We start from the raw sequence: 72,089 nt of genomic DNA, 5'->3' as shown, positions 1-72,089 counted from the left end.
CAACACACAAAAATCACTAAATGATATCAAGTTTACAATGTGGTTGTTGAAAATATACTTTTTATTTTATTACCAGCCAGAAGAAGAATATCCCCCCCAAACTCCTTTAGTTTTTCCAGTGATATTTAGACCAACTTCATTGTTCCACGTAGCTTTTTTTTTATTTTATGTTTTTTTAATGTTTTTTTTTTGTCAAAGTTTGAGAGTGCATATTTGCTGCTAGTTAGCTTAGCACGCTAACACCAGTGTCCATATGGAATCTGAGCTGATGCCAATGTCTAGCAACCACAATGGCATTTCTATTATAATACATTGTTCAAGAGTGATATGGTCACTATACACGTTGGAATGGAGTTTCTGCATGGTGGTGAAGTGTGTTTTTTTTTTTTTACGTTAACTTTTGTTCAATTGATTCCTGTGGACTCTTGGATTAGCATGCTAAACTAACAAGTGGCTGCTCAAAATAACTAAATAAATCAAATATTTTTGTTTGGGTTGATTTAAGAATCACTCAAGTACTGGGAGAAACCAAAGAAAATTAGTTTTTGGAGAAAATTGTCCTAAGGGCTGTAGAATCATCGACATTGCAATATGGCTGTCTCCCAATTTCTGTGTATTTGTCACCATGAAGATGAAACTAGCCCAGATATTGAAGATACAAATCTCTCACCCTTAATCCTACACATGTAACTCTGACCTATGCCATATTTGTTTTGTTTTCATGTACATTTCGTCTTTTATATATGCATGATAGTTTGTGCTTAATAAAGATCCATCCGTGTTGAATATAATTAACTCTAGCTATACATTTGTTCCCAAATTGAGGCATCAGTTTCTTCTACCAAATTCAAGGTACGGTTACCAAACTATGTAAACGACCATATTAAATACTGGTAGCTAGTGGAAATGCATAATAAACCCATTTATACCTGCAGTGTACAGTGGGAGAGTGACATTTAAAACACATGTAGCCTCATCATTTGACTCAAGGCTCAGTACACCATCCGTGTAGGGAAGGCCCATTTGATTTGCCCAATGGTTTGATTGACATATTGAAAAGGCTCCGGTGAATTGCCCGAAATAAACAATTTATTGTTAAATGTGCCATCTTTAACATTTCAGTAATATTTTTGACTCCCTCTCTGATTTTGAAGAATATTATTAAGTCCAAAATATTATTTTGTAGAGACAATATTTCAACTTCAGAAAACGACATCCAATATTGAATCAAGAAGACGCTGCATTTTGTATACACTGGGGGTGGCCAGGATGTGCCACTCTGACAGTTGTTTTTGTCTCAATTAATAGTATTCATTTATTACCACCGATACATATCAAGATCTATGTCCATGTGGAATTGTTACGGAATGTACTTTCAATTGTTGAATAATGACTTTTTTCCCCCATGGCTGAAGCTGTTTCTAATGCAGCGTTCACATGCTGTCGGAGTTATCAGAAGCTTTTCGTTTCACTTGAAGGACTGTCAATGTCGGAATTACAAGAGGGAAACTCAGAGACATTTTTGTTACCCAAGTTGTGACGTTTCACCACTGACCTTTTACCTTTGACAGCAAATCTGTTTTTGACAATTACAATCTTATCAGTATGTATAATGTAGCTAGTCTGACCATATTGTTGATGTTAAGCAAGCTAGCTTACTTCATTAAGAATTGTTCCAACTTCAAAAGCACTTGAACACAACCATGTCGAGCTTATGACTTCCCAGTTTCCCCATTTCCCACGAGCATGTGAAGCCAGCATTAATGTGTATACAAATGAAATATCAGAATTATGGCATGACACAATTCCTACATTTTACATTTTCAGGTCATCCACCAATTGGCGCAGGGAGACCACCCAAGTCGCATGTCTGCGACCAGTGCGGCCGTGGTTACCGCCATGCCGGATCCCTCCAGAACCACAAGAACATCCACAAGACAGGCGCCTATTTCTGCAGCTCTTGTCAGAAGGAGTTCTCCAACCTGATGGCTCTCAAGACCCATCGGCGCATCCACACTGAGGTCAAACGCCACCGGTGCTCAGATTGTGGAAAGGCCTTCCGTGCGCCTAGCCAACTCATCGTCCACCGGCGCATTCACACCCAGGAGAAGCCCTTCTCCTGCCAGCAATGCACCAAACGCTTCTCTAGCAAGTCCAACCTACGCCACCACATGAAGTTGCATTGGAGCGGCTCAGCGCCTTCCAGTTTCCTGGGTATGCGCTCAGGCCCATTTCTATAGGCGGGGGAAGGGAAAGTGCTGCTGTGATTTACATTGAAAAGCCAAGGTTTCTGGAGGTCTGCTTTAATACAAGTTCAACGTTTACATTTTCAGGTAAATCGGTAATTGGTGGGGGGGCCAAATCGCACGTCTGTGACCAGTGTGGCCGTGCCTACCGCCACGCCAGCTCCCTCCTCAACCACAAGACCATCCACAAGACTGGCGCTTATTTCTGCACCTCCTGTCAAAAGGAGTTTCACAATCTGAACGCCCTCAAGAACCACCGGCGCATCCATACGGAGACCAAGCGCTACGAGTGCCCGGAGTGCGGAAAGTCCTTCCGTGTGTCCACCCAGCTCATAATCCACCGGCGCATCCACACCAAGGAGAAACCTTTCTCCTGCCAGCAGTGCGACAAGCGCTTCTCCAGCAAGTCCAACCTGCGCCACCACATGAAGTTGCATTGGGGCAGCTCAGCGCGCCCTGTGCGCACCAATGTGTCGGTGGCTGCTACCAGTGCCACCCTCTTGGCTCTGCCTCAGACCCATATCTGTACAAAGTATGGGTGGGGAAAGGGGAAGCATTGAAATGCCGAGGTGCCAAAACTTTTCTTCACCCTCCTTCACCATCATCTCCCTGTTGTTATAGACTGTGTTTTTCATAGAGCAGGTTATGTGGTCTAGACACTCAAGGCCCTGCATGCAACCCCAGACAAGGGGAAAAAGTGGACTTGACATGGACGATATCTACACTGGTTAGGACACGGGTTGCAAAATCTTCACCCATCTGCCTTCATCCCACCCAATCAGTTAGCTGTGCTTGCTGCATTCACTCGATGGCCTTTGCTAGGGGACAACAACCCTTCCACCTGCAACGGTACACCAGGATTACTGGTAAAAAACCTTCAATATAAAGGTTTTGGGATTGTTCCTTTTTGACTGCTACACATCATAACATCCCATCTGTTAATATTCAATGAAGCCTTTGCTTGCAAATTTGAATTTGTGCTTAACTGACTTGCCTAGATAAAGAAAAAAAAAAAGCATTTTTTTTTTTTAAATGTGCGGCTTTTGTTGTCATACAGTATTGAAGAGTAAATAATGGATTTTAAACGTATGCGCAATATGTTGGATTAAAGAGTAGATGTACTTTGACATTTGACATTGTAAAGATTGAGTTTTACCGGTGAATTGTAGTGGTTGGAGATGTCACATTTCTGTGATATAGAACTGACCTGAGGTTGTATTGCTCTCTTGTGAGGTTCTAATCGTTTTCTAACTTGTGTGTTTCTTGCAGCACGAAGATGAGCTTCAAACCTTATTTTTCTGCAGATGACGACAATGCTCTTAATAATGGGTTGCTACTTTCTGGCATTTCTGTATTCCTCCCATTATTTCAAAATGGCTCTTGGCACCAATATTTTCAACACTACGCCTAACCAGCAAGTACGTATAGATGATTTAAAAAAAATAAAAAAATAAATAAAAATAAAAACATGGATAAACGTAAAGAAATGTATATTGTTAGGCCGGTGCCGACATTGTTTTTTTATCATGTATCGTAATTATACTTCTGACTGTATTATTAATAGTGCAGCTTTTATAAATCATTATAGTATGCTTATTTGTAGCAGCACTTGTAACAGAAATGCTAGTTTTAGGATCTCTCCGTTTAGGAGAAGTGTTGTAACCACCCCTTATCCTTACACATACCCCTGACTCTTCATCATGTATGTATAATTGACATGGAGTCAAGGATGAAGGACTCTGACACTTTTTAAATTGACTGTACTTCCTTAAGTTTCCTTTGTACAACAAACAGGGAGCTGCTATGCGTGTTTTGATTGCAGTATGAAGTTTAAGGAAGATTAAGGATTATTGCTGACATGTTTGCCTTTTGAGTGATGTGTCTGTCTTCCCTCAACTCAGACGGGACACTTCTGTTTCACACACACACAAAAAGAAAAGAAACCACACTTACAAACATAACTTTGTGAAAGTTTAGCGCAATTATTATGTTTAGTTTGTTACTCTTGTATTGTAACCTTTGTATTCATTCATTAGTGAGTATTTCCTTATACAATTGTGTTATATTCAACTATTCAAAGCTCTGTGTACATATTTTACTGGGAGAACTGCTAGTAAGTGAAATAAAGTCACAGTGAATTGATTTAGTAGTGATGTGATAAAACTAGACCACATTTATATTTGAGTTAAACCTAAAAAATATATATATATACAAAATGGACACTTTTGAACCTAGTTTAGAAAGAATTGCTTTGAACAAGTATTCATTTCAAGTTCTTACTTTTTGTTTCAAGTATATATGTAATGCTTACTATACACTTTTATAAACTATGTTTTGATAATTCATTTCTTAACAAAACTTGTCCATATTATTATCCCTAATGCTGAGTACTGAAAATAAATAGCTGGAAAAATGTGTTGTGAATCACAATTGTCCTTCAGCTCCTCACACTTTTTATGTATTTAAGTTTTTAATAACAGTCACAATTTCTTTGAAAGGTTGCTTCAATATTTCCAAAAGTCCTATAGTATTTAATTTCTATAATCATGAACTGTTAAAAGCAGGTTTAAAGTAAGCCTGTTTTGGGGGCTTTTTTCTATGATAGTGCTTCAGTCAGGAAGGCCTGTCATAGAAAAAAGAACACATACAGTATATTCACCATCATGATCACTAAGGCTTTGTTCGTTTGTGCTCTATCAGTCAGTTTACCTGAGCGGTCTGCAGTGAATCTCACATCCGTTTCCCAATGTACATGCCCTTTCGGAATGATGGATGTGACCCAAGCCCCATGTACCATGGGAGAGCAGAGGAGTCTAGCATCAAGGCAAATCCCCCTGGGGAACAAGGACTGTGACTGTCCTGAGAGTCCAGTCAGAGGAAGCCATTCATCACTGTCTAGGGCCTTGTGTCCCTGGTGTTTTGTTGATGCCATGAGGGGGCAGTGAGGGGAGCACTACAGATTACCAAATGGCACCCTATTCCCTACAGTGCACTACTTTCGATGAGGGTCCATCCCACTGGGCACAGACATCAGTTCAACATCCAGTTTTAATTTACATTTGGTTGAGTTGTCAACTAACGTGAATTCAATGATGTGGAAACAACATTGATTCAACCAGATTTTGCCCAGTGTGTAGGGAATAGGGTGCCATTTGGGATATAGACAGTCTGGGTGTACAGCCATGAGGGGGTAGTGGGGGAGTACAGCATGTGGATGTGGAGGTAACAGACTATTGAATCCCTGCACAAAATGGAGTACTGTGTTTATTTAGGTGTTTTTTCAGTAATGTTCAAATTGGTTGTTGCCCTTTTCCTTTGTTGATTGGTGGAGCTAGATTAGTGTGGCTGACACAGATGGGAATGGTTTAGTTAATCAAAAACAGGCCTTTTTATTTGCATTTCCTTTTATCGCCATCTTGAATTTCCTACTTCTACAGATTCCCCATTCAGCTCATTTCATTGTGGTTTTGTGTCAGTCTTTCACCAAAACCTTGTGTAAAGGATTGTACATTCAAATGTTAAAGTATGTGCTGTGTCATTTAACAGATGCCCATACTAACTAATTAGAATCAGCACATAGCAGAGGACAGATGAGCAGCAGCGTACTGTACATAACATTCATCCCACCTCAATGGTAAGTAGCCATAATGAGGTGATGGGGATAGAATTTGCACCAGGGTGAGTGATCAAAGTGGGGATGTCTTGCATGCCTTAATGATAAGGTCATAATGTGTAGACTGGACCGTGAGTCATGGATTCCTAATGGTCCTTTTGGGAGGCTGGGAACCAGATGGGCAGAGTGCTGGAGGAGCTAACCCACACAACATGGCTGAGCAGCTGTTCAAAGTCCTTTGTTCAGCAGGAGTGCTGATATAGGATCAGTTTTGTCTATTGGATATTAATGAATAATATATGGACAGGGCCGGATCATAGATCTGCACTGCTGCTCTGAGATGCTTCTTCAATATGGCCTAGTCCACCTTTAAAAACACACTGCATGGCAGTGGGCATTTCAAGGAAAAACACTGACATAATACAATAATGATGGATGACATTTATATTGTGCATTTCACTAGGTGTCAAAATATGTTAAATTGTAAGGAGTGAACTCAGTCACCTCACCCACTACCAATTTGTAACACTTGACTTACCGGAGTGACGCACAGCAGCCATTTTTGTGTCCGAATGCTTGCCAAGTCTCGCACATCACAGTGAAGAGTTGTCTGAGATGTTGCTAACTCAGTGGAGGGCGATCAGGGTCTACAGAGATACTCACTGTGACTTCTTCCAAAACCCAGTGAATAGGCCCCAGGGGCTTCAGACCCAATTAATGCTTTATGACAAGGTGTTGATAGGATAACATGAGGATGCTTAACACAAACTAATATCCCATATTCCTAAATCAAAATAACATGAAATAACATTACATTGCCATATGTTTGGTAGATTATGATCTAAGAACATAATTGGCAAATAATACAATTGAATTTGAGCCATTGTGTACTATAGCGATGGAGACTGACAACAGTAATGAAGACCAACCACTGCGAGGGTACACTGAACAATCCTCTTCTTTATTCATTTTTTATTATCATTTCAATATGTCTGTCGGGTTAGTTTTTTTTTAAAATCGTTTTTATTTTAAATTAAAATTTGACACACTTATAAAAGACAGCATCTGCATAGAGTTGTCATCTTAAAGATCCATGGAGAAAAGGGAGCGAGAGGAGGGGAGATAGCGAAGGGTGGGGAGGGGAAATACTGGCACATCACACTAACTAAACAGAACAGCAAACAGCAGTACAAGAGAGGGAGAGAGAGGGACAGATAGTTTTTTACATTACGGTACGCACACATACACACACACACACAAAAAAAACGGGACACAAGTTGCATTTCCAGTCAAAGTTGCAGCAAACGATCCAACTGTCCTCTTTTTTTCAGTCTCTCTCAGTATCATTTTCTTGTTTCACTCCGATCTCTCCCACCCTGACAACCCCCTCTAACTGACTTTCACTGAACAAGATGGAGTTGTTCTCTTCTGCCTGTGTTGTTACACATTTCAAATCACTTCCACCAACTGTGGCTTTCGATCTGCAACCAAAACTGTGTTGTGCTCGACCGAGGTCTGGAATAATTTTGTCTCACTTCTGCATGTTAGAGAAAGCCCTTTTTCTTTTGTATTGCACATAAAAGTGGATTTCTATATTGTCACAGGCCAATCTTTCAGTATGATCCACAGCTTTCCCTTTGAGGATCAGACCTCCTTGGGTTGCCTCACAATTAGGACAAAATCCTCTCATACTCCTAAGAAGGTGATTCAGGTGTTCGCATCTGACGCGCTAAGATATCAATACAAAAGAGGACAAAACTCAACGCAGAGCCTAACTCATTTCAAAAATTGAAATTCTTCTTACAATTTTGACAATGGAAATCATTTCCTCTCCTATGCACATGAACATAGGAGAGTTGCAACACTTGCCAGACATTAAAGATCACACAAATTAGTACTTAATGACTCTAAATGTCATGACCACTACGTAATGGCGGGTTCAATTAAGAGAAGGACTTATTTTTTTCACCACAGTATACTTTCCACAGCGATGAGAGACCCTGGGCCCATGAGAAGAAGCCCAAAGCCAAGTGACAAGGTTGACATTGTCATTATACAAGACAATACCAATTATAATGACAGGGCTGTTTTTGGCTGACTACCGGCTAATAATTGGAGACAAAGAGAGTGTTTGAGTTCATATTTGGCCTGGAAGCAGGAAACCGAGACAACATGGCAATATGTACATTGCCATTCCCTTCTTACTACGGATGGAGGGAAGCACTATTCATCAGAGAAGGATGCCTCTGAACGAAATCAAACTGGTTGGTTTTTGACTGATATGGTTGGTCACACAAATTATTCTTTCTTTTGTCCAAACACTCTCCAAACACGCATTAAAACTGAAAGAACATATATGTACAGACAGTCAGTCCAAAGAGGGGGGACAGTGGGGATAGGGCAGAGATCGAACCACTTCACAACTTTGACAGGAACAAGTTTCTCAGTAGTTTTATACATGGACATGCAAGTCATTTTTTCTCTCTTTGAAGTATTTACAATAATTACAAGACACAAAGATCCAGTTCAGTTTGACAAAATTGCGAGCATTCAATATTACTATTATTATTTTTGTTAACATAACTCCTTTATTTCTTTAAATCATTGCTATAACATAATCACTCACTTTTTTTAGTTTAGCATTTGATCATTTTGCCATTCTATCTCCCTCAGTTTGCAAATGTTACTGCATTTTCTTTTCATTATAATAATATATTTAATATCTATTCCGTTTTCTGTTAACCTACTGTTATGACCATTCAGATAATAATCAACTTTCTGAAGTCACAATTTCGGGGAACCATATTCCTACACCACCAACCTCCCTCCCAATTAGAACACTGATACAAAGGAATACTGTTGTGAGATATGGTGAGTATGTTCCAGAATAGGACCATAAAGCAAAGAAAACAACAACCGGTTTCATTGTGGCAAATAACAGTAGCACATTAGTAAGCCACAATAGAAAGTAGCATCTCCGAAGAGAGTTTAGTTGGTTGAACAACCTCTTCTGTGAAAGCAGTTTCGAATATTGACATAACGGTGAGGATAAAGCCAGTGGCCATTGCATAGGGCCTTGAATTTCTTGTGGCTATAACAAGCAAATATGTAAGGGTGCCCATATATAGCCAGGGAAACCCCAAATATGAACCATGATAATATAAAACAGATATTTAGTTTTGAAAGATCTAACTGGTTAATATTTGCAGTTCAAGACCATATTCAAACCCTTTCCAGAAGAGGTTTTCCTTTCCATTGGCTGCACTGATAAGGCTTTGCACGGACAGAAGCTAGATGGCGAGGTCATTACCGTCATTCATTCTCCACTCATTTACAGAATGCTTTCTCTATGCTCACTATGTTTGGAGGTCATTCCGATGTTCCGCACACCCGATACATCTTTTAATTCCAAAACAATACAGGAATAAAAACAGAATACTTTGGTTCATCCAGGTCAGTGCCCTTATGTTCACCAAAGTTGATCTGGGTACGCTCCGTTCGGGTGTGTTGCCAGCACAGAGAAAGCGAAGCAAGTGAGCGTTGAATTGGGTGTTAAAGAGGCCATAACAAAAAACATGTAGATATTGTGTGCATAAAGACAGGTGTATAGACTACACAGGAATTTGGATAGGGATATGTATCTCACCAAATAATAATCGCCCCTGTTGTCTCCTTTGGACTCACGTGTAAGAGGACTCTGTGTACATCGCATGACTATGCATCTCTTCTCACTATTACAACCACAAAGACTACAAACTACAAATGATTAAAGGACAATTTGTAAAGTCTTTTCAACAAGTCAACTCAGAAGTTTGAATCAATTAGCTGACAGAACAACATACAATGATTTGAAGGGGGGGTGGGGGAATAATCTGGACGATAACTCTAGATTACTATTATTATATTATAAGCATTTTTTTTGTAAACTTGACTTTCTTTGTGCTCTTTGATCAGGTGACTGAGAACACGTGGGGCAAAATGCTTTGGTTTGAATTTGGTAACATATATAAATAGTGTATTTTTTGTTGTTGTTCTGTTTTCAACATAAAACTGGAACTCAACAGCTACAACCCATGGACCTGCTAAACCCGAACAGCCCTTACGCCTAGTCGCGTGCTCAGAGTGTGATGCAACTGGTCTGCGTCGATCGCAGACGTGCACACACATACTGTACACAAACAAACGTTCATGCTCACACACAAACACACACACACGCACCATCTTTTTTTGTTGTTGCCAGGGACGAGGGGCATGCACACAAGGCCTAGGAGCTCACAAGTTGCAGTCGCAGCTTAAAGACTCACGATTAACGTTTCCTCACAAAGGACGCATACGCCACCATAGAAGCACACGAAGCAAAGTGGGATAGATGCCATGGGAGAGAAATGGGGGTACAGGATGGAATGTATCAGAATTACTACTAGGGGTTCTGCCATGGTGGGGGAAAACCGCACACTGCAGTACTCTGGAGGAAGGGAGGGACGACATTTTGCACCAAACAGTACCCAGAGGTTTACACACACTCGTACATACGTAGATCACCCCTCTGGACGTACCACTGTAAATATGGTCTCTGTAGACTTGCGATAAAACAGACACCAGCAGCGATATAACTACAACCCCTCACCCCGTCCCCAGTGAGTAAATATAAATAATCGATCGATAAATAAACCGTGAACGTGATAGACAGTGTTTTCTTAGAGTGTAAAGTGCGCACATGATTGAGAGCAGAAATCACCATGCAAACTCACAAAGCCGAAAGTTGCATGCCTTAACAAGAATAAGGGCTCCCTAGCCATATTCCTTTTAAAAAACAACAACGACATCAATATAACCCCATTTTAACTGTACATGTAAGTGGTTGGACACAATTAAATACACAGAAGCTTTAAAAATAACATGCTGGCCAGTGCTGGAATGACTTGAGGACTACAGTCAGATTCACTCCTGGATCTGTGGGTGGAGATGTTGGTCGAACGAACCTACATTTCCCGTTTGCCATTCCTATGCCCTCAATATCTCTTGCTGCAGCGAGACATTCTTGCCATGGAAAGATACAAATTGGACTTCAGAGGCTCACCAAAGTAATATAAGAGCCTTTAAGTCATGGTGCGACTGAAATATCACGTCTCGTGGTGATCGAGATTGTACAGAACTCAAAAGTGGTTACCGGTATGCACGTAGAAAACAGTGACATGGGTTAGTCCTGAAGTTAAATCATGTTTAAATAGAGGCCATTTTTTGTTGTTTCTTGCTCACTGTGTTCCAAGGTGTGAGTGCCAATCTCCCAAAGTTATGTGGTTGTTCATGAAAAAAGTCAGCAACGCAAACTCCCATTCTGTAAGGACAGCCCACTATCAAAGGCCACTGTTTCACACTCAGAACCAAAGAACCAAAGCCTTTTGCATGGATATGTGAAACGACTGAACATTTCATTTAAGGTTTCAGCTTCCTATTTATTGCAAGTATTGTCCTTATGATGATATGGCAGACTTTAGCACAAAGCATCAGCTAACTACTACTTAGCACTTGAAAGGGCCATGATTTGGTTGGCCACCGAGCTGAAAGTGGACCATAACTTTAATGTAGTTACTATAGTTTAAAGTTTGGACAACAACAGAGACAGTTCAATGACAGTCAGTCAGGGATGACCGTCATAGGGCCACTTGACTTAGAAATTCACCAAGAAACCGGTGACTTAGAAAATAATGTTCCTTGCTGATGACAATGACAGGGGAATGACCATGTAACTGTGAAGGGTGGGTGGGTGTGTATTGATTTTGCAGCAGTCAATAGGTAAGATGAATTAGGTATGCTAACTCTGAAATATCCTATCCAATGTCCTGTGAGATTTGCATTAATAGACAATTCTGTGTCAGAAGGTTAACCTAACGTGATTCTCTGTGTTGGGGCACTCATGGAGTAAAATCATGCGCCTTTGGTTTTACACTGAACAGAGTCACTTTTGGCATTTGGAAATGGTGAATTTAGCTACATTTCCATCTTAAAATCCAAGTTCAGAAAACTGAGAGCTGGCTCCTCCCTTTGAATATACAATATTAAGGACATTTTCAACACAAAATTTGTATTTTCCCGAAAACATTTGACAACATCGTTTTTTCCTTACAACTATTACATATACAGTCAAAGTACCAATTACAAGAAAAAACGGTTTAATCTTGCGGTAACTAGCATAGTCTGTTTGGGCACTTGAAATTAAGAAAGGTACAACTTCTGACTTACATTTAACAGACACTCTTATCCAGAGCGTAGTACAGGCGCATTAGGGTTAAGTGCCATGCTCAAGAGCACATAAACAGATTGTTCACCTAGTCAGCTCAGGTATTCGAACCAGCAACCTTTCAGTTACTGGCCCAACGCTCTTAACCCCTAGGCTACAACTTATATCCTATGAAGTTCCTACATATAGGAAGCTAACGTCAAAGGATAATTGGGTTCATCTTTAAATTGACTATATTCAAATCAAATCAATACACCAGCAATAAAGTTATTGCTTTTTCAACATCTATTGATCGTAGAGTATATTCTACATTCTGATTATGTCCATGTCCAATCTAGATCACAGGGGGTAAGGCCTTGTCATATGAACTACACCGGGACACTATTCCATGAAGGTGACCCCAAACAGTCAGAACGCTTTAGTTCATCTAGTCGGGGCCAACACCGTCAACGCAAACCAGGGAATTGGGACTTTGAGGGCAAGGCTCATGAGTCATGATTTTGATTCAGTTACTCCCGCGATTCGATCTTAATCTGCGACATTACAGTGCTGGCTTCAACAGAGTCACTATGACATGGGTATCATGTTGCCATGCATATTTCCTTGGCAAGGTAGAGCTGTCTCTTTCAGATAAATGTAGCAGAATTCATATCTGTTCTTAGCCTGAATTCAATCATAGAGCACAGTATTCTCTCCTAACCTTGCCATTCTGAACTGGTAATAGTTCAGCACCATCAGTGGAATATCAAGAGGAAAATGCCCATCTTCATGAAATAGCACCCAAACAACTCAAGCGAAGGGTTGAATAGGTTCACTAAAAACTCAACATGACCTACCGATTGCTAAATTATTAATACCTAACATGTTTTATGAATAGATTTTATAGTTGTGTGTTTTTTAAGATTATATCTTTGCTTAGTAAAAAATACAATTTCACAAGAGGGGCACACAAACGTGTTCCATTCACAGTACCCATTTGCTTATATGTTTTGTATCTTTGAAAATAAAATAAAGCAAACGGCAAAATGCAAAATATAGCTAAAGGTCCATAAAGGAAATATGAGGCCAGACTATTTGTCACAGGACACGTCACACACTACACGACCACAGTAGAACTAACAGCTTCCAAAGCAAGACATGAGACTCTACACCAGGGCTTGCCAGCATTTCAAGTTTTGAGATTCCGTTGTTCAATTTTCATCTTTACTTCTTAATATGTTCCTAATCTGTAGAACATGATTGACGGCTATATGTCTCTCTCTCTCTCTTTCACCTCCCTCTCTTCCTTCCCTCTCTGGTGTATCGTGCAACCTTTCATAATATCATTTTTTTTCTCTGTCTGTTCTCTCTTAACATCCTTGGGAAAACTCGAGCTGGTCGGCTTTCTTTGTCAAAACTGCATAGTTCGACTGTCGGTTTACCCCACCCCCTCCCGTCTTACCTCTCTAATCTCTCTCTGAATTTGGTTTCTGCCGCAGGCATATGGAATTAGCTGAAGACCCGGGGGCGTTCCTCTCTCCAAGCTCCTACTGTATGGATAAGAGCAGAGAAGGGCCTTGATGGAGCACCTGCAAACTGTCAGTTGTTTTTCAAACCTGCTACTGCAGTGCCACGCCCTAAAGTACACGCCTCCATCTGTCTGTCAGCCAGGGCCTTTCATCTGCCGTTGTAACAGCTCCATGGGTGTAAGCTCTTGTCCCTATTGGTCGAAGTAAAGACATTGTTGCCTATCTAGGAGATTTGATTAGCCTATTGCCGGGTTACTCAAGTTGACTACACTAATTTGTCCGGCTGATTAACGTGATTGACAGGAACAATCAACCCATGAGAAGTCTCTAAAAGACACGGTTCAAGCAAAACCAAAGTCAGTCTCTCCCAACAAAACGTGATTATTGTATCTATGAAATAAGCTACACCGATCATCCTAATCCTTCTCCAGTTTTGTGCATTATGTTCTAAAATCGCATCCAAGTGAACTACCTTTGCTGGAACAACACACAATTTAGCAGTCATTGGCACTGTCCTGGAGACCCCCCCCCCCCCCCCCCGCCAAAAAAGAAAGAAACGTAAAAATAAAATGTTTTACGTCATATTTCTTTCCAGGTAGCTAACCCATGTGCTGTTTCTTATGTTCAATACATTTACATGTACATTGCAAATTGTTTGTTTATTTGTACCCTCTTTTTTTTGTATATGTTATGTATTTAGTCAGCTATAATGTCGGTTTTGTTTTTTTGTCTTTGTTTTTTCCACCCCACCCCTTTTAGAACATTTTCCTTATCTGATATTGTATATGATATTTTTCTCTCTGTGTGTTTTTTTTCTTCTCTTGTGGCCGCCTTTCGTCGTTGTCGTCATTAAAAGCCCAGGTATCCGCCGATAGTGGATGCCAAGACGACTCCCAAAATAGTACAGCAGACGATGATCATGAGCTTCTTCTGCATGGGGGGGGGGGACAAGGCGGTGATGGTGTTAGCAAGACACAGGGGCAGTTTTACGGTAAAGGACAATATCATTTATCTATACAACACATTAGTGTGTACATTGTGCCCAAAGCTGCCATGTGTCTGTGGAGGTTGGTCGCTTGGTAATCACTGAGGTACTGTGTGAGTGAGGGTGGAATGCGCTGTACATGAAGAGGTGTTGGATATTATTATTATTCGAGTGTGTGTGTGAGTGTGTGTGTGTGTGTGTGTGTACTCTTTAATAATATAGTATGAGGGGGTGGTGGACATGAATCTTTCGTGATATGATTGACTGTAGGAGGATGCTGTGTCTATTTTAGTATGTGTGTCTGTGTGTTTATATTATGGCATACGTATAGTATGTATATTAGAATGTACAGTATGTATACATCCTCATGTAGGTGGGGGATGTGGGTTACAGCAACGTAACAGTGATAAAACATGTGGAAGAATTTATGCGTATAGACAATATATGCGTTAGGCCTGTTATATGGAGAGCCTGTGACTTACCTTGCGAGCCTGGCTCTGGTATTTGACAGCCTTCTTGGTGTCAGACACCGCCCGCTCCACAAAGTCCACGGAGTGTTCCACGTTGTACTCAATTCTGTCAATCATCTCTCCCTGTAAACAGCAAAAAGCACCGTCATCAAAATGCAAGCGGACTGAGGAGTATACCTTGTCTATTACCACTTTAAGTCAGCCTCAACCACATTGTATGCATTTCTGCATCATATTTTTTTAAGGCCCATGTGTGGTATCGTATTTCTGTTCTTTCGAATCCAAACAAAGCTTCTAGCACAAATATCAGCTGTTTTCTATTCCTTTTTATTCCAGTTACAAAGTACTGTAAGTGATATTGATGAAGCCACTTATCATCTACATGTTGTCTTCCATCTAAAGGATGGATTTTTAACATTGTGTGCTGCATAATGTTGCCAAAGGAAACAACAGTATTGATACATAAATGAGATGAGCGTAGCTAAGTACCTATGTTTATTCATCACACACAATTGCATATTGTCCACGAGGAAAAGCCCCCAGAGAAAGAGAAGAATTGTCACTCAAAAGCGTTTTTCCTCCCTATTGTAGTTTGGATGAAATAATCCAACTCACAAACGGTTTACAGTGCATGAGCTAAACTTAGAAACCATATTTCCCTGTTACCCAGAAGCAATTTTCTAATTTAGGTCGTCCTGATGAGATTCATAGGCTCTTAGTGGAAGTCAACGGTCATTTCTTCACAGTGAGAATCAAAATTGGCAACGTAATATTCTCATATTGTATCTCACATATAGAGATTCTATGTCATATTGACAAATGTTCTGTAAATATGAAAATATTTGAAAATAGAACTTAATTATGTTGTCATAATTTTGGGGATAAACTGTAGTATGTTACCAACACATTTAAGACAAAAAATCTAGAATATCATCCAGTATTCATGTGAGGTATTTTGTAATGCATTTTTAAAGTGCAAGTCTTTGCTATACCATTTCAACTTAAGTGCAACCACTGCGTACAGCCACAACCCTGAACATACGGTAAGAACCCATTAATTAAGATAACTGAACACCAGCAGCAGAGAGCTGCCTACACTGATGAAACCAGGATGTAAAAAGACTACAGTTGTAGCCTGAGTTTATCTGAATGGCTACACAGCATGGCTCATTGGTGTGGAACTAGTTCAGGCAACAGTGTGTTTACTCACAGTCTCAATCTAAACATGTACTGCATGCAACACTTCTCTAGTCTCAAAGCACAATTACTCAAATACGCCCGTGAACCCACACGCCTGAGGCTAAATGTCATATGTTCAACTCTCAGCTCCAAATATCTGCCCCGTTCTCAGTCAATCGTGGCAAAAACCAAATCGCAGTTGGACGGATTTCATTATGAAAGATGTAAGGCTCAGTTTGAAGATACATAGATGCTCCAATGTTTTCATTTTAACATCACAAAACGACTCTGATACCATTGGTGCAGAATTCAACCACACCCTTGACATTGGTGTGAGTTAGGCCAATTCAAATCTATTATGTGCTCAACATAAGGCCAATGGCATAAAGCTGGGCTTTTATTAATTCATTCGTCTTTTAAAAACATTTCAAATAAAAACAAAACTTTACCTGGCTCTCGACCAGCATGGCCATGTCCACAAACATGTCGTGCAGCTCACGGATGCTGTTCTCCAGCTTGATGATCTCGGTGTGTCGGGTCTCAATCTCATTCAGGGCCTGCTTGTCTATCTGAGAGTCCATCTTGATCTAAGGACCCAAAACAGAGCGTTGAGAAGGAGACCGAGGATGAGGAGAGAAGAGGATTTGAATGTGTTCTTTTGCCACCTGTAATAATCAACATTCGTCTTCTTTAAAATCCATATCAGGACTACTAATAGTCAACATAGCAGTAGTTTATTGAATGCAAACGTGACAGATGTAGCGAGTTAGCTAGGACCAGCAACACAGGTTATTAGTGTCTGTGGTCCCCGTGCCTTCACTGTGGATATATGTCTGCTATGGGGAATGGCCAGGCTCAGGTGTTGTACTCACATCATCAGTGAAAATGGCAAGCTTGCCACTCTCCAGCATATCCTCCAGCTCCTCGTTGGTGGTTGTTCTCCCAGCTGCCGAGCACACACACACACACACACACACACACACACACACACACACACACACACACACACACACACACACACACACACACACACACACACACACACACACACACACACACACACACACACACACACACACACACACACACAATGAAATATATTGCCAACAAATTATCATAATACTTTGCCTGATGCACTTACAGTTTAGTTATTTAAATCAACACATTTCCACCGTTTTAGTGCCAATTTGAGGCACAGCACATATTCTGGGCAGTAATTAAAAAAGAGCATGTATCTCTAACCAGATGTCTAGAATAATCTAGATCAATTTAAAGCTCTAAGGTATCCTAAAAATATTATTCAAAATGAAATAATATGAAAGAATATACAGCTTTTAAATGAAATGTGCGAGCTGAATTACAATGAAGTTCTCCCTGTACTATAAGGAAAGTCTTCTGTTTTGGAAACTACATGACTATACAACTTATTATTGGCTAATATGTGGTCATATGTGGCCATTCAAATCCCCTGTCTACTTAGTATCGTCTCAATAAACTTAAAATGCATCTATTCTGTTTAGTCTGCCCCAGTCTTTGAAAAATACTGTGTCTGTGCATAATATTAGTTGATGTCTGGATCTCAGATGTCACTGTGGCTGTGAGTTGTGTATGAAACACTTGCCAGTGTCTGTATCTGTGTACTTCAGTATTATCTAATACTTCAGTATTAAAAGGATACTCACTGTCTGTGAATTCCAGTCTGTCTCATATGAAGGTCAGTGGGGCTGCCTTGAAAATATCCTTACGTCTGCAAAGCCCATTTTTGTGTCTGCGCTGTTGGGTACCAGTGTATATTTAGTAAGAACTCTGGCTATTTCTTGTGTAAGATACTAACGTACTTCCTTGTCAGTCAGTGTTACCCTGTCTGCTGTCAGCATGTGTGTGTATGGCATTAGTCTTGTTGATTTATTACCAATCACTAAATCAATCAACCAATCAATTGTATTGTATTTGTGCAGCCATTTTAACAAAGTAATTGACAAAGAACGCTGATAATGGTTGATAATGGCAATATACTGTAATGTCTGTCTATGGTTCTATTCACTATGAACTGTACTTGTATAGTGTCTCCATACATAGATACTATATAGAGCAGGGTTCCCCAACTGGCGGCCCACGGACCGAATTTGGCCCGCGGTTGGAAACATTTGTCCCCCAAAGTTTTCTGCCCCCTCCCCGCCCCCCAAAAAGTTTGCATAAAAAATAAATAATAATAATTGTTGGATATAAAAGACTGTAAAAACACCAGGAAATCAGCTCCAATTGATTTTAATTGAAGAAATGTATTCCCAAATATTCCCACGCATAATAGAGAGACACGTGATTGTATACAAGTGTAAGCAAGGCTTGAAATTATAATGTTGTAGTCAAACATTATATATGTTTGGGCTTCATGAGATCAATCTGCAGTCCACAAATGATTTGTAATTATGTTCCGGCCCCCCGACCATCCACTCAACAGAAAATCGGCCCGTGGCTGAATCTCGTTGATGATCCCTGATATAGAGTATAGTATCTAATGTCAGTGGTGTATTAACTGTGCCCTATGATGGTGGTGGGCTACAGATACTCACTGATCTCCAGCTGTCTCTGGATACGGTCCTTGCAGCGGTCCCTGTATTTGGACTGCGTGGTGTTGTACTCGGTCATCACCTCTACAAACTTGCGTGACAGCGTCGAGTGCTAAAAGGACAGACACAGGGAGATCAGATGGGAGGGGGGTTAGGGAGTGGCCATTGGAGCAAAGAAAATCACAAATAAGGTCGATCAACACCATCTGATACTGTGATGATGCCTAATTGGCCATTTGCAGTGCACATCAATCATAGCCTTGATGAAAATGGCAGAAACGCCTTCATATGTATGCACACATGCACCTCCATTCAAATAATGGCTGCTGCGTTAGAGATTTTGCTGATGCTGCAAAGTCAATGACAGTGGCAGTTGAATGTTCCGACCACCAGAGGGGATCATTGAGTATCACTGAGCCTTGTGCATTGAATTACTGCTGAAAATAATACAGGCTGGGGTCAAAGCAAGGATGGCTAAATTCTGTGTGCTGGAGGGAAGGCCTGAGATTCAGCCCAGCAGTGTCTCCTTCTCCGCTTGCCTGAACAACCCACTAACAATGCAAGGCAGAGAATAAGGGCGAGGTACCCTCTTAGAAAAAAGGTGCTATCTAGAACCTAAAAGGGTTATTTCGGCTGTCCCCATAGTAGAACTCTCTGAAGAACCCTTTTTGGTTCCAGGTAGAACCCTTTTGGTTCCAGGAAGAACCCTTTACAGAGATGGTTCTACAAGGAACCCAAAATAGTTCTACCTGGAACAAAGAAGGGTTCTACCTCAAACCAAAAAGGGCTATCCTAATGGGACGGCCGACGAACCCTTTTGGAACCCGTTTTTTCTAAGTGTAGCTATGGTGAGGATGGAAGAGAGGCTGGATTAGTGGCAGTGAGTCAGAGGATCAGGTGGTTGAGAGAGTCAAGAGCCTACAATGACAGATGTCCTTTCTGGCCACCTCTGAAGAACATTGGTTCAGAGTGAGATGATCTGAATTTCAAATGAATAAACATTTGGGTGGTTTAAAGGAAAGTGGTGTTGTTTTGAAAAAGGCACAATTCAGTGCACAGCTTGATTGAATGTTTAGGTGGGCTATACTGAGTATCTAGAGTTGTTCATGTGATTTGATATGGGAAATGTCACCTTTGCCATTGTACTTGTATTGGTACACTGTGGGTTCTGAAATGATTGACACCCCTTGATAATAATTCAAATACTGAACTATATTATATGGTCAAAACTAGGGGGATTATATTATTTTATACTAATACAATTGCTCAGAGAAAGAGATGACTTTGTTTAACAAGTAACATCATTTTTACTCAAAAAGGTAGTGACACCCCTAAAGATTCTTATAAATATAGCAGTCAAACGTGTAGTATATGGTCCCATATTCCTAGCATGCAACGACTACATTATGGATAATCTCGAACGAATCGTGAATAAGGATGTCACAGAGGGTCAAAAATCATACTCCTCTGTTATTGGTAACGGTGAGAGATGTCTTAGGGGTATGATTTTTGACCCTCTGTGACTTTCTCACTCATCGTTATTCTCAATTAATTCAGGATTATCCATAATCATGGTAGCATCCACATTAATGAAGAAGTGTTTAGAAACATACTCTATTCTTATTTATTTTTTAAAAAGTGAGTCTAAAATGACACAATACATTATTTACCATTCATTTCTATTGGGCACAAAATTATCTGAAACACAACCAAAAGGAACTGCAAATGCATCCAACAAGTTTGTGGAGTCACAAGTTTGATGTAGTTATTGCGTGCTAGGAATATTGGACCAAATACTAAACTTTTGACTACTTTATTTATAAGAATCTTTAGGGGTGTCAATCATTTTAACCCTTACCTTTTAGCAATTGTATTAGTATAAAATAACATATTTTCCAAATGTTTTGAACACACAGTATAGCTTAGTATTTGAATGATTTATTTTATACAGTCATTATTGCTCATCTTTATCAAGGGTGTCAATCATTTCAGACCCCACTGTATGTGAATAATGTTGGTACTGTTTCTGTGTCGCTCCTCTTCATACTGCAGGGCAGTGGTGCGGCTTATTCAAAGGTCCCATAGCCCTTTCCTGCAGTCAAATGACTAGTGGCCTCGTGGGTGAAATGTTAATACTATTTTTCATTAATTCATCATTCCTAAAAAAAAAAAAAATTCTTTACCTGCTGAAAATCTGGTGTTTCTATGTCAAACGGTTTTGTTATAGTTCTGTCTTCTGTGATGTATACTGAACAAAAATATAAACGCAACATGCAAAGTGTTGGTCCCATGTTCCGTGAGCTGAAATAAAAGATCCTAGAAATGTTCGATTCGCACAAAAAGTTTATTTCTCTAAAATGTTTGTTTCCACCCCTGTTAGTGAGCATTGTAGCATTTGTCAAGATAATCCATCCACCTGACAGGTATGACATATCAAGAAGCTGATTAAACAGCATGATCATTACACAGGTGCAGATTGTGCTGGAGACAATAAAAGGCCACTCTAAAATGTGCAGTTTTGTCACACAACACAATGCCACAGATATCTCAAGTTTTGAGGGAGTGTGCAATTGTCACGATGACTGCAGGAATGTCCACCAGAGCTGTTGCTAGAGAAGTCAATGTTCATTGCTCTACCACGTCGTTTTAGAGAATTGGGCAGTATGTCTAACAGGCCTCAACTGCAGACAATGTGTAATCACGCCAGCCCAGGACCTCCACATTTGTGTCCTACACAAGCGGGATCGCCTGAGGGGAGGGGCACGGGTACTGAGGAGTATTTCTGTCTGTGATAAAGCCCTTTTGTGGGGAAAAACTCCTTCTGATTGGCTGGGCCTGGCTCCCCATTGGGTGGGCCTGGCTCCCAAGCGGGTGGCCCCTGCCCAGTCATGTGAAATCGATAGATTAGGGCCTAATGAATTTATTTCAATTGACCGATTTCCTTATATGAACTGTAACTCAGTAAAATCTTTGAAATTGTTGCATGTTGCGTTTATATTTTTGTTCAGTATATAAAATGTGTAATATTGGGGTGCAAACTCAAAATTGAATACATTTCAACTCTATATCTGACATGGTACAGGTGTCTTCTCTTTTAAGCCCATAACATGTGTGTGTGAGGTGTATAATTTGGTTTCAAAGTAGATTTGTTTAAACTACCAAGAAACACTCTGTGTGACCCTAATTTAGCCCACCGCAGTAAAAGGTAAAAAGGACTCTCCCTCCTGCCACAATTGATAACTGTTTGTCATTGAGCAGTCTGACAATCTTTCACAATTCCATTCAGAGAAGGCGGTGCCATCATAATTTCACTTCATATTCAAAGAACATACCTTTGGTTTTTGTGTTACTTTTTTTTTTTTTGTAAACATCATGTAAACATTTCTAAAAACATTATTCCACTTTGACATTACGGGTATTGTGTGTAGATCAGTGACACAAAATCTGAATGTAGTCCATTTCAAATTCAGACTGTAACACAACAAAATGTGGAACAATTCAAGGAGTGTGAATACTTTCTGAAGGCACTCTAAACAAAGGCTTTTAAATGTGTTTCTATGTAAAAGATAATTAGTCCTCATACAGACGTCATAACCTAATGAATCTTTATATGAGAATGAAGCTTCATTCACCATCACCGGTTAATTCGAGAACAGGTTTGAACCTAAGGGGGAGGACCTACCCCAAGCCAGCAGAACATTTATCCTAATCTTTAATCCTTTGTTTTTTAGCACATTTCGACTCTAAAACACTTGATATATGCCAAGTTGTTTAATCTTAAAAGTACATTTGAATATATCTTTCATAGGGCCTTTCTTATGTGCTACATAATCACTTAGTTCATCAGTCATTGAAATGACATGATCAATTTAACACCTTTTCTATCATGTCAAAAGATAAATGGATGTCAATGAGCGTTTACATTCAGTGGTGCATGACAGTCCATGGTCATGAAGGCCTTAGGAATTCCCGCTTCATAGAGGTATCCCTTAAGTCTCCTACTATATGAAGATTTATACTCTAGGCCTAAGTAGTGGTGTTATGGGTAGGCATCAGGCCACATGGTACAATAGCAATATGGCTTTAAATCCAGACCTGAATTCAAATAATATTTGTTTTCGTTTCTTTTTCAAAGCCAGGTCTGCAAAAGTGTGGTTGGCAGTAGGCTAAAGTTGTGGTGAAGCCGTGTATTCTCTGTCTTTATGATACACCAGCAGCTTTATGTTTGATCAACACATTTTTGGTACTTGGCATCTCCTCAGTGGATGTGCAGCAGATAGAGTGAGTGACTCACCTGTGTCTTACGAATTCGCAGGTCTGCAGATGATCTGTTCAGCCCCTCCTCCTGCTCAATGCTCTGCTCGATTGCTGCGAAAGAGGCAAGAAATTGTGAGAAATTAACAATGGAACCGCCAAAACGAAAAGGAGATTGCCCATCTTCCACTGAACTTCAGTCAATTACCTCCCCATCACAGTCAGGTAATATAGCTAGCATGCTAATATGCTAACATTTCGCCATCTTGGGTGGAGCAATTAGTATGTCATGGGCAATGTGCTAATGCTACAATTACAAATAGACCCAGGCCTAATGATAAAAGTATGCTGTTTTACAACAGATAGAGGTAATTTTATTGAATGGGTCATTATACAGTACCAAAACTGATAGAGGGAATTCAGACCCGAGTTATGGCGTAAATGGAACTTTATTCCCTTTTTATGCACTTTTCTCTCTAAGCGTATATTCGGACCTTGAACTTAAACCACCTGTTCGTTTGGGGGGGGGGGGGGGGGGGGACGACTGGAGGTGTGGCAGAATGTGTTTCCCGATACGCTGTATTCTGACCTTGACTTAATTCCCTTCTAATTCCACCACCTTTACGCCACCTTTATAGAAATAACACCAATCTCCATGCACTGTAATTCAGAAACTGATAAGGGCTATTGATAAGACCTAGGTAAATGAATAATCAGTTTGGATAAGGGATTATAAATATACAGTACCTTCAGAAAGTATTCACACCCCTTGAATTATTCCACATTTTGTTGTGTTACAGCCTGAATTCACATTGGATTGTGGATTTATTTTACACCCAATACCCATAATGACAAAGTGAAAACATGTTTTTAGACATTTTTGCTAATTTATTGAAAATTAAATAATGAAATATCTCATTTACATAAGTATTCCCACTGCTGAGTCAATACTTTGTAGAACCACCTTTGGCAGCGATTACAGCTGTGAGTCTTTCTGGGTAAGTCTCTAAGAGCTTTCCACAGCTGGATTGTGCAACATTTGCACATTATTATTTTCAAAATTCTTCTAGCTCTGTCAAATTGGTTGTTGATCATTGCTAGACAACCATTTTCAAGTCTATCCATAGATATTCAAGCCGATTTAAGGCAAAACTGTAACTGTGCAACTGAGGAACATTCAATGCCACCTTTACAGAAAAAAACACATGATTTCACATGTGGAAAATCACATGATTTCATATAAAATGTAATATGTGAAAACCTGTGTTCATGGAACACTTCGCCTGTGATCACATTTTGACGTGTAGTTTCATGTTATCACAGGTTGCTTTACATGTTGTCACGTTATCACATTAACTTCACATATGATCACATGAAAACCTTTTTTGTAGCACTTCACTTTATGTGGGTCACTTTATCTTGGTAAGCAACTCCAGTGTGTATTTGGCCTTATGTTTTAGGTTATTATCCTGCTGAAAGGTGCATTTATCTCCAAGTGTCTGTTGGAAAGCAGACTGAACTAGGTTTCCTCAATGATTTTGCATGTGCTTAGCTCTATTCGGTTTCTTTTTATCCTAAAAAAATCCCTAGTCCTTGCAGATGACAAGCATACCCATAACGTGAAGCAGCCACCACCATTCTTGAAAATAAGAAGAGTGGTACTCAGATTTGCCCTAAACATAACACTTTGTATTGAGGACAAAAATGTCATTTCTTTGCCACATTTTTACAGTATTACTTTAGTGCCTTTTTGCAAACAAGATACATGTTTTGGAATATTTCTGTCCTGCACAGGCTTCCATCTCTTCACTGAGCGCTTTCCTCCCTCTCCGGTAACGGATTTAGGAAGGGCGCCTGTATCTTTGTAGTGAGTGGGTATATTGAAATCCCATCCAAAGTGTAATTAATAACGGCACCATGCTCAAAGGAATATTCAATGTCTGCTTTTTTTTACCCATCTACCAATATGTGCCCTTCTTTGCGAACCATAGGAAAACCTCCCTGGTCTTTGTGGTTGAATGTGTGCCTGGAATTCACTACTCGACTTAGGGCCCTTACAGATAATTGTATATATGGGGTACAGAGATGGGGTAGTCATTTACAAATCATGTTATATGACTTGTTAAGCACATTTTTAGTCCTGAACTTATTTAGGCTTGCCATAACAAAAGGATTGAATGCTTATTGACTCAAGACATTTCAACTTAAAATGTTATTAATTTGTAAACATTTCTAAAACATTATTCCACTTTGACATGATGGGTATTGTGTGTAGATCAGTGACACAAAATCTGAATGTAGTCCATTTCAAATTCAGACTGTAACACAACAAAATGTGGAACAATTGTGAATACTTTCTGAAGGCACTGTAGATCATTTTCAAAACGAGAAGTTGCTTTTTGGGGGCAGTTGCTCTTTAAATCAAAATGCGTCAAAAAGGAATAGATTTCCTAAGTGTGAATCGAGCCCATAGTGTTGCTGACCACAAACCAAACATTATTTTCTAGTTGTGTTCTAAATGTGATGTAACTGTGTAAAATGCCCTTGATGCATTTCATTTGGATCAGCAAAACAGAGAAATAGCAGTATTTTGGGATGTCAAACTGTCAGTTTATGACATACCATCTCCTTTTGAACAAATACAATGTTCCCAAAACTATAAAATATTGATCCCAAATAACACATTCGGGGGATTCTGACAAGACCCTTTTAAATAGAGGCAGTGTCCTTAAAAAGCTTTTGGAAAAAAAAGGTAATTCCTGATACCTATTTATGGACAAATGTTGGGTTTCTCACAACTACGAGATAATGTGATTACCAATATTGTGTATTGTATGTGATTATTCAAACATCTTTTGTGCACCATCGTTTAACATTGGTTTTCTCTCTCTCTCTGTGTGACCTTCCCCAAGAGCATTTCCAAAAACAATAAAGAGAAAATTGAGAAATAAAAGAATGTCAAACGAAAGCACCAGATGTAAGGACCTATTATATCACCCATAGTATAACATTTGCATTTGTGAATCATCTATGTAGGATTCATAAAGGCTTCATTAAGCTTCGTAAGATTGTCAATATAACTGCACAACCCACCTCACAATATCTCCACCTCTTAACCTCTTAACCTCTTTTAGGCTCCCGAGTGGCGCAGCGGTCTAAGGCAAAGCATCTCAGTGCTAGAGGCGTCACTACAGACCCTGGTTCGATCCCGGCTGTATCACAACCGGCCGTGATCAGGAGTCCCATAGGGCGGCACACAATTGGCCCAGCGTCATCCGGGTTAGGGGAGGGTTAGAGGTAGGCCATCATGGTAAAATAAGAATTTGTTCTTAACTGACTTGCCTAGTTAAATAAAGGTTCAATAAATAAAATTAAAATAAATAACAAAGAGTTCCCCTGTTATATTCCAGATGAATTGTCTCACCGTATGGCGCATACTCTTCCTATAAGCTAGGCCGACTTTGAACCCACCTTAGATCAATAACAAAGGAGATTTCCATATTGCTGATTGGATGCTTTGCTGCTGCTGCATGGTGCCCAGATGCCAATGTCCCATCACCGTTCATTTACTTTGATAGAGGAAGCTCTCTCTCAGCATCAAAGTATTTTGTGATGCAATTTAGAAGAAACAACCAGATGAGTGGGAGTCTTCTAGATTATTGGACTAAAATAAAGAACGAAGCTAGAGGAATGCGACTCAGCACCTTTGAGTGAGCGGTTTCCTATCTGTCTTCAGAGGGAGCTTATACATCAAAGGAGATTAGTCTGAAACTCCTACCGGTATTTGAACTCACGTCCCAAACTCAGACCTCTTGTGCACGTTTGTATAATATCTTAGTAGTGGTCTATCAGCAGCGAGTGGGTTGTACACTGAGATGTTTGAGATGTTTGAGATGTTTAACTCGTGGTGCTTCAGGTATATTGGTATCAACTACATATAATAAGTATGATTTGTTTTAGTTTGTGTCTCTGAAATGATCGATTTTATGTGACGTATTCTTGACCCCTCTTTGGTCTTGTATCTTGTGTAGTGCACCTGTGGTAATGTGGATAACGCAGGGAATCTATAGAGTACTTACCCACAGCATCTATGAGGTCATACCATCATACTCTCTATGATGGCTTCCCTATCGTCGCATAACATCCTGACCAATCCAGAGAAGCTACAGTATAGTTGAGCATCTATCTTTAGTGGTGGATCTACGGTTGGTCAGCTACCTAGCTACAGTACAACAGCGCTCCCCGGTGAGGCACTTCCTCTGGCTTGCTGCCTTTTCATTTTTCACTGTGTCATGACTCAGCTGATTTGCAAAATAATGCCAAGGGGGGGTCTCCTTAATGTGGTCTTAAACAAGGGGTTTACTTGCCTTTCAGTAAATATCAACACTCTACTTGGCTGGTTGAAAGGTCATTGATCATTGTTGTTCTGTTGGTTAAACACTTTGTCTGACTGGATGAGACAGGAGCTGCTTCTCTCTCCTGGACTGCAAAGCTACCGCATGACATACTCTACAAGGAAGCAGAGTAGTAGCATAGCGTAGTGTAGCGGTCGCCTGTCAACCTAAGTTGATCTTTCACACGAGGTCTGATGGAAAACGGTGCATTTTTGGAGCGCAGTGTATGATGCAGCTTGGTATTCAATTCATCTGAATGTTATTACTTTTGCTGTACTGATGGTGGTTGAATGCACTATTCAGTGTATTGGGAGTCTAAAGAGGTTGCTTCTTAATTTACAAACTAGACTGGTGAGCAACTGTAAATGGTAGTTCTTACATCTGTAAAAAAAAGCATTTTCAATAAAACGTTATGAGGCACAAGACAGTATTCCTAAGAAGAAGAAAATATCAATTGCTACACCATCAAGTCCTAGTACAGTTTTTAAAGGACATTTGTCAATTCTCACTTTAGTAGTTATTAGGAAATGTTGAGCAAAGCAACATATTGCTCCTAGATCCCGGCGTCAACTGATATGCGACCTGACATGCTGGCAGTCTGAGGGCAGAGGCTGGAGGCAGAAGGCGTTTGGATGACAAAAGTGATGTCTACTCCATTGCGGCTTTGCTTTTTATAATATGCCCCTTGGGGGGGATCACCAGAGACAACCTATTTTCTACAGCAAAACCCCTGAAGTATTTTCTCTGCTCTCTACTGTATGTTTAACTAGGCGGCTGACGAGCTGATTTAATTGCCAAATGATTTGCATGTATTCACGTGTTCACAGTGGGTAGGGTTGAAATGTACAGCAATGATACTGTAAAAAAATATATAATTTGACAAATTCTGCATTTCTTTCAGTGTCGCGTCAAATCAAAGAGTATCCAAGATTTTTGTATGCTCTCTGTTTTGATCTTTACTACTCACTTATATTATACATCTACCACATGAGAGAGACTATTGTGTTTACAAACGATATCACGGATAAGGTTCAAACAAACACACACTTGCGAGACTGCAGAATGTTCCGTATACTCAACGTATGCAAATATTTTTCTGTACGTTCGAGATACATATGGAAAATTAAAACATGAAAAGCTGATCGATGTTCGTTAAAGGACAAAAACAGAAAGACATTGTGGGGATTGCAATTATAGACCGATATGCACCATCAAAGCAGTTTTCAGTGTGCATGTGCGAGTGTGAATGGGATGTGTGTTGGGGCGAATGGTTGGTTGGAACTCCCAGATAGATAAATTCACTGCTCGACCGCCACACATTAATGCAGGAATGTCCTTGAACTGTTAACTCTCGATGCAGTTAACATTTAGCCGCCTCAGCTTTGCTAAAAATACAATTGTTGGAAATGATCCTCTGACCTCAGTTGACTCTTGTCCTTAACTAAAGTCCCTGAGACGCTCATTTGACGTTATTGCAGGGGGCCACTAGATGTAACAAATATCTTTATTTTTGTCCATCGTAACCATTTTGTTTTAGTATGTTGGGCCTGAAATCATGGGGACTCCCTTGAGGCCAAACGCTCTCTGATTTAAGGGGCCGATAAAGACTAAACATTGTCTTGTGTTTTTATTTGCGCTATAGAAATCTGCTGTGTTGCCGTTACATAAATGGCTTTATCTGACCATCAGTGTTCTAGTCAGGTAATCTAATGAAGCAAGTGTTCTGGCTCTGAGCAAGTGTTTTAGGAGTTCAGATTGAAAATGGAAAAAATATATAGGGTCGGGTTGACATCATTTCCTTCCTAGCCAAGAGGTTCTAATCTTGTGTTCAACATCTAGCTGAGGCGTGGACAACTTAACACCGTGCGGTATTGGTTGACATGGTGTTTTTCAGACGCAATGTTTTCTAGTGTTTCACACAACATTTTCCATTTTCATTTTATACTTACCTTTTAATTTTGAGCGGACTTTATTGGCTGTCTTCTTGATGTCAGCTGTGAGGTCCTCCAACTCCTGCTTGGTCTCTGAGATACAGAAAGAGAGACAGAATTATGCCACGCTCAACATTGTGTGCCATGTTATAACATTATGGCAACAATATTCAGTTATCGCAATTCACAACCTGTGTCAATTACAGTACCACTTATAAAACAACTTAGGTTGTCAGTAAATGAGTGTACCATATGTGAGTGATATTGCAAATGCTCTCATGTATGTAACAGTATGCAAACATACAAGTGGGCGAATTGAGAAGAGATATTGTATGTGTAAATCGGTTTATTCATCAGTTGTATTATCTTGACTAAGAATATGGGATTGTGTAGGTTGGAGTGGATGAGTGTGTGTGACAGTGTTTTAAAGTCAGTGTGTTAATAAGCCTGTGTGTGTGTGTGTGTGTGTGTGTGTTTGCGTCTATATGAGAATGCACTCATGCATGCAACAGTGCACACTGTGTGCGTGCATGCGTGTGTGTGTGTGTGTGTGTGGGGGGGGGGGGGGGGGACTCAGCTGCAGTGTTTGGGCTGATTTATTACCGCTGCAGTGCCATTCATTCAGTCACTGGAAACCAGCTCAACCCTTTCTGTCTCTCCTCTCTTCCTCGCCTCTCTTCCTCCCTCCCTCCCTTCCACCCACACACTTCACTTCCTACAGTACCTCATCCTCTCCTTCCTTTCGCACCCGTAATTCCCTCAATCACTCCCTTCTCTATCGCCCACCTCCGCAAACACCCCAACACTCTCATCTAGTCTAGTGCAAAAGTCTGTTTTCCAGAGCACTCCACTTAACAAGAAGACTATCTCCTAACACATCATTAACTGGTAATAGAAACTCATATGCATAATTTGTTTATCTACAACACATTTATAACGTCTACCCATGATTATACATAACTAATGAGTTAATTGCCGGCATGTTTCTCTCGTGTTGTAATTTGGCGGTCGGCTCAATAAGATAGTTTGCGCTTTACCTAAGATAAGAGTTTTCACAAGAGTGCAGCACCTAAATCCTCTGGTTAATCTTAAAACATGGGCCTTGTAGCCTCGTACCTCATGAACCATAAAGCAACAACATATCTAATTCTGTGAAGCCAGGGAGTACACTCTTAGAAAAAAAGGTGCCATCTAGAACCTAAAGGGGTTCTTCGGCTGTCCCCATAGGAGAACCCTTTTTGGTTGCAGGTAGAACCTTTTTGGTTCCATGTAGAGGGTTCTACATGGAACCCAAAAGTGTTCTACCTGTAACCAAAAAGTCGGGAATGAGTCGGAAATTGGAAATGTTTACAATGAATCATTCAACACGCTAAAATAATATCATTTAAAATCACAGTTTTGTGGTAGAAAAGGATATTCATCATATAGACAACAGTAGGCGGCTACAGTCATACAGTATTCTACCACTACTCTACAGCGTTATTATATGCATTGAAATGTAGGGACTGTTCTGTCCATCACAAGTAAGTCAATGATATATTTACAGGAACATTAGGATAACCAGTCATTTGCATACAGACAACACAGAAAGGTCAATTACCTTTCAAAGTACTGTATCAGCAAGGAAACCCATTGTAGTTTTGTGATATTTGATTGGGGTATATTTAGAGTTAGTTAGTGCCAATTAGCCTGTAATTACTGGGCAATGTTTAGGTGCTATCAACAAACCAATCAGATGCTAACAAGTGCCTGTCTGGTACTTCATACAGTAGGTAAACACTGTAAGCCTTGCTTGCTGGGTTGTGTTTTGTTGTGAATCCTGTGCTGTTTTTGAACTAAATGTTTGTGTATTACATGTGTCCTGTAGCTACTCTATGCCTCTGCACTTTACCTGTCTATCGATTGTCCAAAAGCAAAAAGTGTCCTATGTTACTGAACTGGCAACTCATATTTGCACACAACGACACCTCCTTGTGGGTCAATACTGTTGTCTGGGACTAGCATCCGTGATTTATATTTCAAAACACATGAGCTGGCTACAACACAAAGCCATTTCAGTTGAAAGATTTAGCTTTTGCCCTCTAAGAAAAAAGCCTGAACCCTTACCTATAAGGCATTTTATGTGTGTAAGTGTAACTGGATATAGACTACAACTAAATAGCTTAGTAAATATTCTGCTGTGTATTGCCTTCTGTTGACGGGTCCTCCCTGTCCTTGTGTACACCCTGTGTGTGACGTGATAAGTGAATTCTGTGCTCAACTCAAATGGAGTGATTCCTCGGGATTTCACCATACATTATGGAGATGGCCTTCGGCCATGATTGGAGAGGCATGAGATTTAAACATGTCCCGTTGCCAAATCCAAGAATGATTCTTCACTGTACGATTCACAATTCATTTGAAAATAGCAACGTGTGACAGTGCAATCTGAATAACTACAGGCTACAGCGTTGGGGTTCCAACTGATGATAAATGAAGATGATTTCTCTCCACGGATTTCTTCAGTAAGCAACTACACTTCCCAGCATGCATTATTCAAGGGAGTACACTGGAATGCATTTTGTATCGTCCACTGACTGCAAAACATGATTTGGAATGGCTTGACATAGGGAGAGGCCCAAATTTAAGCTTTTGGTTCAATTTGAGGACATATATGTAATATTGAGCTAGAACATATGAATATAATAAAACACATAACAGAAATAGAAATATGCCAGCAATTCTGTAGGGACAACATACTTACTGTCTGAGTTGGAATATGTAATATAATCAAAAATTACAGCGAATCTAAAGATATTATGTTTATGTGAATACACTATAGTTTTGGCAAGTCGGTTAGGGCAACTACTTTGTGCATGACACAAGTAATTTTTCCAACAATTGTTTACAGACAGATTATTTCACTTATAATTCACTGTATCACAATTCCAGTGGGTCAGATGTTTACATACACTAAGTTGACTGTGCAGCTTGGGAAACAGCCTGGGAAACTCCACAAAATCAAGCTTCTGATAGGCTAATTGACATCATTTGAGTCAATTGGAGGTGTACCTGTGGATGTATTTCAAGGCCTACCTTCAAACTCAGTGCCTCTTTGCTTGACATCATGGGAAAATCAAAAGAAATCAGCCAAGAACTCAGAAAAACAATTGTAGACCTCCAGAAGTCAGGGTCATCCTTGGGAGAAATTTCCAAACACCTGAAGGTACCACGTTCATCTTTACAAACAATAGTACGTAAGTATAAACACCATGGGACCACGCAGCCGTCATACCGCTCAGGAAGGAGACGCGTTCTGTCTCCTAGAGATGAACGTACTTTGGTGCGAAAAGTGCAAATCGATTCCAGAACAACAGCAAAGGACCTTGTGAAGATGTTGGAGGAAACAGGTACAAAAGTATCTATATCCACAGTAAAATGAGTCCTATATAGACAAAACCTGAAAGGCCGCTCAGCAAGGAAGAAGCCACTGCTTTAAAACCGCCATAAAAAAGCCAGACTACGGTTTGCAACTGCACATGGGGACAAAGATCGCACTTTTTTGGAGAAATGTCCTCTGGTCTGATGAAACAAAAATAGAACTGTTTGGCCATAATGAGCATCGTTAGGTTTGGAGGAAAAAGGGGGATGCTTGCAAGCCGAAGAACACCATCCCAACCATGAAGCATGGGGGTGGCAGCATCATGTTGTGGGGGTGCTTTGCTGCAGGAGGGACTGGTGCACTTCACAAAATAGATGGCATCATGAGGCAGGAAAATTATGTGGCTATATTGAACATCTCAAGACATCAGTCAGGAAGTTAAAGCTTGGTTGCAAATGGGTCTTCCAAATGGACAATGACCCCAAGCATACTTTCAAAGTTGTTGCAAATTGGCTTAAGGACAACAAAGTCAAGGTATTGGAGTGGCCATCACAAAGCCCTGACCTCAAACCTATAGAAAATTTGTGGGCAGAACTGAAAAAGCGTGTGCGAGCTAGGAGGCCTACAAACCTGACTCAGTTACACCAGCTCTGTCAGGAGGACTGGGCCAAAATTCACCCAACTTATTGTGGGACGCTTGTGGAAGTCTATCTGAAACGTTTGATCCAAGTTAAAAAATGTAAAGGCAATGCTACCAAATACTAATTGAGTGTATGTAAACTTCTGACCCACTGGGAATATGATGAAAGAAATAAAAGCTGAAATAAAATCATTCTCTCTAAAATTATTCTGACATTTCACATTCATAAAATAAAGTGGCGATCCTAACTGACCTAAGACAGGGAATTTTTACTAGGATTAAATGTCAGGAATTGTGAAAAACTGAGTTTAAATGTATTTGGCTAAGGTGTATGTAAACTTCTGACTTCAACTGTATATGTAAGCAATGATCTTCCTACTCAGACACTTTAGTTACAAAGAAATGTTCCAAATGGCCAGATTCCCCACATTTATCAAATAAAGAAATCAGACAACACACACACACATAGCATAGCAACCACATACTTACTAGTTAAACCACCTGGGTAGATAACTAGTAACCAGCTAGCTCACTCACAAAAACTGAACTCCGAAAACTAGTCCCCGGGAGCAAGTCCTTCATGAAGCATGCATGACAAGAAAAAAAAGGAAGGGAAAGGGGGGAAAAAAGGAACAAAAGACAGACAGAAAAAGACAGAAACAGTCCAACAACATTACATAAGATAAAACATGCATGTGTAGAAATTCAAATCAAATATTGAAATCATAAGGCCAAAAAAAATGATGTGCAAAAACACATTGAGGAGCTACAATAAAAGTGATGTGAACGTGTGAGAAAAGGAAGTGAAATCTGAAGGATTCCGTGATGAGGGTACAGTAGGTATTGTGCCACTGCCTGCCCTGAGACTCTGGGTTAACACAGACTAGAGGTTGTCTGACAAGGCCTAATATTTGCAATGAAACATTCATTCACTCCAGTTGAGTCACTAGCAGCCTGGGTCACTGTGAACTCTAAAGAACATACTACACTCATCTCCTAACAACCGCACGGCCCTACAGCAGCACGGCAACAATGAAGGAGCCATTTTCTGAAACATCTTCCACTGTATGTTTTTGACTGATTGATTGTGGCATATTTTGGGCCCTATTGAGGTTTTGACAAAATGCCAGACAGTCATCAGGGCCTAAAAGCAGTGGTTGAAGGTTAACAAGATTGGATATCAATCAAATTATTGGAGAAAATACAATATTATTTAAATATTTATACACATCTTCATGTCTGTTTTATTGCACACTTATAAGTGCTATGCAAGGTAATACCTTAGTGCTCTTCTTTTTTTGAAAGCCTGCCTCAAACCAACTTCATTTCATATTAGGGCAAATGTAAGTGCTGTCTTCATTGACCGTAAGATTAAAATATGTTATAACAGTGATAATATTGTCACAATAAACACAAAAAAAACTTTTCATTGAGTATTCAATGAGTGTGGTGGTGAACCCTCGTCAACCAGTGGGTGGAGTCCCACCCTTGCAAATGAATTTGTTGAGTCGTGTGTGTTGGCCGGGTGTGTGTGCGTGGGCCGGGTGTGACTCAGTAAGAGATGCGTGGGTGGGGTCACATTCACTGGGTGCGTGGGTGGAGTGCCTCCCACAGGTATATAGCCAGGGTCACACACACACTTAAACCAATCTGTCTCCGCTATCCTCAGGCCCTTACTGACTCCCCCTCACAGAGACCTGAAAGGATTTGATACAGATAGTAAACCGGAAAGCAATATTGAATTTTCTGGCATATCACTTCTACCTATCCAGTCCTGTCAGTGCTGCAAGGTGGAGTCCATAAGGACTGAGGGAAAGCAGTATGGAACTGGTATGGAATTGGGCCCCATCTTAAAAGTATCCATTCGGGCTCATGGATGTGGCTCGTGGGCACCGAGACTTACTTTCGTCAGGGTTGGGCGCTGCCAGGATGGCGCTATGCTGCTTCTTGACCTGCTCCACATCTTCTGACAGCTTATCTATACAGACTCGGATCTCTTCCACCTGCACAGGGAGTGAGAAGGAGGGGGCAGAGGCAACATACATGAGGGCTTAATTCCTGTACTCTTTAAATGAGTGTACTGTCAAATGGCCGTGGTCTAAGGAGCTTCTCCGTTCTAGTAATTATATTTCTATGGAATCGACCAACCGCAGCCACCCATGGAGAGCATGTGTGTACATCATGGGAGAGCTGAGGCCTCTGAACCTCATCATGGACAGGATTACCTCACATACTCAATCATCGACTGACATGACGACCCAATAGAAGCACTTTCTGATGGGTGGGAGAGCAGGGGAATCAGCATAAGACCACATAAGTCAATTACTGACTGATAATTATCATCTTTGCTGCCTTAGGGTTTGGAGGCTTGATTCTTAGCCATCGTTGGGGGAATTGTATGTTATAAATGGTTTTCACACTGAGACATCACAGCGAGACCTGTTTACATACATCCACCCACAATAACATCTGCTAAACACGTGTATGTGACAAGTAACATTTGATTTGATTTGATTGTTAATACCTTATTACAGTATTAGCTATATATCGTCACTCGTTGTGGATCAATATCTCTATCTAACATTTGTATGATACAAGATGGCCACTGTTTTAATGGTGGGTGTTCAAACTCCTCCAACCCCACAGAATGTGCAGAGGCGCCTGCAGATAATACATTTCCAAGAACTTCTGACTATCCCCTGAAAGCCTGTGCAAAGTCAGACTCAGCAGCCTAACCACACATTCTGCATTCATTCCACTTCTCCATCTGAATGTGTTATGTAATCCAATTCCCAATACAGACGTGTCTTGGCACTGTTTGTGGATATGCGGATCCTTTTGCATTGACTGTATGGATATGAGCATATATGCATTCCTATTCATTCTCTACTCAATTATTAAAAGCTCTTCCTATTTTTCTTTCTAGGGGAAAGAGAGTTCAATGACAATGGCTTGTGAGCTACTTCCTCAACGAAGCTAAGGCATACCGAATCAACTCATTCTTTATAGTGAATCATTGTTTAGCCCAGATTGAGCCAATTCCCCTTCCCCTGTAGTGTTCACTTAATAGTTTTAGAGGAGAGCTTTGTGAAGCAGACAGATTCGTCTCCGTTAGGACGGAGGAGCTGAGCCACGGCCCATAGGATAGTGAGGAGCACAGCTAAGCCAGGCTCAATAACTGCACCCTGCCTGCAGCAGCAGCAGAGCTCTTCAAAGGCAGGTGTCCTCAATCCCAGCTAGCCCCTCAGGGCCCCACTAACAGTGTCTACTGCTTCTAGATGGGCCAGAGAGTCTGCTTACCTGGTCTTCCAGGCTTGATAAGATGCTGATCAAAAGACAAGGAACAGAGTTGTGGATTTTGTTTGCGATTCCTGGCGCTGTACTGCAGATAACTGTGTATCTGTTCAAGGTTTTTGCTTTAACTACCTTTTCAAAGAGAGAAAACAATTCCTCTGTGTAAAAAAAATGGAGGCCGCGTTCTGAGCGTCTTGCACAAAAAATCAACTACTGGACATTTTAAGCCACAGATTGACTGTACTCCCATAAATGCTGGGACATTCTGTAGCCGTATTGTCAGACATCCAGGGTGTTAATGTCTTCGTTAAGACTTAACACTAAGCGATAAAGAGTTCTGGCAGCATCTCCAACGTATAAAAGATACCACTGATAGAGTTGATTGATTCACTGCAGTCTTGTTATGGTAGGAAGAAGAGTAAGGTCACTCAATTTTGGCATATTAGTCCAAATAAATCACATGAAACCCAGGGGAGGGACATAAAAGCTGTTACATCCTCCACACCTTGGTCTCTTATTAGCTTTCCCCCGTCATTGGATCATCAATTAGTATGCAAATCATTCCAATTTCTTGTGTTTGAACACACCAAACATAATGTCGCTCTATTTGCATATCATGCCCCTCCTCCTTTTTCTCTCATAGCATGTTCCTGATTGCATAGGATGACTGTTGAAAGAAATGATTCTCAATCACTTTCAATTTTGAAAGAGAAAGCTGAAGGGAACATGACCTGGAGATAATGTAGCCAGTAGGCCTATTTTATTTTCTTGTTTTTACATTATGTGGCCTATTTTATTTTCTTGTTTTTACATTATGTGGCCTGATTTCACCCTTAATGATATGGCATTAATATGTACTGCACTTGGAAACACTATTAAATGGGGAACACATAAAACAGTAACACCTTAGCTTTAGAGATATGGCACTTATAAGGCATTTACTACCAGTTAATCGCCAATTATGACACTATGCATAGACCTTAATTAGCCCTTTGCCCCCTTTTATTAAACATGACCCGTAGATGTGTGGATACAGGAACTACCAGGTTAAGTTTGTAATAACGGTAATTAAGATATTTCTTATGCCATTCAATGGCGTGTATTACAGTTGTTTTGTTGCACTGACCTGTTCGAAGAACTCATCCATGAAGTGATCCCGGTCAACCTGGACAACTTCTTCATCATCATCGCTGTCCTTAGCCTGAAACAGAAGAGGTGAAACACAAAATCAGTCCCCCATGCACTGCACGGGCATATTGCTATTTATTGCTGATTGCGTATTTGTGACCTGTGCAAACCGCAGATAACACAGTACCACACTTGGCTATAGATCTCTCCTAACTGTTGGAAGGGTAATGAGCAAGGATGGAAGGGTAAGGAGTAAGAATGGAAGGGTAAGGAGTAAGGATGGAAGGGGGTAAGGGGTAGAGAATAAAAAGGAAAACCCGTGTATCCATACTGCTTGGTGACATGCATGGCAACCATTTTAGATAAAGCCACAAAAAAGGCTTTGAAATATGTATTATATTTGCGCTGTCACTTCAAACAGTTCATGATATGAAGGGAGTGACCCTTGAAGGGAGTGACCCTCAGTGGCTCCCGAGTGGCGCTGCGGTCTAAGTACCTGGTTCGAATCCAGGCTGTATCACATCCGGCTGTGATTGGGAGTCCCATAGGGCGGCGCACAATTGGCCCAGCGTCGTCGGGGTTTGGCCTGGGTAGGCCATCATTGTAAATAAGAATTTGTTCTTAACTGACTTGCTTAAATAAAGGTTAAATTCTAAATTATATATATATATTTTTTAAATAATACAAACCCTTACATAAACCCTCTTCGACTTAGTGATGCGAGCTGTGTGAACCGACCTCAAAGGGGTCAAGGACTAAGAGACAGTGAGAAAGAGTAGCTGTATACGAAGCTGTTGAAAATGGCAGGAGAATCGACGGAACACCTTACATTTGCGCTAAAATAATAAAGATGTGCCCTCGGCTTCTTGTCGCGCTTAGCGTTGATGAATTGCCAGAGGCCCATGGAGAGGGGCTGAGGTGTGCAGTGTTGGCAAGGTGGAGCGTGGGCCGTCTGCCATAGGGCAGCACACAGCTCATTCTGTTGCTGATACAGTATTATGGGCACTACAAATTATGCACCCAACGAAAAAGGTGACACCAGGCAATAGATACGGCAGAGATAGATCACTGCATGTGTATGCTGTATGGTCAAATTGATGAACTGTTTAGGCAATAGCTTGATGGGTATTTTGCCTATTTGCGTCAGAGAAGGGCATTGTATTTATGTTCAATTAACTGGCAGGAGAATCGATGGATAGGGCTCTATTTAATCCGTAGCGCTGAAGAGCTGCACTATAGCGCGATAGACATTTAAAGGCAATGTTCCCGCGTTAGCTAGGACTGCATTCACAGAAAACGCTACATATGTCGGCTCAATCTGAAATGACCTTTACATTTCAATCACGCTATAACGCTAAACCTCAACCATACGGATTAAATCGAGCCCCTAGAGTGTTTTGTAAGCTAATGGCAGTCATGTTGAATCACATTGTGAGGGAGAGAGGGGTTGACAAATCCATTTCACCTGGAGAAAAACAACAAATCGACAAGACCTCTATAGTGTCGTCTGCTAAGTCCACACCACAACAACAGTCATTGCTGAACAGCTTCGTCATAAACACAGCTAGTGGACACCTATCTATAACTGTTGGCAAACAGAGAAATGTACAAAATGGCAGCCATCTACTTGGGCACACTCTAGTCAACATTTTCCCTTCACTCTTCATTGCTTCCTGTTTGTCTTTTGGCCAGAAAAATACAGGAGAGTTAAGTCCTCTAAATCGCATCTCAGGCCAAAAGAAACAGCAGCAGACAAGTGTGTCAGGGAGACAATGTTTTTTCATAAGGGCATACGGGAGGGAAAAATAGCTCCAAGGAAGAGGCTGAATGCGTTGGGAGGCCTAGTCGAGTTGCTAGGTTTTGAACTAACGGACCGTTAACTATGTCTCCAGCGGTTGGGGCTGGCTTTGTCTTGGTTAGGGTTTGAAACATTTCCCTCCAGTGCCCACCTCTAACTAGCTAGCTCCACATCGAGGATGTGCAGTTCATGTTCCTGCCCTCTGTGCCCTCGGGTGACAGTCTCCCACTCTGCCTTGTATGGTATGATGAGAGACGGTTCCTGGTTGGATCACTCACTGTCCAATGTAATGTGATGCTAGTGTATATGGAGTGTGTGACAAAGGATTAATATAACTTCAGTGCACGGATAAATAAATAAATAAAATAAATAAAATAATAATTGATACACGCTGCAGTTATTGGAGGACACAGCGCCATTTAGCCACTTTTTTTTTCTTTTTTTTCCTCTCACCTCATTGTATAGATTTTTTGTCATTTAAATACTTTTCTGAAAAACATTCAATGACAAATGGACCTTTTGTTAATTTTTTGCTCCATTTAAGCACATAATAGAGACTATAATGTGTTGAGTTTTCGCAGTAGCTTTCAGGCTAATGAGCGGTGACTCACATTTGTGCTAACATTCACACAGGCAATATCAATGGCCTACCATATTCGTATCAATTTCTAGCAATTATTTTCTGAAGCTTTTAGTACCAGCTCAATTTAAATGGCCATTGCGATGCAAAAAAAAATTGCTGCGATTATTTGATTGAATGAGATGTTGCTCAAATTTGGGTTAATGAGTAATTGGTTTCAGATCTCCATATGATCATCGAAGAGAAAGATATATAGAATGTTCAATCAGAATAAACATCCGACAGGCTTCCACAGAGAACCACGATTCTGACAGACTCGCCTGAATCAGTTTAGGTTCCCTTGGTTTTTATCAAAGGCTACAGATCTGGAACTGTGGTTCATCTGTCTGGTCTGTTTCATTCAAAAGGCCTTGGACTGGAGCATGTTGGAGTAAGATATGAACACGACTGATTGTGTCCAATCAAGTGACTGTGGTCATACGTGCATTGTGTTGTCCTCCGAGCGTTCATTGTAAAAGGGTATGGTTACAATATACAATCAATCAAAGTATTGATTATAATAGGACTACAGATACCACCAAGCTGGATAATGCGGTAGATGTTTTTATAGGTGTAAAGTTGCAAGTAAAAACCATATAGCAGACATAGTAATATACTATGCTTGTGATATAACTGCAGTGTTGCAAGTAAATAATTCATTTGATAAGAGATAGTGGCCTATTCCTAGATCATTTCCAATTAAGATAGCTGATGCAGATTTAATATTTTAATCCATGTTGAAACTACCAAAAACTCTACCATTACTTTCAGGGATCCCCCAATGGTTTGTTCACGATCAACTGCTCAGATTTCCTCCTTCCCAGAGCTGAAATATTCTGTCCATTTTCTATGTATTATTCATGGAATGATGGAGCAGCTTTTGCTGCATATTGCCCAGCCCACCATCTTCATGGCTGCCTGACTGTTACACTGCACAGATGCACACAATCTTAGCTGGGCTTATTTGATATAGATCATGATGTTGTAAGAGGTATCAATGTGTGTTAAATCCTAAGCATATAGCCTACACCTACGTATTGCACAAAAGGTGAATGTTTTTAAACTCATCAATCTACACACAATACCCCATAATGTCAAAGAAAAAAACAGTTTTTTTGAAATGTTGCAAATTTTTGCAAAAAACTGAAATATCATATTTACATAAGTATTCAGACGCTTTACTCACTACTTTGTTGAAGCACCTTTGGCAGCAATTACAGCCTTGAGTCTTCTTGGGTATGACACTACAAGCTTGGCACACCTGTATTTGGGGAGTTTCTCCCATTCTTCTCTGCAGATCCTCTCATGCTCTGTCAGGTTGGATTTGCTTCACAGGCATTTTCAGGTCTCTTTAGAGATGTCCGATCGGGTTCAAATCCGGGCTCTGGCTGGGCCACTCAAGGACATTCGGAGACTCGTCCCGAAGCCACTCCTGCATTGTCTTGGCTGTGTGCTTAGGATCGTTGTCCTGTTGGAAGGTGAACCTTTGCCCCAGTCTGAGGTCCTGTGTGCTCTGGAGCAGGTTATCATCAAGGATCTCTCTGTACTTTGCTCCATTCATCTTTCCCTCGATCCTGACTAGTCTCCCAGTCCTTGCCACTGAAAAACATCCCCACTGCATGATGCTGCCACCACCAGGCTTCACCGTATGGATGGTGCCAGGTTTCCTTCATACGTAACGCTTGGCATTCAGGTCAAAGAGTTCAATCATCTTGGTTTCATCAGACTAGATAATCTTGCTTCTCATGGTCTGAGAGTCCTTTAGGTGCCTTTTTGGCAAACACCAAGTTGGCTGTCATGTGCCTTTTACTGAGGAGTGGCTTCCTTCTGGCCACTCTACCAGAAATACTTGATTGGTAGAGTGCTGCAGAGATGGTTGTCCTTCTGGAAGGTTCTCCCATCTCCACAGAGCATCTCTAGAGCTCTGTCAGAGTGACCATCGGGTACTTGGTCACCTCCCTGACCAAGGCTCTTCTCCCCCGATTGCTCAGTTTGGTCAGCTCTAGAAAGAGTCTTGGTGGTTCCGAACTTCTTCAATTTTAGAATGAGGCCACTGTGTTCTTGGGGACATTCAATGCTGCATAAATGTTTTGGTACCCACCCCCAGATCTGTGCCTCGACACAATCCTGTCTCAGAGCTGTATAGACAATTCCTTCAACCTCATGGCTTGGTTTTTGCTCTGACATGTACTGTCAACTGTAAGACCTTATATAGACAGGTGTGTGCCTTACCAAATCATGTCCACTCAATTGAATTTACCACAGGTGGACTCTAATCAAGTTGTAGAAACATCTCAAGGATGATCAATGGAAACAGGATGCACCAGAGCTCAATTTCGAGTCTCATAGCAAAGGGTCTGAATACTTATGTAAATAAGGTATTTCTGTTTTTTATTTTAGCGACCACAATTTCTAAAAACCTGTTTTTACTTTGTCATTTATGGGGTATTGTGTGTAGATTGACGAGGAAAATGTTTATTTAGTCAAATTTAGAAAAAGGCTGTAACAAAACAAAATGTGGAAAAAGGGAAGGGGTCTGAATACTTTCCAAATGCACTGTATATGGTAAGCCACAAACAAATATGCAAATGCACACACACTTGCAGCATCACACAAAAGCATGTTGGCTTTATTTGAAAATGGATAAATGGATAAAGGCACCTTAATCCTGATATGTGACAGAGATTAAGTGAGAAATATATATTTCCGGACTTATGACAAGTAGCTTTGATTGTAAAGGAGTCAGGTAACAACAAAGATATTCAGAATGTCCAAGATAGCTGACCTCTTCAGAGAGGCAATGTCTTCTCATATTTCACAATGTCAGTGTTGTATTACAACTTGGAGTCTTTTCACCATCTCTTATCACATTAGCATCTTACCTACACACTAACACAGACCCCTGCTAAATCAATACAGTCATAAATAGCTGCGCTTGAATAGCTGCATTTGTTTGCTAGCGATCACCCTACAACACTATGCATTGTTTGCGTATGTGTGTGTGCATACGTGCTGGCTTTGAACTATGTGTTTAGCCAAGAAAAGAGAAGGATACCAATCATGCTTTTCACCCAGGGGTGTAGAACAGTCCTCTAGGACAGCAGTGCTGCAGGTTTTCCATTTCGCCCTTGCCCCTAATTGATCAGTTAATGTCACTGATTTCCCGGAGAGTCCACACACCTAGTAACACAGGTCTAAATCTGCCACTGATTAAAAAAAGCAAGAATGAAACCCAGCAGCCTTTCATGACTCGAGGTCAGGCAGCACCTCTGTTTGACCCCGTAACAATTATTAATTAAATATGGCAAATGTTATGCAGAAGTATTATGTTACGATGTGAGTAGCATATGTACCTCATTCACCCCCTGGTGTCACTACAAGGTAGATAAAATCTGCAATCACTACTCTTGGCGCCTACCTAAAGTCAGACAGAAAGCACCCAACTTGTGTATTAAAATGTCTATTAAAACGTGTAGTGAAATGTGTATTAAAATGTGTAGTGAAATGTGTATTAAAATGTGTAGTCAAACGAGCAGCAGGGCTAATGCTAACTCGTTGCTAGCTCTGTTGCCAGATGAGGATCTGGGGGGATCCTCATCACAAGCTGCAGCTATGTCGGCTAGGCTACAGCTATCTCATCTTGAACTGGTCAACATTTTTACATTTCCACTTCTGTGTTGTCTACTCAATGTAGCTATATTTGGCTGTTTTCTTCCTTTACTCCTCCCAGGCTCTCCCAGCACTCCACCTGCATCCGGTTTCACCCGACGGGGGAATGGCAGCCTCTCTAGCCCTTGCTTGCCAATGGGCAGATAAGCTAGTTCACAGCTCATATCTTCCATATGAGAGGTATGCGCATACTAATGAAAAGTGGCCAAGGGGCAAAACATTCCACGACAACAGATATTCGTGAGGAGAGAGAGCACGTAGGTAGGTATGGTATGAATAGTTGCATATATGAGCAGGTAAATCTGCTTGGACTATGTTTAATGGAATGGAGTTTAGATGGAATTCAACTGACGATAGGAATGTGACTACAATAGTGCATAACATGTCTGGGCTGCAGAGATAAGGTTTGAGAGAGGTTTGCTGCAGTAACACCAGCAACAGGATCTATATAAAGAATTCATATCTTTAGATTGTGTTACAACTGGTACTAGATTGATCAATCTAGTATTCAAATTCATATGGACAACAATGGTACAACATAGACACTGGTTTGTTTGAAGGGGTTTTGAGGAAATGAAATGCTAATTAAAAGATGCTGTGAGGTAAGATATGGTTGAATACGGTTAGACATGGTTGGTAGAATCAGATGGGGTTCCAGAACGATCCACAGAAATGCAGTCATACACAGTTTAGCATAACCAATGTACCTACTGTACCAAGTGTACCGCTCACTTGCTTGTGGCAATGGATTGTTGTAACAGCTGGACTAAACAAACCATCACGCTAGGATTCAGGTTACCCTGGACAGGCTAAATGGCTAGACTGGCTAATCAGGGCTTGAACCAAATCATATTTAATCTAATGTTAAGTAGGGCCTATAACTAATGTAGACCCTTTAGCTGAAGCTAACCCCAGACAACCTAATCTTCACTGTACACATTATTCTGAGTTACAACAAGCAGCAAAAAGGATTTGATAGCAATGTAATGGATGCACAGTACTTCCACCATTGCCCTCCCTTCAGATTTACCAGAACATTCAAAAACACATTCATTGCTAGGTGTGAATGCAACCTCATAGTGTACAGAGCAGTACATCAAAACATTGCACATCTGGGAGATAGGCCTCTTGAGGGAACCACAGGGAAATGCTGGTAAGTCGCTCTGAGCAATGTAGGGCAGGCCTAATACACCTGCCATGTGAGTCTCAGTTAGTCTGGCTATAGAATATAGAACAGTACACGGTTCTAAACTGTTTAGGGATCTATGAAATCGCCCTAGTTAAAAGTGTGTGTACTCTGCATGTGATCCAAAGACATACACAATCGCATTTCAACATGGTAACCCACATGAAGAAGCCCTGTCTGTGTCCGTCTGTCACCCCCTTTAAATAGCCAGCCCCGTCCAGATGCATGCCAGCGACTCGCGACACAATGAAACTTCTAGCGACCACAAAGCTAGCCGCGGGGGTTATCTGCTCGCAGACTGTAACACGCCTTTTCAAGTAGTTCATTCATTATATTCATGGAGATACAATGCTAGGCAGGAAGCATGAATTCGAATGTTGTATCTCTGGATGTCGTGTAAAAAAGAAAAAGCTAGCCTTCAATGAAAATGTAGTAATTTAAAAACCTTCAATAGGCCTATCCTTCCCACCAGAGACATGACTATGTACTGTACAGTATGTTGTACTACAGGAAATGTTACCCTTATGGAGCACTATAGTGATACTAAAGGCAAATAATCTGAAATGTGTACTAAAACATTTTAAACAGTACAACTAATTACCTCCAATACGTCTTGTGTAATAAATGATCCTCGCCTCATTAGAACACCACTACACATTTTGGTCGAACGTAAACGCTGAAAAATGTACACCATCTCACTCGCTATTACATAAGCAAATATTGAATTTATCGCTTATTCATCAAGCCGTTGACAGCCTAACCAGCTGTTTTGGATCTAGTGGCAGGGGAGCTTCCTCTATGTATATTGTTTTATTGGTGGAGGAGAAGGGAAGTTACAATGCCGTTGTCCATGGAATCACATGAAGCTATGACATTGGCCCTGCAGTAAAAATGTCTACATATAACATAACATGCAATACCACTCTCTGCGTTGCTTTTGTGAGTGGATGGATTAGTGGATTAATGAGTGGATGGATATGTGGATGGATAGGGGAAGAGAGTATGGATGCATAGAATGTGAATATTATGTATGTGTGTATATGTGTACCTTTGATGTGTATGTACGTGTGTATGTGTAGCATTGTAAGTGTATATTTATGTGGATGTGTATTTGTATGAAGTGTTATTCACAAAACTCCAGTCTGGATCTCTGAGATAGCCTAAACACACAAGTATTGACTATCTCCTAAAAACACACACCCTAGAAAACAGCCCAAGCACATTTGAAATGCAGAATTATATTCTTGCAACGTTCTTGAAAACCATTTGAAACTGAAGGCTCGCAAAACGATCATATTGAGTAAATCATATTTAGCAGCTCAAAAAACAACAACTGAGACTTTTATGGGAGATATTGCAGCAAACATCATCCGTGATCGCCTGCTAGCCTGCGGACAGCATTGGATCCACCAGGAATAACGTGAGTAGCATCCGGACAGCTACCAAACAGAGGCAGTGAGTGTATCAGTTCAACCACAGAGGAAGGATGCATACTGCTGCGATCCCTGCTGCTGATGCTATAACAAATGGGCTTCTGGGAGGATGGATGGATTGATAGGGCCCATGTATGTGCAGATGCTTGGTCATACAGCTTATAAACCTATTTGTGCAAATGTGTACACATATGTGTATATGAGTGTGTTTATGTGCATATTAATTGGATTAATTTGACTGACTGCACGTTGACAGCTAAAGCCCTGAGGCAAAGATGGAGCTATGGTGAGTGTGGAGGAGGAGGAGGAGGAGCAGAGGGGATGGGATGAGAAAGATAGAGTGAGGCAGAATGTGAGAGAGAGATCGAGAGAAAGGGTCAAGAGAAAAGAGAGAGAGCGGCTGTGGGGGAGGGGACAGAGGAGAGAGAGAGAGAGAGAGAGAGAGAGATAGAGAGAGAGATAGATAGGGGGATGGGAGGAAGAGGGAGGGAGAGATCCAGGGAGAGAGGAGAGGGAGATGGAAAGAGGGAGGGAAAAAAATTGGAAAAGGGGGGAGGGGAAGAGAGGAGAGAGTCTGTAGCTAGCTAACACACATGATGCAGGTTAAACAGCATCTGTTACCTACAAAAAATCCCATTGCTCCCAGCACAGGGGATCAAACAGCCGTTGTGACCCAACCAGGGGTCGCCCATTCCATACGTCCTCCCACCCCCAACGCCATCCCTCTGCATCCACGACACACAACTCCCTGTCAGGGAGAATTACATAAGCCTGGGTGACCTCAGGTGTGGGGGTGAATACAAATGCCATGAGCGCCTTGCCCAACCCTTAGTCCATCTGTACTTGGAGAGGAAGAAGCCATCGTAGAGAGAGAGAGACGCCCCCTGTCCGCCGTTACTGCCCATGTCTTTTGGGCCTGGGAACAACATTAACTAATGTCCCTATGTAGTACACAGGGGTTAGGGTTAGACTTGGGGGGTTTGAGTGGTGGCAGGAGAGGTAGAGGGCATGGAGAGGAGAGAGATTAAATAAAGAGCCCTGATGTATACACACGTCAACCCTCATCCACTTCATGTCCATCTTTTGTCAATCCATGTTCGCTTTTCCACTTCCAGGGCTATAAAAAGCATAGACTGTCAGTGTCCATGTTCCTTTATCAACCGTCATTCTGATGCTTTGAGGGGGCCAAGGGAGAAAATGGAAGCGAGCCGTCTTTTTTATGGCTCATAATGGAGGGGGGGGGGATGGAGGAGGGGATGTTTAAATAGAAATAGATGCTGTGGCTTCCAGTCTGACTCAGCGAAAACTCAGGGGAGTGTCTTAAGTGAAGTAACAAACAAGGTCAGGATGTGATGAGCGAGCTGCACTGGCTGCCAAACCTGGGCTACAGGCAGCACCCACAGGCTCACAGAGAGAGAGAGGGAGGCTCCAATAGAGAGACACAGGTTTCGTCCCGATTCTCCACCCTTCTCCCAAAGTGTGCACTTCACACTCACCACGGTAGACACTCCCGCCAGTCTACGTTTACACCACTCCAATGCTTTTAAATCCATGACAGGAAGTGCACACTTTGGGAGAAGTGTGGAGAATCAGGACGCACATCACTAATCCATCAATACTATGCACAGTCATATCAACCGCTCTTCCCAGAGTATTTTGCACTGTAAGATCCACTGTACTGCGCATCCCCCCAAAATCCTGAAATATAATTAGTGACAAATGGGAAAGTATTAATCTTATATTTAAGCAATAAGGCTCGAGGGGGTGTGGTATATGGCCAATATATCATGGCTAAGGACTGTTCTTAAGCACGACGCAACGTGGAGTGCCTGGATATAGCCCTTAGCCATGGTATATTGGCAATACACACTATATATACAAAAGTATGTGGACAGCCCTTCAAATTAGGGGATTGGGCTATTTCAGCCACACCCGTTTTTGACAAGTGTATAAAATCTTGCACACAGCCATGCAATCTCCATATACAAACATTGACAGTAGAATGGCCTTACTGAAGAGCTCAGTGACTTTCAACAAGTCAGTTCGTCAAATTTCTGTGGCCGAGCAGCCGCACACAAGCCTAAGAATCAACATGCGCAATGCAAAGCGCTGGCTGGAGTGGTGTATCAAGCTTCACCATCTGGCTGTCTGACCAACAAATCTAGGTTTGGCGGATTCCAGGAGAACGCTACCTGCCCCTCGGCATAGTGCCAACTGTAAAGTTTGGTGGGGAAGGAACAATGGTATGTGGCTGTTTTTCATGGTTCTGGCCAGGCCCCTTAGTTCCAGTGAAGGGAAATCTTTACGCTGTGGCAACAGTTTGGGAAGCCGCTTTCCTGTTTCACCATGACAATGCCACCGTGCACAAAGCGAGGTCCATACAGAAATGGTTTGTTGAGATCAGTGTGGAATAACTTGACTGGCCTGCACAGAGTCCTGACTCAACCCTATGAAACACCTTTGGGATTAATTGGAATGCCAACTGCAAGCCAGGCCTAATCGCCCAACATCAGTGCCCAACCTCACTAATGCTCTTGTGACTGAACGGAATCAAGTCCCTGCAGCAATGTTCAAACATCTAGTGGAAAGCCTTCCCAGAAGAGTGGAGGCTGTTGTAGCAGCAATGTGGGGACCAACTCCGTTTAATGCCCATTCTTTTGAATGAGATGTTCGACGAGCACGTGTCCACATACTTTTGGTCGTGTAGTGTACCACAAACCCCAAAGGTGCCTTATTGCTAGTATAAACTGGTTACCAACGTAATTAGAGCAGTACAAATAAACGTTTTGTCATACCCGTGGTATACAGTCTGATATACCACGGCTGTCAGCCATCAGCATTCAGGGCTCGAACCACCCAGTTAATAATTTACTTTGTGGAACGGGTTAGGGGTTAAAGTAACTAATGAAAGAGGGCTAATCGAAAGGTTGAGTGTTGGCTAGGCCTTATCTCTAAAACCCTAACACAAAATGACAATCTTCTAATTCCTCTTTAAAATAATTGATAAAACCTTAATGACTATCACTATCAGTTTTTATCAGAAGTTTGTGTTATCAACAAGTATGATAAGAGGAGTAGAAATATTGCCAGAGGTGTTTTTGGAAACATGTGGCACGGTGCTAAGTTCAAACTCAATTTAGACCCTCTCTGAACTGCACGCAAAGCCCCCAAAATACATTTAGACTTACTTAAATTCACTTCATCACCATTTAACCAAGTCTGTGGTCTCCCTCAGGGAATCACAGCTGAGAAATGGAAACACGTTCGTGAGGCTGCCAGGACGTTTTTGGGGCATTGTACATGACCAATTCCCAGAATTCAATGAGCCATGTAATCAATATATAAAACAGTGAATGATGGGAGGGTTTAACAAATCTATGATTGCGTGTTTTAAATGATCTTGCATCACGTAGCCTAGGAACCCATAGGAGTGTTCCATCTTACAACTAGTGTCTACCTAGATTATACTCCATCCTGTTGTCAAATGCTCTAATGTCAACTGTTAATAACAACTGCATGACCACTTCTGTCATATGTTATGCTTCATAAGAGTCTACATACCAGATGATATTACAGGGTGTTATGTCATTTACTAACCTCTGTGTCACATTGTTACATTGAATGGAATGATGGGCGTCATAACCATGTCATATGCCGTTATAGAGTGTTCACAGACACCTTAAGTAAAGTGAGCCTCATTTGAGGTGTTATAAAATAGTTATGCATGTGGTTGCTCCACAGGATAAATTGAGAATCACAAAACGTTACCATTCAAAGGATCTCCAAGAAACTGTGGCAAATGGGAGCACAGATGTATTTAGGATTATACATTTTTGTTATATATTGATATAAAAAAGAAACAGTCCAGTGGCCAGTCGGAGCGAGCTAACCAGGACCTTGAGACTACTCTACGCTGACTGGGCTCCGCCAACCCCACTACCTGGAGCCAGCAGCTTGTGTGAGTCGAATACGCCCACAACACCCTTCCCTGCTCTGCCATGGGCCTATCACCTTTTGAGTGTTCCCTGGGGTATCAGCCCCCGCTCTTCCCTGAGCAGGAGGAAGAGGTTGGCATACCTTCTACCGAGATGTTTGTCCACCTCTGTCGTCGTACCTGGAGGAGAGCCCGCTCGGCCATCCTCAAGAACACCTCCAGGTATCGACGACAAGCGGATCGCCACCGGACCCCGGCAACCCGGTATCGTCTCGGGCAGAAGGTATGGCTGTCCACCCGGAATCTGTCCCTCCGGGTGGAATCCCGCAAACTCTCCCCCTGCTTTATCAGCCCGTTTCCTATCTCCAAAGTCATTAGCCCCTCTGCTGTTCGTCTTCTGTTGCTCCGTACCCTTCGTATACATCCGTATACATTCCCCCAGCCACCCCAGTCATAGACTGTTCTCTCTACTACCGCATGGCAAGCGGTACCAGAGTGCCAAGTCTAGAACAAAAAGGCTTCTCAACAGTTTTTACCCCCAAGCCATAAGACTCCTGAACAGGTAATCAAATGGCTACCTGGACTATTTATATTGTGTGCCCCCCCAACCCCTCTTTTTACGCTGCTGCTACTCTCTGTTTATCATATATGCATAGTCACTATAACTATACACTCATGTACATACTACCTCAATTGGGCCGACCAACCACTGCTCCAGCACATTGGCTAACCGGGCTATCTGCATTGTGTCCCTCCCACCACCCACCAACCCCTCTTTTATGCTACTGCTACTCTCTGTTCATCATATATGCATAGTCACTTTAACCATATCTACATGTACATACTACCTCAATCAGCCCGACTAACCGGTGTCTGTATGTAGCCTCGCTACTTTTATAGCCTCGCTACTGTATATAGCCTATCTTTTTACTGTTGTTTTTATTTCTTTACCTACCTATTGTTCACCTAATACCTTTTTTGCACTATTGGTTAGAGCCTGTAAGTAAGCATTTCACTGTAAACTCTACACCTGTTGTATTCGGCGCACGTGACAAATACACTTTGATTTGATTTGACCTTTCATGTGTCCAGAGATAATCCATGTCTCACTGCCCTTTGTCTCCTGTTGCCAGTTCGTTTTGTTTGTGAAACCCTCACTGCTTTTTCCAGAGAAATGGTGGCCTTTGCCTGACATGGGATGCATCCAAATGGCTCCGTATTCCCTACATACAGTTGATGTCAGAAGTTTACATACACTTAGGTTGGAGTCATTAAAACTCGTTTTTCAACCACTCCCACAAATTTCTTGTTAACAAACTATAGTTTTGGCAAGTCGGTTAGGACATCTACTTTGTGCATGACACAAGTAATTTTTCCAACAATTGTTTACAGACAGATTATTTCACTTATAATTCACTGTACCACAATTCCAGTGGGTCAGAAATGTACATACACTAAGTTGACTGTGCCTTTAAACAGCTTGGAAAATTCCAGAATTTTTTTGTTTTGTTCCCCTGCATCTGCCTGTTTCTTGCTCTTGTTTTCTAGTCCTTCCCAGTTTTGACCGTTCTGCCTGCCCTGACCCTGAGCCGGCCTGCCGTTCTGTACCTTGCCCCACCTAACTGGATTATTGACCCCTGCCTGCCCTGACCCTGAGACTGCCTGTCGTTCTGGACCCTTTGTACCCTCTATAGATTATTGACCCCTGCCTGCCTTGACCTGTCGTTTGCCTGCCCCTGTATTAGAAATAAACGTTTGTTTCTTCGACACTGTCTGCATCTGAGTCATACCTGAAATGTGATAGTATCAGGCTGGGTGAAGAAGGAGTTGGGTTTTGTAAATTCGGTCAAAGTATCCAGAAGTGGACTTGTGTTGATTTGTTGTGTGTTTGCTGCCCAGAGGGAGAGGGTCTGTGTCAGCGATGCACACCGTTTGGTACAACACAGACCCAGTGGCGAGCACGAGACTGGGGAGACTCTGTCTGTTTAGATGCAGAGTGTTTGCCGGATAAAGTCATGCTAGGGTATATAAGTTATCCCATGAGAACTTTTGTTCTGAACACACCACAGTGTTTCGGTGCCAAGTTTATGGTCATGATGCAGCAGTATGTAGGAGGGAGATTCCGAGGTGTGAGAAGTGTGCAGGTGGACATGAGACAAAGTGGAGTGCTTCAATTGTGGGGGTGGCCATGTAGCTGGGGATTAGAAATGTCCTGTGCGAGTGAGACCATTTTTAAGTGTCCAGGGTGAGGGTAGTGCAGAAAGTGTTATATGCTGAGGCAGTGAGGAAAGTAGAGGATTGTGGGCAAAGGGTGAGGGAGCCTGAGAGTGTTAGGTAGTAGGCCAGTACAGAGTGACCCAAACAGTTTGCGCTTTAGTAAGGTTGGCTTCTTGGCGTTTATTGCTATGGTCATTAATTGTACTGCACAGATGGAAAAAGAATCCCAGAAGATTGAATTGGTAGTATCAGCAGCAGAGTTTTTGGGTGTCATAGATTTTAATTCAGAAGAACTACAGGGGGTTTTGAGAGAAGGGGTTCCAGCCTCCCAGGCCAATGGCCTGGTGTACGATCTGTTAGGGCAATTGTAGTGGAAAGGTGTGGTGGGGATAGTGGTATGTATGTAGGGTTAGATGGTGGTGCAATTTCCTTTTTTCTTTGTTTGTGAACAAATGGTCAATGCACTTTCTGAACTGTGAAAAGCAGCAATACACAACAAAGCGTCTAGTCTGCCGGAAAACCACATGAAGAAGAAGACAGTTTGCAGATCCTACGAAAAGTTATTTAGCTTCAGCTCTTGTGTCAGCGTATCACTTCGCTGATATCGGAAGACTTAACAACAGAACAACAACACATGAGAAACGATGAAATTAAAAAGTAATTGTGTTTAAAGTGTACTGAAAGAGAATGTATTGTGTGATGTGCTGCAAAATTTGCTTTATAATTTGAAATTCCTCCGGTAGCTAGCAAGCTAGCTAGCTAACTATCTAGCTATGCATAGATGGGGGCACAGAAACTTGATTTTGTTGTAAAAATTATTAGCTTCTGTGTCGTTTTTTTTTTTAAGTGTTTTTTTTGGTCAAGTTGTTGGTAATATAATGTGTCCTTTTTAATATATGGATGTGGTCCAATTTGTACAACTCTGAGCAGTTTATTGTCTCATCCAAATAAAAAAATCCTAAGTACATCTGTGCTCCCATTTGCCCATGTTTTTTAAAATCCTTTGAATGGTACAACATTGTGATGCTCTCAACTCATCCTGTGGTATAAGCACATTCATAACTGTTTTATAAGACCTCAAATGAATGTCACGTTACTTAAGGTGTCTGTACACACACTCTATAACGGCAAAGGACATGGTTATGACACCCATCATTCCGTTCAATGTAATAATGTGGCACAGAGGTTGGTAAATGACATAACGCCCTCTAATATCATCTGGTATGTAGACTCTTGTGTAGCATGTAATAACATATGACGTAAGTTGTCATGCAGACTGTGTAATAGCAGCAATTGACATGAGCGCATATGACAACAGGATGAACAGTCCTCTATATAACGCCCATTATACCTAGTTTTATAACATCTTATTTCGTTACTCATAACTATTTAAAACTACTTATAACAGCTTATGACAAATGCTATAATGTGTTATATAGTTGTTATAAAGGCTTTATGAATGTATACATAAGGACACCTACAGTAAAGTGTCACCAATTTTCCCCTTGTATTAAAAGCAAATACCCAATTAGGAAGCTTAAGCTGTATTGACTTATTGATTGATTGGTTTTCTGCTGCCTTGCCAAATCCCCTTGCAGAAGACGTTATAGGGAGCAGTGAGCTGCATATTTCTTCACCCCCCCCCCTTGCATCCCTCGCCTCATGAATGAAACAGGAAGTGGGTGATCAATTACATATTCAACTTACACATAAAAGAACAGTCTGAACTATATGTAAATGAGCTTACCCACTTAAGTATAGCATCCGAAGGCTGTTTCATTGTAATTTACTTAGTTATGTCCAGACTAAAATTCAACGGCTACAACTTATTATGTAAGGTGGGAGATTCAAAGCGTACTGCTACTTCTGCCATACCAATGTGAGATCAGCAATACTTGTAAACTAGGTCATTTAAGGATGCGAGGGGCATTGTGCCGATAGAACCAGTGATGCCACCTTTTAGAAAAATGAACACACAAATGAGGATGGATATTCGGAATGAAAGTGACAGTATGGGACAAATAAATTCAAAGCTGTTTCTCGTATCAGGATTTGATTGTACAGTTATAATGGTACCCTCAACCCTGGATTTCCTCCCTCAATGCAGGATTCAATTGTTGTTTGATTATTTAATTGTCAGCAATTACAATGTTGTTATAGTATAATTTCTACATAAAGGGTAGTATGAGGACATTACATCAGCCATAAGTAGCTTCTCACCCATCAAAATGCTTTAAGTGCTTAACTTATTTGTGTACTGTAGTCGAGAGAGAGATTGATTACGTATTGGGATCATACGTCTGTAGCTTTATCGATAGTTAGGCTACCTGCAGGCATGGGTTCTTGAGGATGTCAAATATACAGTACATCAATCTAAATCGGTCATCAAATAAACGCCTTGTCCTTCTGTTGTAAAACTATTTTACTCACTTTAGTGGTTGGATTGATATATCTGGGAGCACCTTTTAAATGTGTTTGTCATCAGGGTGTATGATTGCTCCACAGTGTAGTAAATAGATCTGACATTTACCCTTCACAATCCAAACAGACATTGTATCTCCTCGACCCCAAAAATGGCAAAACTCGGACCTCTAAAAGATCATACAACACAATCAGACCATCTGACATTCCTAGATCGTTTCCAAGACAAATTCCCCAACTAGCAATTTCCAAAATAATATTCTGCACCGATAACATGGTGATCATGCAAACTGAGAGAGCAGGTGATAATCGAACCTCAATAACATCTCCCCGACATAGTGGTCCTTAAGGAACATGTTGCTGCTGAATTCCTGTCCTTTCTTTGTCCTATCATTGTGCTGAGTCATTTAAAGATGTTAGATTAAAACCATTTCACGTGATGTAGTCCTTTACAATCATACTCAGGATTGAAAATGGCAGATTTGGGCACTGATGAGCTCCTAAATTGGAACAAAGTAGCTGTACAGTAACATGCTATAAATTACATCGGAGCTCTCATTCTAAGCTTCACAGCGCTGTATGGGTTTTGACTGACAGCCGTTCTGAACTTCCCCCATCTCTCCCGCTAGTTGAAACTTTTGCAGATGTTTTGTTGTCTGAGTAAGGGAAATGCTTTAAATTAAGAGGACTCTGTGTATTTTGAAAGATGAGACATTGAGGATTATAAGGAATACCGCTTTGCTGTCATACAAGCAAGCCAAACACCTGTGAGTCCAAATGTGCACTTCACATTTCCATAATCATAAAACTCATGTCATATAGTGTCAACGTTTCTGATCACTATGTTTGATGTACAGTTACAAGATGACATGGCGTTATACCCCGTGTTGTTCTGAACAGAATGAGCCTGTGTTTGTCTATTGTGAAGAAATTTTAAGGCGGAACACGCACCTGAATGCACTCATGACTCCTTTCTACACTAAGAAAAAAAGGTTCCAAAAGGGTTATTTGGCTGTCCCCATAGGAGAACCCTTTTTGATTCCAGGTAGAACCCTTTTTGGTTCTATGTAGAACTATTTTGGGTTCCATGTAGAACCCTCTGGGGAAAGGATTATACATGGAACCCAATAGGGTTCTACCTGGAACCAAAAGGGTTCTTCAAAGGGTCTCCTATTGGGACAACCGAAGAACCCTTTTTTTCCCAAGAACCCAACAGACCAAAATTGTCTGTTTCGCTGAATTGCCTTATGAAAGCCCTACACGGTAAGATAGTATTTTATAACGTATCTAGTCTAGCTTGGCAATAGAACAAGCTTTCAAATGATGCCCACCTGACCCAGATTGTGATTTATAATGGGACGTTTTTGGATTGTGTAAACAACAGTAATTGTTTGATGGCGGGGATGCAGGTTTGTTTTCCAAACAGAACAACTACAATTGTACTTGCTCTAGTTCCTCAACGGCACAGCTAGGAGAGCTCAAAAAAGCACCTTATAGTTGACAACTCTTCTTCGCGTCATTAAAGTGCATTGAATTGACTTAGTAACTGTGCACACTTTGGAGAGGATAAAGACGGGCCGGCCACCTGACGGGTGGCAGGTGGTACCCCCAGGTCTGAGGGTAGGTAACAACATCTCCACCCCGCTGATCCTCAACACTGGGGCCCCACAAGGGTGCGTTCTGAGCCCTCTCCTGTACTCCCTGTTCACCCACGACTGCGTGGCCATGCACGCCTCCAACTCAATCATCAAGTTTGCGGACGACACTACAGTGGTAGGCTTGATTACCAACAACGACGAGACGGCCTACAGGGAGGAGGTGAGGGCCCTCGGAGTGTGGTGTCAGGAAAATAACCTCACACTCAACGTCAACAAAACAAAGGAGATGATTGTGGACTTCAGGAAACAACAGAGGGAGCACCCCCCTATCCACATCGACGGGACAGTAGTGGAGAGGGTAGTAAGTTTTAAGTTCCTCGGTGTACACATCACGGACAAACTGAATTGGTCCACCCACACAGACAGCGTTGTGAAGGAGGCGCTGCTGCGCCTCTTCAACCTCAGGAGGCTGAAGAAAATCGGCTTGTCACCAAAAGCACTCACAAACTTCTACAGATGCACAATCGAGAGCATCCTGTCGGGCTGTATCACCGCCTGGTACGGCAACTGCTCCGCCCACAACCGTAAGGCTCTCCAGAGGGTAGTGAGGTCTGCACAACGCATCACCGGGGGCAAACTACCTGCCCTCCAGGACACCTACACCACCCGATGTCACAGGAAGGCCATAAAGATCATCAAGGACAACAACCACCCGAGCCACTGCCTGTTCACCCCGCTATCATCCAGAAGGCGAGGTCAGTACAGGTGCATCAAAGCAGGGACCGAGAGACTGAAAAACAGCTTCTATCTCAAGGCCATCAGACTGTTAAACAGCCACCACTAACATTTAGTGGCCGCTGCCAACATACTGACTCAACTCCAGCCACTTTAATAATGGGAATTGATAGAAATGTATGTAAAAATGTATCACTAGCCACTTTAAACAATGCCACTTAATATAATGTTTACATACCCTACATTACTCATCTCATATGTATATGTATATACTGTACTCTATATCATCTACTGCATCTTGCCATCTTTATGTAATACATGTATCACTAGCCACTTTGAACTATGCCACTTTATGTTTATATACCCTACATTACTCATCTCATATGTATATACCGTACTCTATACCATCTACTGCATCTTGCCTATGCCGTTCTGTACCATCACTCATTCATATATCTTTATGTACATATTCTTTATCGCTTTACACTTGTGTGTATAAGGTAGTTGTTGTGGAATTGTTAGGTTAGATTACTCGTTGGTTATTACTGCATTGTCGGAACTAGAAGCACAAGCATTTCGCTACACTCGCATTAACATCTGCTAACCATGTGTATGTGACAAATAAAATGTGATTTGATTTGATTTGGCCACTTGAATACACAAGTTAGTCCGCTCACTCGAACCCTTGTAATCTTATGTTGCACCTACCCCACATTCTCCAAGAACATTCTTATCATGTTACTGAATGTATTCAGAGTATTTTCTGATATTGTTATCAACAAATGCTGCAAAAATGACAGTAAATGTAAAATGTACATAAAATCAACAGTGTAATGTTTGGATTCAGTCTTGTGTCAGGTGAACTGTTGTGTCCTAAACTTTGGTCTAATAATTTTCCCATAATTACATTTTCCAAACCCTTTCAATGGCAGCCATGCTTATACATATGCTTTTCATATTTCTTCCGTAAGAAACATTTCAATGCATCCCTATCCATATAGGTCCCTTTTCACAAGTGTAAATGGTTAAATTAAAGTCTGCATTTGTGGCAAACAGATGGCATTACACAACACTTCGGATTCCGTGTTTCAAAACGTACAAAAACGGACTTAAATGATCATGGGCATTCAATATCCAAAGAGATTTACATTCTACAGAGCTTGAACGATAGAATGATAGTCCTTGGAACATCTTACTACTTAAAGCAGTGTGAGTCACAATAAATTCCAACTGTACGACATTGTACGCATCCTGAGACGGCTCCATGTGGTTGGTGGTGATCTCACTGCTCCACCTGTGTTTAGCTCAGTCTGAGTGAAAGGGGATGTGAGGTAGGTTATGAACAGAATTCCGCTAGACAGCCACATGATCTCATCTGACTGATCAACCCGCTCCTCTCTGACTTGTATGGGCACAGTCGGACACAGAATTCTCAGAGAAGTAGGATGGATGCCAGAGCGAAAGTAATTATTCAGCGTGTTAATTTAGTGGCTAAAATTGTTGACGGGAGTAAGTGGTCCGGCCTGGAATGGCCAGTCAGCATGTCTTTCTTTAACCTACGTTGACATTTTAAAAACGCAAGCTATTCTTTTTAAAGCACATAGTAAAAACAATTGAGTAAAAGTGGAGTAGGAAATATAGATGGTTTTTGGACTTTCTAGAACTCATTTGAAGTTATAACTCCTAGGAGAAATGACTAGCAGTACTGAGGTCAACTTAACTATATCACAAAAAGGCGGGGCAGACATCCAGATAGTTTCTATATAATAAACAATCCTTCAGTCCAAATATGTGGGGATAAACAACGTGTGACAGATTCAGCAGTGTGAGGTGAGTAAGACGCAAAGACAGAGACAGAGACTGTTCCTGAGTACCCTAGGCCTACTAGACTAGGGTTAGCCTTTAACCATACCCCCAAACCCAATCCACTCAAAATACATACTACACTCGAAGCAAAGGCTATTTGTTGTCCACCTCAAGTGATTTTCCCGCCATTGTCCAGTTCATTGCCATTGAGAGGAATATAGATGCTAAAACATGCCTTGGAGGGTTATTTTTACTGTCTAATGTGTCCACCACGTCAAGGGCACGTGTACCAGTCTGTAAGTACCAGTGGGCAAACAGATCCCTAGGTCAGATGAAAGACGTCTAGCTGGAAGAAATCCGTCACATTCCCTCCTGCTATTTAATCCTGATTAGCATTTTTTTTACTTTTGTGTCTCTACGACTACAATTTCAGGCTTAATTACTTTTTGGGTTGACAGTGCAAATGAGATCCCTCTGCTTAAATGACTTTGGAGGACTCAAAACACACATAACTCATTCAGCTTGGGTCTGCGCAACCTTGTTTATTGGGGAATAAATACAATTTAGGACCTATCTACCGGTAGTTCTAGGTTTGTGTTTGTATTGTGTGTACCACTGAAAAGCACTCTGGTTTTAAATATAGTGGCTGTCTCTGCCCTTGGTTGCATATGACCTCACAGAACACTGCGTCCGTCCCACATCATTCCCCACTCTACCACAGACGCGCTAGACTTTAGGCTAAACCAGGAAACTGTGGCTTTTCCTGGGTTATTAATTTCCAACATCGCTGCCATTATGACTCACCGTTTGATACAAACACATCTTTAGAATAGATAATGCAAATCCTTGACCTCTCCTGGAATCTACTCTCCATCCACAAAGCATCATGCCTTAAGGAAAATACTCAACACGGAGCGACCAGTATTCTCTGGTGCAATCCGCTATTACATTGATGTGGCATGTAGTCAGGGGTGGTGCTCATACATAATGTATTACTAGCTGCGGTAATCACTCATGGGGAGTGACTATTGGAGGGCCATCAAATGGAGATGCTCTGCTATACATTTTGTGACCCCATTCCTTTTGAAAAAGAATCCACTTAAGGATAAGAATAATTTCAAACAATGTGTTAAGGGGGTAATGATAGCCTATACATCTACTAACTGCATCAAATGCAAATCGCCACTGTGGTCTCTGATATCATTTGTTTAGCAGTGAGCATGTTGAAATTTTAGGGTCAGGTAGGATTACTGTCTCCGAGAAACTTTATAGAAATGTCCTAATATGGAATTGTGTAACATAAAAGATGCATACTTCAAATAAAAGACAACATTAAAAGTAGATGAACATTTCAACTTCAAATGTGCCAATAAAATCCTTTACAAAAGCCGCTACAAATAGACGCAAATATGTCAAACGCATTCAGTACAGCAGAACTGCTAGGCCATGGCTTTGAGACAGAACTTCCCTCACACAGATTTTAACATGCCGTTATTTACCTAAATATGATCATTTCTGAAGTACATCCAACAGAATTCAGTCATACACTTTGACCAAACCTCATTCAGTGTGTATAATACGTTAGTGTCTCTGTCCACTCCCCTGTACACAGTTTTGCTCTGCGTTTTTTAAGTGGTGGTTTGTGCCATGCCCTTCAATGACTCAAGGGCAGCTTAAGGCACAAAAGAGGCAAGATATATCGCAAATGTCATGTGGCATAATCTTTATTACAGCTGGCAAATTGTGCTTTGCTATCATTTTTTATTCTACTATCATTACACCACGTTAGCCCTATTGGCTTTAGTATCATTTTGTGCTGAGGGAGCCTTAATTAACCCTTGTTGTCAAAGGTCAAAAGGTTATAGAAGGTTCACTCATTCATCAGCTGCTATCTGTGTTTGCTTGTATCCATTTCGGTGATGGATTGTCATAAAACATAGGCTTTTGATTCAGAATAGATGGCTATAAATGTCTCCTCTTCCAGCCTAATTCTCAACAGCCTTGATTAAAATACGAACAATGTAATCTTAAAGTTGTTTCATTGTTATATCATTGCAATAACAATGTTTTGCAACATTTAAGTATGGTACTGTATAATCTGAGCTAACCGTGTTGCTAACAGAGACATGTGGGACATGTTTGTACAGGTGAATGTTTCAATATACAGTTCCTTCAAAATGTATTCACACCCCCTTTGACTTTTTCCATAGTTTGTTGTGTTAGAAAGTGGAATTAAAATTGATTTAATTGTAATTTTTGGTCAACGATCTACACAAAATACTCTGTAATGTCAAAGTGGAAAAAAGATTCTAGCATGTATGATACCTTTGACAGTGTGAGTCCTTCTGGGTAAGCCTCTAAGAGCTTCGACACCTGGGTTGTACAATATTTGCACATTATCATTTTTTTAATTCTTCAAGCTCTGTCAAGTTGGTTGTTGATCATTGCTAGAAAGCCATTTTCAAGTCTTGCCATAGATTTTCAAGCCCGATTTAAGTCAAAATTGTAACTAGGCCACTCAGGAACATTCAATGTCATCTTGGTAAGCAACTCCAGTGTAGATTTGGCCTTGTGTTTTAGGTAATTGTCCTACTGAAAGGTGGATTTGTCTCCCATTGTCTGTTGGAAAGAAGACTGAACCAGATTTTCCTCTAAGATTTTGCCTGTGTTAGCTGTATTCATATTATTTTTATCCTAAAAAACTCTGTAGTGCTTGCCGATGACAAGCATACCCATAACATGATGTAGCCACCACCATGCTTGAAAATATGAAGAATGGTACTCAGTGGATGTGTTGTGTTGAATTTGCACCAAACATTGAATTCAGGACAAAAAGCTAATTTCTTTGTCACATTTTTTGCAGTATTACTTAAGTACCTTGTTGCAAACAATGCATGTTTTGAAATATTTGTATTCTGTACAGGCTTCCTTCTTTTCACTCTGTCATTTAGGTTAGTATTGTGGAGTACAGTAACAACAATGTTGTTGATCCATCCTCATTTTTCTCATATCATAACCATTAAACACTGTAGCTGTTTTAAAATCACCATTGGCCTGATGGTGAAATCCCTGAGCAGTTTCCTTCCTCTCCGGCAACTGAGTTAGGAAGGACGCCTGTATCTTTGTAGTGACTGGGTGTATTGATACACCATCCAAAGCCTAATAAATTACTTCACCATACTCAAGGGGATATTCAGCTCAGATGGGGTTTTTTACACTACCATTCGGTGCCCTTCTTTGCGAGGCATTGAAAATCTGTGCTTGAAATTTACTCCTCGATTGAAGGACCTTACAGATAATTGTATGTGTGAATACTTATTGACTCCAGACATTTCAGCTTTTTTATTTTTTTTATACATTTCTAAAATGTTTTACAAACAAAATTCCACTTTGACATTATGGGGTATTGTGTGTAGATCAGTGACACAAAATCTAAATGTAATCCATTTTAAATTTAGGCTGTAAAACAACTAAATGTGGAAAAAGTAAAGGGATGTGAATGCTTTCTGACGGCACTTTATATACATTACCACAGAACTCTACATGAAAAAGCCTGTCAATGTAAATAAAGGTGTGCTGTCTAGGCCGGACACAGAAGTCAGACAGTCCTTTCCTCTGACACAAACAGGGAGTTCCAGCTTGTGTCTTACTAAAATCTCTGTTTATCCGGGACACATTGCATGGTAGGGAGGTGAATGCTGTTTTTCTCACTCTTAAACGTCCGTCATGGCATACATGTGGTGAATATGAACGCTAAATACATGTGGTGAATATGAACGCTAAATACATGTGGTGAATATGAACGCTAAATACATGTGGTGAATATGAACGCTAAATACATGTGGTGAATATGAACGCTAAATACATGTGGTGAATATGAACGCTAAATACATGTGGTGAATATGAATGCTAAATACATGTGGTGAATATGAACGCTAAATACATGTGGTGGATATGAACGCTAAATACATGTGGTGAATATGAACGCTGAATACATGTGGTGAATATGAACGCTAAATACATGTGGTGAATATGAACGCTAAATACATGTGGTGAATATGAACGCTAAATACATGTGGTGAATATGAACGCTAAATACATGTGGTGAATATGAACGCTAAATATATGTGGTGAATATGAACGCTAAATATATGTGGTGAATATGAACGCTAAATACATGTGGTGAATATGAACGCTAAATACATGTGGTGAATATGAACGCTAAATACATGTGGTGAATATGAACGCTAAATATATGTGGTGGATATGAACGCTAAATATATGTGGTGGATATGAACGCTAAATACATGTGGTGAATATGAACGCTAAATACATGTGGTGAATATGAACGCTAAATACATGTGGGGCTAAATAAAGCAACACAGGGAATCGAGGCACACAAAGCTTTAAGCAAAACGACACAAAATATAGAGTAACTGGAATAACAGGATGTTTTGCTTATTCTGCATTGGACACAAATATGTCACTGATATGTTATAAACCTGTTATAAATAAGCTTACCAAGTAGGTACAAATTGGATGCATGTGTTGAATTTATGGTTCTGCCAGTCAAGGCCATAAGTAATGTTACTGATATTCAAGACAGTATAAAACACATAATGTTCTATAGACTACTAATATGAGAGAGGTTGGCAATGCTATAGGCCTACACATAAAACAGTCCAGAAGAGTATCCACTTTGCAACTAAAATGACACTCTGGCTGCATTTAGAAAGGCAGCGCAATTATGATATTTCACTAATTAGTCGTTTGACCAATCAGATCAGCTTTGAGAAAGATCTGACATGAAAAGATATGATGTGATTGGTCAGAAGACCAATAAGTGGTAAAAAAATATCAGAATTGGGGTGCCTGTCGAAATGCAGCCATATAACCAATTAAAATAAAATTGCACACACACAATTTTGCACTGAATAAATGCATTGTGTCATCATGCAGAAATGTTAAGGACATTGAGTGAGTGATATATTTTGGTCTTGGGAGAACAAATCAATAATGTGTGTGTGTGTGTGTCAATGACAGAGAGCAATATTAATTTTATGACATCTGTAGCCTATAATGCTTAGAAATATGTTTTAGAATAAGAAAACTATGCCTGTGCCTTTTCAACCCCCAGAATTTGGCTCAAGGTTTCAGTTTCATCTTAGGTATATGATATATAGTGCGATTGAGCTTCGATTATGTCCCTTCTTAGCAACCCCTACCCCAGTTTATAATCAATAAAATTGGTACAGATATTGTGCAGCAACGCACGAGCGCACCCTCAATCGAAGGCCTATCAGCCGTCTCTTTGGATTACACCGGAATAGTCGGTATAGACATGGTAAATATAGCCGGCCAATCTTTTGCTCACTCACACACGTAGCACATTCGGTAAAACCCGTGCAGACACGGCTTGCTCAGAGTAGGACGATGTAGCGCGCGACGTATACGTCACCGTGATGTTGACGATTACATAAAATGTAATTATTACCCAATCATATAACATCTGTTGCCAGAATTACGTGATATTCGATCATTATAATATAACATCAACAATATTATTTTCATAGAACTTAGACTGACGGTAGTGATTATTTATCCATTTCACTTCAGATGGCATCCATTATATCGGGAACGTGGGGGGGGGGGGGGGGGGGGGGGTTGGGTTGGGGATACAAAACCATAAATTACAGGTAAAGAAAGAACGAAAATCCGTCTCAGAGAGAAAGATAATCTACTAAATGAACACGTCTAATAAACGCTCTTATGGTTCGTTTGGACATGAAAGCATCATAGCCGAGAGATTTCTGTAGCCTAGTCTCGTTGAATCTACAGTGGGCAGTGAGGCAAGTGCCTAGTGTCTGACTGAGTATGGATCTAGCTGTGTTCAGCGTTTCAGTGGGAAGGCACAAGAGGAGGCACAGAATTCATGCAAGGTGAATCCGCTGACCATGGGCTATCTCAGGAACGGTGGCACAATCACAATCATGTGCTATAATGTTCACAGCAGTATAGCCTGTATTGGCTCTAAATTTGGATATAATAATCACACACAGGCACACACACACGCACACACACACACACGCTTTAGATATACGTGCAGAGCGGCAGTGAGTCCAGGCGTTTCCTCGGATATTTTATTGATCTCCAGCCGTTGGAGGTTGGGCTACGCCAAAAATGCCATGCATGCTTCGGGCCTCATATCGATTTTATTGCCTTGTTTTTCAATTAAACCTAGACAAACAAATTGCACAAACATATGACAGTGGCTATCCTCATGGCATATATCTAGTCACCGAACGTGTTGTAAACCGGTATGAATGTGGTTTTCCAATGCAGGAAAAAAATGAAACCCTGGTGCAGATCCTGCCATAGCATGGTGTCGCCAAAGCAAACCCAATTGAACCCTACAGACGCATAGTTGGGAGAGAGCTACAATTCTGTCCTCCTTGGTCGAATTTGAGTCTAATACAAGGAATAATGTAAACTATACCCCATTGTAGAGGCCAGTTATAACAAAATGTACAATCTCATAATATGACCCCCCACCCCCACCTTGTTCGGCCCCGTCCCACTCCTATAAAAACGCTCTCTCCATCAACTATCTAGAAAAAGATAAATCCGATGGGCTGAGGCAATTCTGAACAAATATTTCGTTCTACCAAGGGTTGAAGAACACTCTTTAACGGTGTTTGCAGGGATTGCTTGGCTAGGATAGCTTTCATCCACTGTATTTAACCACTGTTAAGGGTAGCTGTCCATCCATATTAGCCAGCAATAAGAATTCATAAGCTTATATTGATTTGGGTGATTTCTAGCAGTAGACTATCTATGGTAGATGTGTTTGTTTTATATTATTGCCTGCCTGCCTGTAATGCTAATAGCCCTATACTATTTTCTCAAATCACTGCATTTTAACGGACCATTAATAGAGAAGGCATATTTTATCCTGCTCATATTACGTGTATGATCATCAGTGCACGCATGCGGGCACCACTAGGCTATTGACACTGATGGGAAGACACATTCGAATGCGTAAAATATAAATGAATAGCCTAAAGATACCCGCCTCTGTATTTTTGGTAAGAACCGAAACCTATCATATGTGTTATGTTTGCGGTGAAGTAGCGCTCAGCAAGGAGATGTCAGACGCTGACGCCCGATTGCGGTGAGGATTCGGAAGGGAGGAGAGAGTGGAACCAAGGGAAGAGGGCAGGAATAGTATAAATATATAAGCTTACACTTCGTAGTTCTTGTGTACGATCCTTCATTGTTTCCCCGCCGTGCTGGCTAAAATATAATCGCCTGGGTTTTTCCGCCTCGTTGTCTTCTTATGTCCAAAGGTCCGACAATTTGATATTTTCTTCCAGTATTCAAATGAGGGGGTAGCTTATGAGTCTCCCCTGTGCGCTACCTTCTCTGTCTTTTTCCTTTTCTCTAGTCCCCCCTCTACTGTGCTTGTGCGTCCTCCTTGGCGGTGCAGTGTCGCCCCGCAGCGCGCTCCGACTCCAGCAAACGAATGCGATACGAGCGCGGTACTGATGCTGCAAAAAAAAAAAAGGATGAAAAAAGAAGCGATGCGGAGGGATGGAACTCTGTGCGCACGCGCGGTCTCCCTCGCTCCATCTCTATCGCTTTACCTGCTACCCCTCCCCCTCCGCCCTTTTTTCCCTTCGGTGTCTATCCGCAGCGCGTAATCGGTCGGCGCTCCAAGCCAACCAGTGAACTGTAGTTTGTTTTAGGTGAATTAAAAATAATTTGGTGGAATTCAATCCACGCGCATGGAGACTGGGTAGGGCAACGGAAACCCCAGCCCCCCTTCCCAAAGGAGCGGTTTCCTCAAGGGGCTCAGGGTGGTCTATAGTGGCAGGCAGAAGGAAGTGAGATAATCAGAGGATGAGGTGATCTTACCCCCATTAAACACGTTTTTTTATCGGAAGCCACCCATTTCAATGCACAAGAGCTCTATTTATGAGCTGTCCACCACAAACTGGCAAACGCCATCATAATGACTGGAATAGAAGTCAGCTGTAGGCTAAAAGGCAATGTAGCCTAATGATTTAGAGAATTCAATATCAGACTTTACTTTCTGTTTTAATATTAGGCTACAGCAGACTATTTTACTGATAGGCCTAGATTTTGAAAACCTTAACATAGTTGTATACGGTAAAAAAAATATGTAAAAGTTATTAGATTGTTATACATCTAGACCTGCATTCTAATAGCCTATAACCTGAGGCAAATTACATCAAAGTTGTTTCAACATTTCAGATATCTTTGTTTAATTAAATTAGAATAGGCTACCATGTTAGATTTCTTTATAAGTCTACATCTTGTGTCAAAGTTATCTTATTGTATACCGTATTCAGTGGCCTTTCCCCCAAAACCAACAGAAGGGGTCATATTACTAAACATAACATGAATATTGTCTCCAACCTTGTGTTACAATTCCATTTCCTCACATGTTGACTCAATTGATCAGAGTTGTGCATTCACATTCCATATTGACAGTATCCCTGAATGGCCCCTGTTTGAGCATAGCCTCCTGCAAAGAAGAATCAATAAGAGCTCCTAACATTATTCAATGCCTGTATTCAAGGCAATGTATGAACTTCATGTCCTAATAATGCACACGATATCCTCATTCAGTGGAGTCATTAGTCTAGCCCAGATGACCCTACCTGTGGCTTGGCATGGTCCAGTACTATACTGGATACTTCTCAGTTTTAACTCTACAACCAATGTACAGTAGCAAGCACTGAGGTTAGAGCGAAGTTGTTAGGCTACCAATATTACACGTGAGAAATTCAAAGGATAAACATATACTATCTACCAATTAATCAGTACCTAGAGTCATTTAAATTAATCAGTACCTAGAGTCATTTGAAATGACCTAGAGTCATTTCAAATAAGAATTTTATGATTGTGATGAACTCACGCTCTACTCTATTTTCCTTGGAAGTGGCAGCATGCCCAGTGACGAACAGTCTTGTACTGTATAACCCACCTTGATGTCTTCCATTTAGCTGGCATAGAGTAGAAAGAAAAAAGCAGAGATGAGGCAGGTTTAAAACATAGCCGATAGAGTGGGGGTCCATCTCACTAAAAAGGGGATATATCCTGAAGTAATGACTATCAGGGTCTCCATGTCACATATGCCTGATACACACTATAGGGCCGACCTAAACTATACCCTGCTGGCTCGGATCATTTCTTTTCACATTGCCCTGCAGAGTTACAGTAACTATGGTGGATGTGTAACCAGTTCAGCCCAGTACAGTTTGGCTTGGCTCTGCTCAGTTTGTCTGAGTAGGCTGAAATAGATACAGTAATGAAATCCATTGTGCACATTGCTCCGTTTTAACTGGGTAACTGGGTAACCTGCTCTTTTCCCTTCTAACAAGTTCCCAGCTGTCCTCACAAAACCAGGCCTGCTGAAAAGGACTCGGAGTTAAGGCCTACAATTGAAATAAAAAAAACATGATCTGGAGGAAGTTAAGTCAGAGATTATACCTGTCATATACACCCCAAATATCTCTGGAAGTTTAAGTGCTCCCTTCAAAAAGTCTAAAAAACATTTCACTCCAGGAATTCATCTTTAGAGGTGATTATCCTTTTCCAAATAATCAGCCGTTATAATTAGAATTCTAAACTGTCATCACAAAACCCTTATGGAAAAACAACATGAATTTCATGTGACCACATGATCTTATGTGAAGTTAATGTGATAACATGTGACAACATGTAAAGCAACGCGATATCATGAAACTGCACATGTGAAAACGTGATCACATGTGAAGTGTTCCAAAAACATGTTTTCACATCATTTCACTTGTGAAATTTCAGGTGAAATCATGTGATTTTCCACATGTGAAATATTTGAGTTTCTCTGTAAAGGATTACAGGGCCAAATCCTACTGTAACTTGGTATCCATGCATAAATTGAATTCTCATGGCTACCGAAAGGAAAGTTATATATATATATATATATATATATATATATATATATATATTATTATTTTTCTTCTTACGTGTCAAATCGCCAACTGGCAACCCATCCCTTATGGGATTAATTGACACATAAACAAACATTACAATCATTTACTATGATAATTAAATGATCATTCTTCTTCCGGTGTTCTCTGCACTCACTGTGCATTGCATAAAGAGAGAAAAAAAAGAAAGAAAGAAAGAAAATCAATACATATTAGTAAATAAGGTTATCCAAACAATAACTACATCCCTAGAGCAGTAAAATAATATACAAACATATATAAAGTGGGAAGAAAAAGTATGTGAATCCTTTAGAATTACCTGGATTTCTGCATAAATTGGTCATAAAATGTTATCTGATCTTCATCTAAGTCACAACAATAGACAAACACAGTCTGCTTAAACTAATAACACACAAACAATGATACTTTTTCATGTCTTTATTGAACACACCGTGTAAACATTCACAGTGCAGGTTGGGAAAAGTATGTGAACCCTTGGATTTAATAACAGGTTGACCCTCCTTTGGCAGCAATAACCTCAACCAAACGTTTTCTGTAGTTACGGATCAGACCCGCACAACTGTCAGGAGGAATTTTGGACCATATCTCTTTACAAAACTTTTTCAGTTCCACAATATTCTTGGGATGTCTGGTGTGAACTGCTCTCTTGAGGTCATGCCACAGCATCTCAATCGGGTTGAGGTCAGGACTGACTGGGCCACTCCAGTAGGCGTATTTTCTTCTGTTCATGTTTTAGGTTTTATTCTCTATTTTGGTTAGGCCAGGGTGTGATTAGGGTGGGCATTCTATGTGTTATATTTCTTTGTTTTTGGCCGAGTGTGGTTCCCAATCAGAGGCAGCTGTCTATCGTTGTCTGTGATTGGGAATCATACTTAGGCAGCCTTTTCCCACCTGTGTTTTGTGGGTAGTTGTTTTCTGTTTTGTGTCTGCACCAGACAGAACTGTTTCGTTTTGTTCTATTTTGTTATTTTGTTTCAGTGTTCAGTTTGAATAAATTATCATGAACACGTACAACGCTGCACTTTGGTCCTCTTCTTCAGACGAGCGTGACAGTTCAAGCCATTCTGTTGTTGATTTACTTCTGTCTTTTGGGTTGTTGTCCTGTTGTATCACTTAACTTCTGTTGAGCTTCAATTGGCGGACAGATAGCCTTACATTCTCCTGCAAAATGTCTTGATAAACTTGGGAATACATTTTTCTGTCGATGATAATAAGCTGTCCAGGCCCTGAGACAGCAAAGAAGCCCCAAACCATGATGCTCCCTCCACCATAGTTTACAGTTCGGATGATGTTGGTGTGCTGATGTTTTGATGTTGGTCTGATGTGCTTTTTTTCTCCACACATAGTGTTGTGTGTTCCTTAAACAACACAATTTTAGTTTCATCTGTCCACAGAACATTTTGCCAGTAGCGCTGTGGAACATCCAGGTGCTCTTTTGCGAACTTCAGACGTACAGCAATGCTTTTTTTGTACAGCAGTGGCTTCTTCCATGGTGTCCTCCCATGAACACCATTCTTGTTAAGTGTTTTACGTATTGTAGACTCATCACCAGAGATGTTAGCATCTTCCAGAGATTTCTGTAAGTCTTTAGCTGACACTCTAGGATTCTTCTTAACCTCATTGAGCATTCTGCGCTGTGCTCTTGCAGTCAACTTTGAAGGACGGCCACTCCTAGGGAGAGTAGCAACAGTGCTGAAATTTCTCCATTTATAGACCATTTGTCTTACCGTGGACTGACTTTTAGAGATACTTGGTACCCTTTCCAGCTTTATGCAAGGCAACAATTCTTAATCTTAGGTCTTCTGACATCTCTTTTGTTCAAGGCATGGTTCACATCAGGCAATGCTTCTTGTGAATAGAAAACTCAAACTTTGTGAGTGTTTTTTATGGGGCAGGGCAGCTCTAACCAAAATCTCCAATCTCGTCTCATTGATTCTTCTCCAGGTTAGTTGACTCCTGTCTCCAATTAGCTTTTGGAGTCATTAGCCTAGGGGTTCGCATACTTTTCCCAACCTACACTGTGAATGTTTAAATTATGTATTCAATATAGACAAGACAAGAAAAATACAATAATTTGTGTGTTATTAGTTTAAGCATACTGTGTATGCAGAAATCCAGGTAATTCCAAAGGGTTCACATACTTTTTTTGTGCCACTGTGCATACATACACACTGTATATATACACATAAATACATAAATACATACATACAGTGGGGCAAAAAAGTATTTAGTCAGCCACCAATTGTGCAAGTTCTCCCACTTAAAAAGATGAGAGAGGCCTGTAATTTTCATCATAGGTACACTTCAACTATGACAGACAAAATGAGAAAAAAAAATCCAGGAAATCACATTGTAGGATTTTTTTATGAATTTATTTGCAAATTATGGTGGAAAATAAGTATTTGGTCACCTACAAACAAGCAAGATTTCTGGCTCTCACAGACCTGTAACTTCTTCTTTAAGAGGCTACTCTGTCCTCCTCTCGTTTCCTGTATTAATGGCACCTGTTTGAACTTGTTATCAGTATAAAAGACACCTGTCCACAACCTCAAACAGTCACACTCCAAACTCCACTATGGCCAAGACCAAAGAGCTGTCAAAGGACACCAGAAACAAAATTGTAGACCTGCACCAGGCTGGGAAGACTGAATCTGCAATAGGTAAGCAGCTTGGTTTGAATAAATCAACTGTGGGAGCAATTATTAGGAAATGGAAGACATACAAGACCACTGATAATCTCCCTTGATCTGGGGCTCCACGCAAGATCTCACCCCGTGCGGTCAAAATGATCACAAGAACGGTGAGCAAAAATCCCAGAACCACACGGGGGGACCTAGTGA

At 40.9% G+C, this 72,089-nt stretch overlaps 2 protein-coding genes across 5 annotated transcripts in view; one reads left to right on the top strand and one right to left on the bottom strand.

Moving 5' to 3' along the window:
* LOC120035104 (zinc finger protein 646-like) overlaps positions 1-4,388 on the top strand; it is a 20,671-nt gene extending 16,283 nt beyond the window's left edge. For 2 of the 4 annotated variants that reach the window (XM_038981889.1, XM_038981902.1), the window contains 2 exons: positions 1,828-2,214; positions 2,334-4,388. In XM_038981889.1, coding sequence (XP_038837817.1) covers positions 1,828-2,214; positions 2,334-2,806 — 860 coding nt within the window. In that variant the 3' untranslated portion in view covers positions 2,807-4,388. Of the gene's footprint in view, positions 792-1,827; positions 2,215-2,333 lie in introns of those variants that run through there. The other 2 variants (XR_005474111.1, XM_038981910.1) reach the window with 2 other exon arrangements.
* A 10,069-nt stretch (positions 4,389-14,457) lies between these two features.
* LOC120043990 (syntaxin-1B-like) lies at positions 14,458-50,877 on the bottom strand. The gene is made up of 11 exons (XM_038988583.1): positions 50,634-50,877; positions 47,341-47,435; positions 37,813-37,887; positions 35,296-35,395; positions 29,410-29,484; positions 23,107-23,180; positions 18,816-18,924; positions 17,115-17,188; positions 16,692-16,829; positions 15,076-15,186; positions 14,458-14,538 (listed from the first exon to the last, which is right to left on the bottom strand). The coding sequence occupies exons 1-11, from the start codon at positions 50,875-50,877 to the stop codon at positions 14,458-14,460; spliced, it is 1,176 nt and encodes a 391-aa protein (XP_038844511.1).
* Positions 50,878-72,089: the final 21,212 nt, after the last annotated feature.

The sequence above is a fragment of the Salvelinus namaycush genome, chromosome 3, assembly GCF_016432855.1.
Source record: "Salvelinus namaycush isolate Seneca chromosome 3, SaNama_1.0, whole genome shotgun sequence".
Lineage (NCBI taxonomy): Eukaryota > Metazoa > Chordata > Actinopteri > Salmoniformes > Salmonidae > Salvelinus > Salvelinus namaycush.
This window is presented reverse-complemented; position numbering and strand designations above follow the sequence as displayed.

Coding starts and splice junctions, on each gene's coding strand:
- LOC120043990 (XM_038988583.1), bottom strand. CDS start 50,877: ATGTATACGAAGGGTACGGAGCAACAGAAGACGAACAGCAGAGGGGCT. Junction 16,830..17,114: donor TTGCCATTTTCACTGATGAT/GTGAGTACAACA, acceptor TTGGGTCCTTAG/ATCAAGATGGACTCTCAGAT. Junction 14,539..15,075: donor ACCAGAGCCAGGCTCGCAAG/GTAAGTCACAGG, acceptor CCCCCCATGCAG/AAGAAGCTCATGATCATCGT.